This window comes from Dendropsophus ebraccatus, chromosome 4 (assembly GCF_027789765.1).
Source record: "Dendropsophus ebraccatus isolate aDenEbr1 chromosome 4, aDenEbr1.pat, whole genome shotgun sequence".
Lineage (NCBI taxonomy): Eukaryota > Metazoa > Chordata > Amphibia > Anura > Hylidae > Dendropsophus > Dendropsophus ebraccatus.
Genome location: NC_091457.1, coordinates 24,050,052 through 24,122,140, shown reverse-complemented (window position 1 = coordinate 24,122,140; position 72,089 = coordinate 24,050,052). Strand labels below are relative to the sequence as shown.

The 72,089-nt window shown below is 44.5% G+C and overlaps 2 protein-coding genes and 1 long non-coding RNA gene across 3 annotated transcripts; 2 read left to right on the top strand and 1 right to left on the bottom strand.

Annotated features, from left to right (window-relative positions):
• Positions 1-34,203: 34,203 nt before the first annotated feature.
• Positions 34,204-62,458, top strand: LOC138787947 (C-signal-like). The gene is made up of 6 exons (XM_069965272.1): positions 34,204-34,361; positions 39,330-39,381; positions 40,445-40,632; positions 56,598-56,759; positions 60,088-60,198; positions 62,097-62,458. Exons 1-6 carry the CDS (start codon positions 34,224-34,226, stop codon positions 62,208-62,210), a joined length of 765 nt encoding a protein of 254 aa, XP_069821373.1. The 5' UTR covers positions 34,204-34,223; the 3' UTR covers positions 62,211-62,458.
• LOC138787948 (uncharacterized) lies at positions 44,788-46,401 on the top strand. The gene is made up of 3 exons (XR_011362534.1): positions 44,788-44,873; positions 45,004-45,142; positions 46,264-46,401. It is a non-coding gene; the product is annotated as an uncharacterized lncRNA (long non-coding RNA).
• LOC138787946 (uncharacterized) lies at positions 54,177-56,021 on the bottom strand. Its single transcript, XM_069965271.1, has 3 exons — positions 55,737-56,021; positions 55,360-55,506; positions 54,177-55,218 (listed from the first exon to the last, which is right to left on the bottom strand). The coding sequence occupies exons 2-3, from the start codon at positions 55,467-55,469 to the stop codon at positions 54,330-54,332; spliced, it is 999 nt and encodes a 332-aa protein (XP_069821372.1). The 5' UTR covers positions 55,470-55,506; positions 55,737-56,021; the 3' UTR covers positions 54,177-54,329.
• Positions 62,459-72,089: the final 9,631 nt, after the last annotated feature.

Sequence of the window (72,089 nt, the reverse complement as noted above, 5' to 3'; positions counted from 1 at the left end):
AGGTAATTCCCCTGGTAGTTAGCACCATCCCCCTTAGAAATCCCCCTGTAGGTAATTCCCCTGGTAGTTAGTTTACTGTGTGTATAATTTTATACCACGACTCCTATCCATTTGGATTCCTTCCTTCCTTGGTTGAGCTGCTCTGAACAGGGCGTCCGAGAGCTCCACACATCGTGCCACAAATGAGCAATACCTTACCTTAAAACGTGAGCTGACAGAGTAACTGACAGAGCAGAGAGCCAATGGCTGGCTCCTGCTCTGCCAATGTTAGTGCCGCATTTAACTGTGAGCGCTCATAAGGAGGACTAACATTTTAAAGGGCCGTTTGGAGCGGGACAAATGGGGGCTGTCCCAAAATGGTGGGACATCACCCCAAAATAGTTTTTTTCTTCATGTAACCTCACACGATAGCATAGTATAGCCACACATACACAGCTCTGCTTCATGTATGTACACATACACACACACACACAACACCTACAAATAATGAACAAGCTTTTCATCCATACACACATCACAGCAACACATACACACAAAACTCTGCAACACAGACACATCACTGCGCAGTATTGGATGGCAAGTGCGATCTATTGCTCTCTTTTTTGGCTTGTGCTACATCACTGTACAGTATTTGCCCAATGCTGGCAGTTATTATGAAAGACGGACGGTATTTTTGCATGGTGTGAACAATCCTTTGGCTGTTGTAGGAAGATGGATATGGATTATACATAACACTCAGCTTCCTTTTGTGTCGGTCACTAATCTCTTGGTTGCCCAGCAGGAGATGGAGGAGGACAGTACAGCTCCAAAAGGATGTACAGTTCTATATCCTTCAGCATATCATGTGATCATTCAACCACAAGCTGGGACTAATTTTGTATCTCCAACATTTTGCAGAAAACTACCCTTGTTTCCGCAGTCAGAAATAGAAAAAAGTTTGACGTCTTTGACCGTCTGAACCAGTGATATTCTGTGATTCTATACAGAACTGGCTCTGTGTATATTTGTTTCTTATAAAATTGCGTCTATTAAAATGGATGCACAATAATTTGGATGTTTCAGGTTCCTGGCAGGAATGGTTACCTCTTTAGCACACACAATGTGACATAGCAGCAGTTGCAGTACACCAGCCTATGAGAGTTCTCAAAAAAAAAAAAAAAAAAAAGGTAACCTTCTACAACATTTTGTGATGTAGTACAATCACAATATGGATAATGTCCCCCAGTTTAGGATGACCTAATATAACATTACCCTTAGTAACTCTGCCCTCAAGGTCTCCCATTATTAACCCCTTCAAGACAGAAAGAGTCCATTGATGCACGGACATCTGGGTCAAATTAACGCAATGTTCCTTCTCACCTTCTAAGAGCCATAGCGCTTTTATTTTTCCACCTACAGGGCTGGTTAGGGTGTCATTTTTGGCGCTATGATCTCTAGTTTTTAGTATTACAGTGGTGCCTTGGATTATGAGCATAATTCGTTCCAGGTATGTGTTTGTAATCCGAATCCACTCTTAAACCAAAGCAAATTTTCCCATAAGAAATCATAGAAATGCAGACAATTGGTTCCACACTCCAAAAAATAATAATTTATTATTCTGAATAACATGTAAAAAAAAATGAAACAAACATTCAGAAACAGCAGAATATGTGATATTATAAGTTACTGTACAGTAATGGAGAGGATGGGAAACACAAGGGCTGACAGAGACTGCAGGGAGCATGAAGGAATGAGCAGGACAGATGTGGGCACATACATGCAGCGCTCTCTGTCCGGGGAGAGAGGGGTTACAGCTATGAAGAGATTACCTCCACAGTCCTGTCCCCTGATGTAAGCCCCAGCCTGAAGTGGATCTACTATGATTTGGAAGGTGAGGGAGACTTCCTGGGTCAGAGTACAGGACTGTAGACCCCGCTATGCAGACAAGGTCCCTCCTCCTCTTGCGCTCCCACCCATAACAGGGAACTCTTAAACCAAAACAATGCTCTTAAACCAAGTCAAAATTTTGAAAAACTGTGAGCTCTTAAACCAAAACGCTCTTAAACCAAGTTACTCTTAAACCAAGGTAGCACTGTATCATATTGGTGGAACAAAAAATTTTAATCGCTTTTTACAATTTTTTTTCTGATATATAATTTAATAAAATCAGCAATCCTGCTGTGTTTTTTTTTTTTTTTTTTACCGTGCAGTATTTTAATAGATTGGACAATTCTGCATGCTACGATATGTAATATGTTTATTTATTTATTTAAAAAAAATATTTTTATAATTGGCACGGGGGTATTTTAAACTTTTATTGGGAGGGGGGTTTATATCAGCAGGTGTATTCCACAATGGCAACGACCATTGTTTGGTTGGACAATAAATGACCTTAAAGATATCTGGTGAGTGCCGCTGTCTCCATATACTTTGTCTACATTGTTTAAGCTTTCGTATATAGTAGAGTAACATCTCTGGTCACCCAATACAGTCTTACTTTGGAGGATACTTCACGATATCCATTGTGGTTTGTGGTGCGGAAGGATACGCACTCACAAGGCAGTGCTGAGTTTTTCTACATTTATTTATCAATGCTGTGCTGTGGGGCCCTCCCAGGAATCCAGGGCATATGTCCCAGATTATATATTTATTAGGCCCCCTGGGTAGTTACTGGTGTTTACTTCTGGGAGAATTTTTATTATGTGTTTGTTATTTTTCTTTCGTCCTCTCTTTTTTTGCTCTTGTATATAAGCTGTAAGCCGATCATGTGATCGATTTGACGAGAGATTTCCCTTCCCATTGAGGGGCGTTCCCTATTCCTGTTGCATCACATGGGGCAACATATAAAAATCTGTCATTCATGCTTTAACTTTGCCATGATTAAGAGGTAGAACCTCGTAACGCGTAGGCGTTTTCTAGCTCACTACTCACTTTTTGTTTGTTCTTTTATGTTTTTGATGCAATAATAAAGAATTTCGTACTTTAAGAAGCTGTGGACGCTTACCTTTGCTGATTGCCTTACGGGTTGTGGCCCGCAATATGTTTTTTCCCACGTGCTTCAAGACAATACTGCCAACTGAGCTAATCACTACAGCAAGTTAGGTGAGCTGACATTTTTTTCTATTTCTTGCATGTTACATTGACCGCACAGTCTTGCTCCCTTAGCTGAGTTGTATTACTTATTTTTTTCCTCAGTACACTATTGGCAGTTTGAGTTTTTTACTTTTTTGGAAATGGCCGTACAGGCCCCTCTGGATAACGAGGAACGCCTTCTCAAAGCAGCAGGGGTCTTCTCTGGTGGAGACACGGAGCACAACACTGATGACTACAAAAAATCTATATGGCTGTTTGAAAAACAAAAAATCAAACAGATTAAACTTTGGTGGCACATCATCACCTTGAAAAAATATGCCGAAAAAAAGATGATACCAAGGGGATTGAGAGTTCGCAAACCCCCTAATGCTGCAGAAGGGGAAGCTTTTGTCTCAGAATGGAATGATGCCCTTTCAGTTTGCTCCTTCACCATCATGGACATGATTATTAAAAAGAGCGAACAAAAGTTGGCAGATCTTAATAAATCACTTGTCGACATGGACATTACCTTACAGCAATTTAATCATACCCCTGGTTTTACCACCATGCTGGATCAGACACACCAATCACTAACTGAGGTGGAGAATGAAATAATTGAAGTAAAGAAAACTAAGTTCAACAGAGATCTAAAAGATTATTCAACGGACACTGTTTATACCTGGTGGGAACAGCGACGTATCCAGCGTTCCTTCCCACCAATTCTAAAAAATCCTAATCAAGGTTCCTCCAGCAAAAAATCCGTGTCTTTTGACACTTCAGATGCGGATAGCTCGGATATTCAAACAGATTACTCTGAACAAGAGGAAGTGGCCACTTCTTCCACCAACAGGAACCGCAATCCTACTGGTGGGACTCGCCGTAAAAACAACAAGAGAAGAAATTTTTACCGTGACCCGCCAGTAACACGCTCTAGAGGCACACCTGATTTTCAACAGCCAAAAAACGCCCAACGACCCGCCGAGCCGGGCGTAAACACCGATCGTGGAGGTCACGGAGGAGCCCGCAGGAGATGGTAGCACCGGCTACTTTGGATGTCTATAATCTATCAGCGTGCACAGTCACAAATGCACAAATGAAGGTACTGTCCCTTGGTTTGACTTTTGTTCCCACCAAAAAGTTTTGTCTATATGACACCATTCAGGACGTTAACAAGTTTGTGCGTCAGATAGCAGTTAAAAAACATTTTATGCCTAATGTATCAGAGGACATTGTACCTGCTTCACTGTCAGATAACTTGCTGTCAGATAACATGCTGCAAAGTGCTACTATAGACACCGAAGGGTCGGATTTAAACCTAATAGGCAGAGGTACTATTCCCACTAACCTATTGTTTCCCGAACAGATGTGTATTCAGGGACTCTCCGATTTGCAGGCTTTGGGATTAACCGATGAACAAAACATTACTAATACCGGTGGTAGGTTGACTATCCCCAACCCAACTTTCTACCCTGTGCAATCCAGAACTTCTGGAATGGATTTATTCCAACATAGGGTAGAAGCAGCTCTAACGGACCTATACACACATCCTGGGGATAATGTACATAAGGATAATTTAACAAGGGGGGAACGTATAGCCCTGACAGAGCTCAGAAATAACCCATACCTAGTATTTAGAAAATCTGACAAAGGGGGTTCTGTGGTTATCCTAGATAAGGATCTATACACACGAGAAGTCCGCAGCATTTTGGATGACACGACAACTTATAAAAAGTTGCCAGGTGATCCAACTGAGATCATTAGAAACAAACTATTAGATCTGTTGGATACAGGGGTGGAGTGGAATGTTCTGACTGATAAACAACGTACTTATCTTTTTCCTCCTTTCCCTGTCATCCCCATTTTCCATGCGTTACCAAAAACTCATAAAAACATTTTTCCCCCTCCTTTCCGTCCTATTGTTTCTGGCATTAATTCTCTATTGGAAAGACTTTGTGTTTGGCTGGACAACCTATTACAACCATTGGCGGTTCGGACCATGGGGTATGTTCGGGATAGCAAAAGTTTACTGGCTAGTATAGAAAATCTTCCAGTGCTACGTGATGTATCCTGGCTTTCCTGTGATGTAGTTGCTCTCTACTCGAACATACCCCATGATGTCGCTATCACCGCTTTAGCTTTTCATTTGAAAAAATATAGTAACTACAGCAATGTACTGTGTGAATTTATACTAAAAGTTACTTTTTTTCTGTTGACTAATAATTTTTTTCAATTTGGTGAGGACTTCTTTTTACAGGTCCTTGGCTGCCCTATGGGCGCGTCTTTTTCCCCTTCCCTTGCAAATTTATTCATGGCACACTGGGAGGAGGTTTATCTGTGTAGTGTCCATAACCCTTTTTTAGGCCTGGTGGCCTGGTATGGACGCTACATAGATGACCTCCTCCTGGTTTGGCGGGGTTCACATGAGGAGGCTGCAGCTTTTGTGCGGTTTGTCAATGACAATCCACTCAACCTTAATTTTACTTTCCAATTTGAAGCTGAATCCATTTCCTTCTTAGATGTCACCCTGAGCTTTGCGGAAGGCAGAATACAATCTGAATTATACAGAAAACCAAGTGCAGGAAATGCAGTACTCCATGCCTCTAGCAGCCACCCCTCACACGTCACTAGAAATTTACCCATAGGTGAATTTATTCGCCTTATACGTAACTGTTCAAATAAAGATACTTACATTCGCCAGGCTGAGCTACTCACCCACCGCTTGTCACTCAGAGGGTATAAACAGCATGTTATCACTAGAGTGAGGACCATAGCAGAAAGTAGGGACCGCTCTTTTCACTTGCAAGACAGACATAAGACACCAAGACATAGTGTGAACAGTCTCCAATCTAACCAGTCTCACAATCCCATAGTTTTTTCCACCAGATATAGTCCACAGTTTCAGGACATCTGTAAAATCATAAACAGATATTTGCCCCTACTCTATCAGGATAGCAAATGCGAATTAGCCCTTAAACCTGGCATCAAGTGTGTGGCACGACGTGGTCTGACCTTGGGTAATCTACTTGCACCAAGTGATGTCTCATCTAGTGCATCGGATAGAGGGGCACATAATTGGCTCTCAGTTCAGGGATTTTTTAGATGTGCGGTACCGCGATGCGGTATTTGCCAATTCGCAGACAAAAGCAATTCCATTACCTCTAGTAGCACAGGCCGCAGTTATCCCATAAAATCTTTCATTAATTGTAACACTAACTACGTGGTATATGTTGCACGGTGTAACATCTGCAATGTCCAGTATGTAGGCTCCAGTACACGAAAACTTAAAATCCGATTGGGGGAACATATCACAGACATCAGATCACATTCCCTTGGTAGATCTGGCAGATCGCTATCTGGTTTAGCAAAACACTTTGTAGAGCGTCACCTTGGTGACATCAGCAGTCTCCGCATCAGCGCCGTAGAAAGGGTTAAACAACCCAGGAGAGGAGGCAATTGGACTTCCCTCTTACGTAAAAGAGAAGCCCTGTGGATTCTCCTATTAGACACCAGATTCCCAAGAGGTTTGAACTATAAATCAGACTTATTATATATTTATTAGGCCCCCTGGGTAGTTACTGGTGTTTACTTCTGGGAGAATTTTTATTATGTGTTTGTTATTTTTCTTTCGTCCTCTCTTTTTTTGCTCTTGTATATAAGCTGTAAGCCGATCATGTGATCGATTTGACGAGAGATTTCCCTTCCCATTGAGGGGCGTTCCCTATTCCTGTTGCATCACATGGGGCAACATATAAAAACCTGTCATTCATGCTTTAACTTTGCCATGATTAAGAGGTAGAACCTCGTAACGCGTAGGCGTTTTTTAGCTCACTACTCACTTTTTGTTTGTTCTTTTATGTTTTTGATGCAATAATAAAGAATTTCGTACTTTAAGAAGCTGTGGACGCTTACCTTTGCTCATATGTCCCAGATTCCCTGGAGACAATAACCTTCATCTGTGTGTGTGCCTCTAAGACCCACACAGAGTTAAAATAATACAAGCTGCTAGGGGAAAGAGGCACCTATATATACCATAGGAGGACCCATATGGGGGCACCCAGGGGTCTATATAGTTTATGAGGTATAGAAAAGGCCTGTACACTATATGGAGGCAGGTGGGACATATATATATATATATATATATATATATATACACACTATATGGGAGCACAAAGAATGCCTAAAACTATATGGGGGCCCATATGGGCCTAACTACTATATCAGGGAAGATGGGGGGGGCTATATATACTATATAAATGCAAATAGGATGCCATTATAATATATTGGGACCACATAGAGGCCTTATACTATATGAGGGCAGTTCACACATTGGTATTCCAGCAGTCATTCAGCTTATGGTATGCTTTTTCCTATCTTAATTTGCTTAAGTACTGACTTTTATGTTGTTAGTAGAGATTAGCGAACCTGCCGGATTTCTGGTTCGTACGAACCAGAAATCTCGGCATCTGACTCCTGCTGCCTGCCGGCTCTGTGCAGCGGGTGGATACAGCGTAAGTAACGCCTATAAAACTGGGATATCGGGGGGGGGGGGGTATATAGATCAATATAGGTTGTATACGGACTTTCTAGGACACGAGACAATTGTTTCACAGTTCAGGAATCTTGGTAATACGGTAAGCATTTGCACTTTCACTTTTATAAGACACAGCTGGTTTGCTGGCAGATAAGAGAAGATGAAAGACAATCCTTTCAGGCACAGCTTGGACAATATTAGAAATATAGAGATGATAGTTGACACTGTCTCTCTATACAGGAGATACTTGGAGTAGAAGGCACCTTGATGGAAATAACTTAGAATAACCTTCCAGTGTGTAATAGTTGTGGTTTTAGGAGTCTGCAAGCTCCAGACTGGAGGAACCTATCCAGACAATGAGGTACTCAGTTGGGGCTGTTAGAAGAGAGTCCTGTATCCATGGGAATGAACATCCACCTGAGCTATCCTGTGGGCACTGAGTGACACACAATCAGGGATTAGAGGCCCACCTAGTGGGAGAGCTATCTGTTTGAGGAACGCCTTTGCACTTAGCTTAACTACTGACTAGTATAATACCTCCAGTGAACTTGTGCAGCAATCAGAGGTAGAAGATCAGCAGCCCATCGTTGACAGGATTAGTGCTGGTTTTCACCACAATCCTTCTGGTGCTCTAGTCGGACATGACTAGGATATCAGTAATCAGGAGAAATAAACAGTAGTCCCGCAAATAGTACCTGGTCACCTGGCCAGGCCCTGGTAGAACCTTCTCAGCAGGCTCTTAACACACACTTTTGCTTATATAATCTCTGACTGGATCTTATGAACTTAAATCTGAACTGATTTTTTTTTTTAAATAGAACAATTAAGTTAACTTTTTTGCATTGTTTATCTTCAGCTGTGCAAACAGTACAGTGACATACATTGACACCTGGTTGCGGAAGCAGCATTCTTTGGGCTTCAGCCCTAGAGCCTATAATACATAGTGCCGTCCTATACATGTTGAAACAACAGCAGTGGGCACCCGCTCTGGGACAGAGTAGGGTGAGGCTCCAGTAAAAAGAAATTTGATAAGCACTGTTGTTATGTAAATCACTATTATGCACACAATGCAGACAACTGCCATAGGTTGTGGTTGTGTTCCAGCCCAAATAAAGACACGTGCAATTACCAGAATTTTCAAGTTTCATTTGAAAAAAAGTAGTGTTTACTGTCCCTCACATGGCACTTTTACCATTTCCTCTAGTGAGGTTTGCAATCCTTTTCACCCAGTTTATCCAGTTTATAAGAGGTTATCTAGGCTTAGAAAAACATGGCCACTTTCTTTCAGAAACAGCACCACTATTGTATTATTTGTTTGTGGTTTTGCAGCCAAAGCTGTAGGATGTAGTTTTCAGATTACATGGCTGCGGTTTACAGACCTAGAAGTTGTCAAACATACCTAATGAAATTTACCATGAATAAAGAAGGTCCATGAATACTGCCAGTGTATTAAATTGAATGCTTGGTTTTTGGCCTGTGAGACTGGGCTTTTGCATTTGATCTATCCAAACAATCTCTTTATCTAAACAGGAGATTTGGGGATGATAACTGCATTTTTAACAGCACTATTAGTCATGCCTTGTAAAGGCACAGCACACAGCACACAGTGCCTTATCTGACTGACCCCACTGATCAGCGCTAGTATATGCACTGGCCGGGATCTCTAGTGGCACCACAAACATCTGACATGTCAGTTTTCTGCGGACGCTATTCATTGAATAGCGGCCTCAGAAAACCCTGTCAGTGCACACTATGGAGCGAGCAGCTCCGGCCACACGCTCCATAGTGTGCAGTGGGGAGTTCTGATGCGGGCGAGCACAGTTGCTTTGTGGCGCTAAAGATTATCCGGCCAGGGAATGAGGAAAAGGAGGAGCTAACGTGTGCTCCTCCGCTTGCTAGCTGTGCTACAGAGAACGAGCACCTGGGGAGACGCCACTTAGATGCACCTGTACCGGCTTGAGTAGAGGAGGAGGTGGTGGCTGCAGTACCCGTGTGGAAAGAGGGAGCTGGGACCATCTGGGGTTCGTGAGAGGGGCAACAGGCGGGCTGCAGCAGGAGTACTCCATTGGCAGTGAGAGGGTTGGCTGGAGTGCTGGAAGGTGCAAGCTTATGTTGGGGATGAAGTGGTAAGGAGAATATGAGGAGGAGAGTCGGGCCGCCGCATGTAGGTGAAAGGAGGGAGCTGGAGTCGCCTGGAGCTTGTGAGAGGGGAAACAGGCGAGCAGCAGCCGGAGAGCTCCACCAGCAGGGCGTGTCGGCAGGTGCATTCCAAAAAAGCCAGAGGAGTTGGTCGGGTGAGCGGCCATCGGAGGCACCTCGAATTAGACGTGGTAACCGGCAGACATGGACAGGTGATAGTATTGTCATTTGACACCGTTGAATGGAGGATACTACCCCTATCATAGAGGGTTAAAGGGGAGGAATACAGGGGACACAGTGGGAGAAAATCTGCTAGTGTGTTTATTAACTCATTTGCTTCTGCTCAAGAGGATATGATATGAATTGTTTCTTACTATCTTGGTATTAGTTGCTGATATCTACGAATGACAGAGAATATTGGACTTACTGTAGGGAAAGTTGTGTGTGTGTTTTTTTTTTTATTCTTATTATTATTTATGGATTTATGGTGGATTCTCACTCTCTTTCTCCTAATGGTAGAAGATATGTCCATACTTTGAGTGAGATAAAGGAGGAGAAGTTTAGTGACGGGCGATGAGTACGAGGGTAATAATGTGGAACGTAAGGGGGATAGGGGATAAGGTTAAAAGACACATTATTTTTCAAGTAATAAAGACATTTTTTCCTGCTATAGTTTGTATTACAGAGACACATTTAACACAGAACACAATCCACTGGGTTAATCGGAGGTGGTGGTCATTTCAGTATCACTCAGTATATTTGTCCTTACCTAGAGGAGTAACAGTATTGGTGCATAAAAATATTCCACGGAAATTATTAGATAGTAAAATAGATAATGAAGGTAGATACATAATTTTTTATTGCACATTGGGTAATTTAAATTGTATATAAGTTTTTGTTTATGTCCCAACCCCGTACTCATCCTCCGTTTTAAGAATAGTGTTGGAGTATACCTGTGGTAGAGATAATTGCCCTGTTTTGGATATGGGTGATTTAAACAATGTAATGGATGAAAGTGTGGATAGAAGAAATAGAGTGGTGAAGAATCTCCCAAGAGTTACCTCTTTCTCAAGAACATGCGAGGAGATGGGGTTTATAGATGTATGGAGGAGATTAAATCCGGAGGAATCCGTCGACTCATGCGTTAATAAAACAAGTGACACTATGTCACAGATAGATCTGGCGCTTGGAAATGAACAGTTATTAAGGTATATAAAGAATGTGAAGTATATGGCTAGATCAGTTTCAGATCATGCCCCATTGTGTGTGGAATTGGTTGCAGGAAAGAAAGGGATTTGTTTGCCATAGCGTATTAACCCATATTGGTTTAAACTTATAAATATGAGGAGGATATGATACAGAAGCAGATAGAAGAGTTTTTTATAAATAAATTGGAATACTGCTCTGGAAGGGGTAATTTGGGATACACTTAAAGCTTTTCTAAGGGGGTTATTGAATAAAGAAGTCTGCCGCAAAAAAGAGAGCAAAAAAAAGGAAAGGAAGGAGATAGAAGAAAATGTGAAGAAAATGAGTAAATATTTTTCTTGGGCAAGGAAGAGTTTTTGGGGGGAGGAAAGCCAAGGAAACAGCTGATGTCATTAATTAAAAACCAGAAAGAATATAACCATATTTCGGTTCTATATAAAGAGAATGGGGAGGTGGTAAATTCTCAACAGTATATTAGAGAAGTATTTAGTGGGTTTTATAAAAAAATTATATGCTAGTGAAGTAGCATGTAGTGTTGAGGAAATAGGGGATATCTAGATGGGATACGGCTTCCGAAAGGGCATTGCAGGAGGTAAAGGGGAATACAGCACCAGGTCCAGAGGGGTTGTCAAATGAGGTGTATAGAAGGTCTAGTGAACAAATGCTCCCAACATTGTGGAAGGTAATGAAAAAAGCTATAGAGACAGGTGAGTTGCCAGAATCTATGAAGGAAGCTGAAAATGTCCTAATTAAAAAAACGAATAAGGATCCAAAAAGTTTAGAGGCATAAAGGCCCATCTCATTGTTAAATGTAGATATAAAACTGTACGCTAGAGTGCTGTCCAAAAGGTTAAACAGAGCAATATCGGATCTGATCCACCCTGATCAGTGTGGGTTTATGCCAGAGCGTACAATAAGGCAAAATATATTGCGCGTATATATTTCCTTAATATGCAGAGGGGGGCAGAGGTGGGCTCCCACTCCATTCTGTCATTAGACGCAGCTAAGGCGTTTGACAGGGTGGAGAGGGAGTTCTTGTGGGAAACCTTGAAGAGATACGGGATGGGAATGAATTGTATAAAAATGATAAAATTACTATACAGTAAACCAGCAGCCAGGGTTTTGGTGAACAGTCAGCGAACAGCTAAATTTAGGCTTGGAAGGGGCACCCGACAAGGGTGTCAGTTCTCACCTATGTTGTTTGCGCTGGTGCTGGAGCCGTTAGTAGAGATGAGCGAATACTGCTCAAATAGATATTCGATCGAATAGTGAGATATTCGAATATTCGATATTCGTATGAATATCCTGCGGATATTCGATACATATTCGATAAGCGTTCAAATCCCCCAGCTTCCGGTTTCACCCTCCAAATGGTCAAAAAGATGTTTTTCACTAATCGATTACTTGTTCCCATAGACTTTAATGGGATTGAATATTCGATCGAATATTCGAATATTCACGGGATATTCGTACAAATATTGAATATTCGAATATCTCACTATTCGCTCATCACTAGCCGTTAGCGATTCTTATAAGGGTGAACGATCAGATCCAAGGATTTGGGATGAGATGTAGGGAGGATAAATTTAATGTATAAATGTATGCGGATGACATGATAATATTTTTGGAGACTCCTGAGAGGTCTTTGAGACATGTAATGGTATAGCGCTTTGGTAATGATAGAGCGCTTTGGAGGCTTCTCAGGACTGTCCATAAATTGGCAAAAATCTATATTAAAGGGGTTATCCAGCGTGGGGGCACTTTTTTGGGGGGGACCGGGGAGGAGGGGGCTGAAATAAAAGACGTCCACTTACCTCCCTGGTTCCAGCGGCGGGTCCCGCATCACGACGCTCCGGTGCCCGGCCGCTTCCTGGTGTCTGACGACGCCCGAGACGCTACGTCTCAGGGCCGCTCAGCCACTCAGTGAAGGAGGCGGGATCAGAGCGGACTTCAAACGGACTTCACTGAGTGGCTGAGCGGCCCTGAGACGTAGTGTCTTGGGCGGCGCCAGACACCAGGATGCGGCCGGGAACCGGGCACCGGAGCGCCGCGATGAGTGACCCGCCACTAGAACCGGGGAGGTGAATGGACGTCTTTTATTTCAGCCACCTACTCCCCGATCCCCCCCAAAAAGTGCCCCCACGCTGGAGCACCCCTTTAATGCCCTTGTCTGGCCCTTTGCTTTCTTGGTTTGATCCAACAGATTTAAAAATGAAAGTTTTAAGGAAAGGTGAGAGTTTTAAGTATTTAGGTACAAATAACAAGTAATTTGCAAGACTTTCTGGAGAAAAATATAAAACCACTATTATAGAGCTTAAAACAAAAAATAGAAGTATGGATAGACTTGATAACAGTAGAGATGAGAGAGTAGTGAAATATTCGACTTTTGAGATTTCGAATCAAATAGGCACAGAGATTAGACTATTCGAACGAATATTCAATCCCATTATAGTCTAGGGGAAAAAAATTCTCGGCACTTGGAAATCGAAATTCGACCACTTGGAGGTCACCAAGTCCCCATAAAACCTCTCTAAACAATGTGAACACCTCCGGAATGACACTGGAACATTAGGGGGAGCATGCGTGGGTGTAACCAACACCTCAAAATCGCAGTATAATGCCACTCTCTGCAGTTGCAAAAGAAAAATATTTGTGAACGCTTTACAGCAATGTTCAAACATTTCATTCGTATTTCTTGTGCAACGTTACATACATGATTCCAATGTGCGTCTGTAGAGTGTCATGTTATTCGCGCATATCACGCATCATGCTGCACGAACGTTACTGGAACAGTATGCATGATGTGCCTTTTTGTGGGCTACTGGAACAATATATTACGTGCCTTTAACTGGGCAACTGGCACAATAGGTATCACGTCCCTTTTACTGGGCTACTGGCGCAATAGGTATAAGGTAATGTGCCCTTAGTGGGCTAAACCAGGTACACTATAAGTCACTTTTACACACAGGGTACTGGAATGAATACAGCTGCTGCTGCTATATCATCTATTTTTTAGCCCTGAGAAGTGCTTTGGATGCAGACTCCAGAGATGACTTTTTTTCTGGACATTAGCCCTGAAAAGGACTTTTGGGTTCAGTAGTAAGCCTGCCTAACCAAAACACTATTAAAACTCCCTCTCTCTCCCTGCTCGAAGAACTCTCCCTGGCTAGGTTGTAAGCGCATCTGCGATTGAGAGGCAGAAGTCAAGTCTTAAATATTCATGTGGGTCATGTGGTTCAGCCATCCAATTAGGGTAGACGCAGTTTTTGTGCTGCCTGTGTACTCCCAGGGTCCCTCATGGCCTCCCCGCATGGTGATTGGATTAAAAAAAGCGCCAAGTGCGATGGGAGGGCTTTCGAATGTTTGCCACGTATTCAACACTCTACTCGATTGTATTCTAATCTTTCTTAAACCGCAATATTCTATCAAATACCATCTCAATCGAATCGTATTCGCTCAACTCTAGATAAGAGCTAGAGTCGATGGGATGATGTTAGCTAAGACAGTCATGTTACCGAAAATTCTATATCACATGGAAAGAACTTAAAGACACACTTGGGATTAGAACAGCTTTAGATTTTACTCCCCTATGGCAAAATAAGAACTTTGTTGAGATTTGAGAAATTGGGCTGGTGCAAAAAAGCAGGAATAAGAAAAGTGAAAGATGTGTTCCAGATGGAACGGTTGAAATCATTCGATATGTTGAAAAGGGAGTATGGTTTGGACGATAGGGCATGGTTAGAGTATATAGGTTTGCAACATGCAGTAACGTGTAAAGGAAATAAGGAGATATATAAAGTTATTCATACCCCAGATTTTATAAAAATCATAAAGGATAATTTAGGACATAAGAAAGGTTTGTCAAGAATCTATAGAGGATTGAGAAAATGTGCATTAAAGAAGGAAGAGCTGAATAGAGGGAGAGGAAATGGGAAGTGGAAGTTGGTAATTTAGAAGAGTGTAAATGGAATAGGATTTTAGAAAATATAAAGGAAGTTTCAACAAATATAAATCATCGAATGATACAGTTTAATATAGTTAGAAGGGTGTACTATACTGCAGATTTTCTGTTTAAGATAACAGGCAGGGTGGCTATATTTGATGTGGTCATGTTCACCACTACAAGTATATTGGGATGTGTTGAAAGAAATAGAAGAGTGTACAGGGATAAAAGGTCCCTTTCCTCCATCAGTGTGTTTGCTGGGAGAGGACTCCCAATATATAGGAACTATGAAAAGGAAAATAATGGTTTGGATGTTATTCATAGCAAGTTTGGAAATTGTGAAGAAGTCGATGGCACCGCTTCCCCCAACATTCCAGGAATGGAAAAACTCAGTAAAATTGTATAAGAAATATACAAGTTAGGTGTTTTTTTTTTCTTTCTCCAAGACAGTCAATGGGGGGTGGGAATGGGAAGTATAGGAAAGGGAATAAAATAGATTAAGCAATGGCATCTGGATTAAGGCATGTGGATAAAGGGTAGATAGGTGTTGGAATATTGGGAAATTATTAAAGACGGAAATGGCAAAGTATTAAATTTTACATATATTTTAAAGGGGGTGGCTCTCCCATCTTGTGGGTGCACATAGTTATGTAGTTATTGAGAGGAAGGGGAATATTAAGGGAAGGAGAGGCTGGTGGGAAGGGATGCCCCTCTTCGGGTCGGGAGTACAGATGGAGACTATAGACAAGTACGTCTGTTTGTAGGGAAAGTTGGATATTTATAAATATAAAAAAGGGTAATAGTGGGATTGATATTGAAAGCATAAAATGGTCTCTTAAGTGAGAAGGAAAAGTAAAGATAATTGTCAAGCCTAGAATGAAGGTTGCCTGTTTGGATCGGTTCTGTCCCCTGTTAGAGGGGGTATAAGGTGGTATAAACTGCATAATAAATGTGGGACTTATTACCAGAGTGTTTGGTGGAAGAAATCAAAATTACCTCTGGGGATGATAGGACATGAGAGGGGCCTGGATTCTCTAGAGAGGTATGGGCAAAGTGTGTGTATTGAGCAAAGTGAAGTAGGCTTGTTGAGAGGTCCGGGAAAGGTGAGACTATATATGTAAAATGAAAAGATGTTGGAAATGGTTAGATCTTGGTCAGTTGTGCACTGACTCGGAGAGGGGATCTAGAACACCAGTCTTAGGATAGGAAGATTAGAAGGGAGATGGAATGAGGAATAGTGTTATACTTGAGTAGTTTGAGAAGTGCGCTTGGGGGATGGGGAGGCAACCATGCCGAATGGAAAATAGGTCTTTTAGGTCTGGTTGATAAAGATATATGTGTTGCCATTGCTGCTAGAGGGATTATTTATAAGGATTGTATAAGGGGAAAAGAACTTTAATTTTTTTTTTTTTAAATGTTTTTCTATGTCTTTAATTGAAAGTAAAATATGAAATAAATAAAAAAAATCATCCGGCCGGCACTGCAGTACCGGCCAGGCTGATCTTTTCTGAGACCGTCCGTTCCGTGACGGCCAGGTCACGGAATGGCCGGTCTCTTACAAGGTCTGAACATGGCCTTAATTTATTAATGTTAAAGGTAATAGTGATGTCATATATCTGTTTTTTCTTTGGATATATTCACATACTACAGATTCTTGTAAACATTTCTAAGACTTTACCAACAGCACATAGATTTTTGAATCTGTAAAATAAAGCAATGTGTGAGCTCATTCTTAAGTTTTACTGATATCGAAATAATATATTTTTAAAGATAAGACTGGCTATATATATAGTAGTTATACTGAAATGTGCAATAGATACAGTACATGTGGTCATGGTGTGTAAATTATGCATAAATACACTGTTGTGTATACTGTAGGAATTATGAGGGGGAAAGTGCTGGCATGTTTGTGGGTACAGGCTTCATGATAAAGTAATATCCAAGTTGTTTTTATAGGAAAAAAAAAATATTTCCCAATCATACACTGTATATATATATATATATATATATATATATATATATATTTACTTTTTTATTTTTTTATTTTTTTCCGGTGGTTGCTTTTTACACCCTGGCAACATCTCAGGATTGCACAATAATGCATTTACATAAGGAGATCACGCGGACACAGACCGGTTTATGAAACCACAATTAGGACATAATACTATATCTGTGTATGTGTTAAGGAGGTTATATGGGGTTAACATCTGACTTACAAAACCAACTTACAACACAAACTTAAACAACAAAGCCCCCTTTGTCATGGCAGGAAAAACACTCTTTTGCAAGGTATTTTACACACATTTGTCTGAACTGAAAAAAAATTGGAGACTGTGATTATGTGCTGGAGCTAAAAATATCGACACATAGCTAGTAGGTACAGGGTTAGCCAAAATTACTAGAAAATATACAGTGGTTTGCAATAAATTAGAATATCAACAAAAATCAATTTTTTTTCAGTAATTCAATTCAAAAAGTGGCCTCATATATTGTATAGAGTCATTACATACAGAGTGAACTTTTTCTAGTGTTTATTTCTGTTAAAGTTGATGATTATGGATTACAGTTAAAGGGGTTATCCAGCGCTACAAAAACATGGCCACTTTTCCCCCTACTGTTGTCTCCAGTTCAGGTGCAGATGCAATTAAGCTCCATTTACTTCAATGGAACTGAGTTTCAAAACCCCACCCAAACTGGAGACAACAGTAGGGGGAAAGTGGCCATGTTTTTGTGGCGCTGGATAGCCCCTTTAAGAAAACCCCAAAAATCTGTATTTCAGAAAATTAGAATAATTAACCCAAAACACCAGTAGTGTCTTCCTAAATGTTATAAAAGGTCCCTTAGTCATGGGGAAGACTGCTGACTTGACAGATGTCCAGAAGGCAGTAATTCACACACTCCACAAGGAAGGTAAGCCACAAAAGTTCATTGCTAAAGAAGCTGGCTGTTCTCAGAATGCTGTATCAAAGCATATTTATGGAAAGTTGAGTGGAAGGAAAAAGTGTGGTAGAAAAAGGTTCTCAAGCAACTGGGAGAACCGCAGTCTTAACAGGATTGTAACGAAAATGCCATTCAAAAATTTGGGAGGGATTAACAAAGAGTGGACACATACAGACGTCTGCAGGACATGGGCTGCAAGTGTTGCATTCCATGTGTCAAGCCACTACTGACCAAGAAACAACGCCAGGAGCGTCTTATCTGGGCCAAGTAAAAGAGGAACTGGACTGTTGATCAGTGGTCCAAGGTGCTGATTTCAGATTAAAGTAAATTTTGCATTTCATTTAGAAATCAAGGTCTCAGAATCTGGAGGAAGAGTGGAGAGGCACACAATCCAAGCTGCTTGAGGTCTAGTGTGAAGTTTTCACAATGAGTGATGGTTTGGGGATCTGCTGGTGTAGGTTCACTGTGTTTCATCAACACCAAAGTCAATGCTGCCGTCTACCAGGAAATTTTAGAGAACTTTATGCTTCTCTGTGCTGAAAAGATTTTTGGAGATGGAATTTTCATTTTCCAGCAGCATTTGGCACCTGTCCACACTGCCAAAAGTGCCAATACCTGGTTTACTAACCACATCATTACTGTGCTTCATTGGCCAGCAAACTCTCCAGACCTTAACCCCATAGACCAGTGTTTCTCAACCTGCGGTACGCGTACCACAGGGAGCACGTGCCGCAGGTTAAGGGGGTACGTGGGAGCGGGGAAAAAAAAAATTTGGATGCCGGGACACTGCTATCATTCAGCAAATTCCCCGCACCTGTCACTGCTGCAGCTCTCTCCTTCTTTCCCCCAGCAGCAGCTTAGCAGCTTTCTGTGCGGGACAGGGCTTGGAGATGCTGTGGGGGAAAGAAGGAGAGAGTCAGGGGGAGCAGAGGGGTGATGGGAGGTGATGGGGTGGATTAAGCATCGGGGACGGAGATACAATCGGGGTAGGAGAATCCTACATGAGAGCAAACCGGGCAGGCAAAGAGTTGTGGTGCGCAGGGTTACCCCGCCCCGGGCTCTTACAGGAGTGGGATGTGGACCGGAAGATGGGGCACTCTTGGAGTCCAGGGCCACCAGGTAGAAACACCAGTGGTGGCTGGTGGACGCGAGGGCTGCCCCATCTTCTGGTCCACATCCCACTCCTGTAAGAGCCCAGGGCGGGGTAACCCCACGGATCTCTGACAGCTGGCCGGACCGCTCGCATGTCGCAAAAGGATTCTCCTGCCCCGATTGTATCCCCGATGCTAAGTCCCCTCCCATCACCTCCTCTGTCCCCCCCATCACCTCCTCTGTCCCCCCCATCACCTCATCTGTCCCCCCATAACCTCCTCTGTGCCCCCTCACCTCCTCTGTCAACCTCATCACCCCCTCTGTCCCCCCCATCTCCTCCTCTGTGCCCCCTCACCTCCTTTGTCACCCCCATCACCTCCTCTGTCCCCCCATCACCTCCTCTGTCCCCCCTCACCTTCTCTGTCATCCCCATCACCTCCTCTGTCACCCCATCACCTCCTCTGTCACCCCCCATCACCTCCTCTGTCCCCCCATCACCTCCTCTGTCACCCCCTCACCTCCTCTGTCACCCCCTCACCTCCTCTGTCACCCCCCCTCACCTCCTCTGTGCCCCCATCACCTCCTCTGTCACCCCCTCACCTCCTCTGTCACCCCCCTCACCTCCTCTGTCACGCCCATCAACTCTTCTGTCACCCCCCATCACCTCCTCTGTCACCACCCTCCATCACCTCCTCTCACCCCCATCACCTCCTCTGTCACCCCATTACCTCCTCTGATACCCCATTACCTCCTCTCAGCCCCCATCACCTCCTCTGTGCCTCCACCACCTCCTCTTACCCCATCACCTCCTCTCACCCTCCATAACCCCCTCTCTCCCCCTTCACCTCCTCTTCCTACCTCTCCCCCCATCTGCTCCTCTTTCTTCCTCTCCCCCCTTCACCCCCTCTCTCTTCCTCTCTCCTCTTCACCTTCTCTCTCTTCTTCTCCCCTCTTCACCTCCTGTCTCTTCCTCTCCCCTCTTTATCTCCTCTACCCCCCTTCATCTCCTCTATCCCCCTCAGACCTTACTCTCCCCTTGATCTCCTCATGGCTCAGAGGCTGGAGAAGAGGAAGACCCGCTCCATGCCCGGATTAGGTGAGTAGGATTTTTTTGTGTGCGTGTGTGTGTTGGGGCAGGAGGGGAAGGGAGTAGAATGGTGGACATTACTATGGGGGCAGGGGGCATTATTACTATATGGGGGGTCATAGAAGGGGATATTATTATCTGGCTACATGGTAGAGGTATCTGACTACATGGGAGGTATCTGACTACATGGGGAGGAGGTATCTGGCTACATGGAGGGAGGTATCTGACTACATGGGGAGAGGTATCTGACTACATGGGGAGAGGTATCTGACTACATGGGAGAGGTATCTGACTACATGGGAGAGGTATATGACTACATGGGGAGGTATCTGACTACATGAGGAGGTATCTGACTACATGAGGAGGTATCTGACTACATGAGGAGGTATCTGGCTACATGGGAGAGGTATCTGGCTACATGGGGAGATGTATCTGACTACATGGGGGGAGGTATCTGGCTACATGGGGGAGGTATCTGACTACATGGTGGAGGTATCTGGCTGCATGCGGGGAGGTATCTGGCTACATGCGGGGAGGTATCTGGCTACATGGGGGAGGTATCTGACTACATGGTGGAGGTATCTGACTACATAGTGGAGGTATCTGACTACATGGGGAGAGGTATCTGACTACATGGGGAGAGGTATCTGACTACATGGGAGAGGTATCTGACTACATGGGAGAGGTATATGACTACATGGGGAGGTATCTGACTACATGAGGAGGTATCTGACTACATGAGGAGGTATCTGACTACATGAGGAGGTATCTGGCTACATGGGGGAGTTATCTGGCTACATGGGGAGATGTATCTGACTACATGGGGGGAGGTATCTGGCTACATGGGGGAGGTATCTGACTACATGGTGGAGGTATCTGGCTACATGCGGGGAGGTATCTGGCTACATGCGGGGAGGTATCTGGCTACATGGGGGAGGTATCTGACTACATGGTGGAGGTATCTGACTACATGGTGGAGGTATCTGACTACATGGTGGAGGTATCTGGCTACATGGCGGGAGGTATCTGGCTACATGGTATCTTGCTATATATAATGAGGTACCTTGACTACGTGGGGGGTATCTGACTACATGGGGAGCAGGTATCTGGCTACATAGAAGAATGCCTCTTGAATACATGGTGGAGGTATCTGACTACATGGGGGAGGTATCTGACTACATGGTGGAGGTATCTGGCTACATGGCGGGAGGTATCTGGCTACATGGTATCTTGCTATATATAATGAGGTACCTTGACTACGTGGGGGGTATCTGACTACATGGGGAGCAGGTATCTGGCTACATAGAAGAATGCCTCTTGAATACATGGTGGAGGTATCTGACTACATGGGGGAGGTATCTGACTACATGGTGGAGGTATCTGGCTACATGGCGGGAGGTATCTGGCTACATGGTATCTTGCTATATATAATGAGGTACCTTGACTACGTGGGGGGTATCTGACTACATGGGGAGCAGGTATCTGGCTACATAGAAGAATGCCTCTTGAATACATGGTGGAGGTATCTGACTACATGGTGGAGGTATCTGACTACATGGTGGAGGTATCTGGCTACATGGCGGGAGGTATCTGGCTACATGGTATCTTGCTATATATAATGAGGTACCTTGACTACGTGGGGGGTATCTGACTACATGGGGAGCAGGTATCTGGCTACATAGAAGAATGCCTCTTGAATACATGGTGGAGGTATATGACTACATGGGGGAGGTATCTGACTACATGGTGGGAGGTATCTGACTACATGGTAGAGGTATCTGACTACATGGGGGAGGTATCTGACTACATAGAAGGAGGCCTCTTGACTACATGGGGGAGATATCTGGCTACATAGCAGGAGGCCTCTTGACTACATGGGGGGAGGAATTTGGCTGCAGGGGGACATATCCAGCTCTGTGGGATATATCCCACCTGCTTCTCTGGTACCCGGTTTACTGACGGCCCCACCCACTGTCCCACCGTAAACACTGATTGGCTGAGCAGGCCATCAGTGAGCCAGGAGTCATAGAAACAGGTGGAAGTACAGGCAGATAGGCATGATCTGTTAAGGGCCGACAGTTAATAAGGTAAATAAGCTGCGGCTACATTCTCGCAGCAGAATGAAAATCCTCTGTGAGAATGCAGAGCCATAGGCCATAACAGTACAGACTATTGCAGTGTATTTTGCTGCGAAACTTACGGGTGAATCTACCCTGAGGCAATGTTATTAATGGATGGCACCCTTGGAGTACTTTGCTGGAGCATCTCGTCGCATGGGGGTACTTGGCTTGAAAAGGTTGAGAAACACTGCCATAGACAATTTATAGGGTATTGTCAAGAGGAAGATTAAAGACACCAGACCCAACAATACAGACAAGCTGAAGGCCGCTATCAAAGCAATCTGGGCTTCAATAACACCTCTGCAGTGCCATCAGCTGATCGCTTCCATGCCACGCCGCATTGATGCCGTCATTCATACAAAAGGTGCCCCGACCAAGTATTGAGGGCATTTACTGTACAGACTTTGGTCTACATTTTTGTGTTAAAAACATTTTTCTCCAGTTGGTTTTTATATAATATTCAAATTTTCTGAAATACTGACTTTTGGTTTTTTCTTGGCTGTAATCCATAATCATTAACTTTAACAGAAATAAACACTTGAAAAAGTTCACTCTGTATGCAATGACTCTATAGAACATATGACGTCACTTTTTAAATTAAATAAATGGAAAAAAAAATGTTGATATTCTAATTTATTGCAAACCACTGTAGTTAAAGTGATTGTACCATCAAGTACATGCCTTTAATATTTTTACATCAATAGACTGGTACCAGCACGGGGATGCCAGTGCTGCAGTCCTTTTTTTTAACCAGATCCCAGTTCCCACTCACAGTGCCTGTCTATTCCCTGTCACTGGCCCAGTTTGAAGTACAGGAGGCGGGCCCGCGCACCTCCAGTGTGACATTCTGCCCTCCCCTCTGCGACGCGGCTCCATTAAAAGCACACAAAATGGCTTTCGCTGATATGCACCTTCTTCTGTCTTCCCTCTCCTGTTGTATACATGCGGATTGATTCCATGTTCATTTAGCTACAATAAATACTGAAGAGAAGCTGGGGTGAGTGCTACAATTTCTTTACTTGTATTGGTTGAATTCAGACAGTGTTGTGTGTCATCAGGCAGGAATGACTCCGCATTGCGGAGCTAGATCTGGAGAGGGTTGTCAGACCAGCTTAAAGACTTATTAGTAGTTTATCCCACTCCTGACACTCTGGAAGAGACCATGACATTAATTATGCGGGTAGACAGACGCTTCAGGGACAGACACAGCGAGAAGGGCACTTCTGTTCTCTGTCATAAGAAGAAACTATGCAAATCGGGACCGCAGATGCCAAAACCAGACTTGCCTATGGTCTAGAGCATAACCTAGGTCTGTATTGTGGCAGGGCCGGACATAGAGTGAGAGAGTGTACCTCCAAGCCTGAACCACCACCGGAAAAATTCCAGCACCGGAATGACTGTTGAGGGGGTCATTCAGGTGCACAGGTATATCTCGAGAAAAAAAACAACTTAATGTTACTTACTTCTTTGTTTCTGGGGAACAAATGTATTTCTGGTTACCAGCATGTTGATTCCGGGGCCTCGTACAATTTTATTAATTTTGCTTTAGGTCAGGTTTGGGCCAAACCTGATTGGTCCAACAGGAAACTTATTAGGTGGGGACGTAACTTTGCTCCTTGTTGTAATGCTTTGAATGTTGCAGAATGTTCTACTAAGGAAGGAGAAATTCCAGAATTCTTGTCTGATTTTGCTGACATATTTGATGGGAAACTGGTGGATGTCCTGCCACCCCACCATCTGTATGATTGTGCTACTGATTTGATTCCTGAATCTAAGTATGCTAAGGGGAAAAAATTTAACTTGTCGAGGCCTAAGAGGGAATATATCAAAGACAGTTTACAAAAAGGTAATATCTGTCCCTCTCTTTACCCCTGAGCGCTGGGTTCTTTTTTATGGGCAAAAAAGATGGTGGTCTGCGCCCTTGAATTGATTATCGGGAATTAAATAAGATCACCATAAAAAAAATCTGCATCCTCTCTCTCTCTTGTTCCCAATTTATTTAATCAGAATGTGGGGGTAAATGGTTTTCCAAGGTCGACCTGCGTGGACCCTTTTTAATTTAATAAGAATAAGGGCCCTATTCCACTGGGCGATTATCGTTCAGATTATCGTTAAATCGTTCAAATCTAAACGATAATCGTTCGGTTGAAATGCAGTTAACGATTAACGACCGAATGAGAAATCGTTGATCGCTTTATAAGACCTGGACCTATTTTTATCGTTGCTCATTCGTAAAACGTTCGCAAATCGTTTGCATTGAATACGACATCATTCGGTCGTTTGCAATAGATACGAACGCAATAGCGAAGAAATAGCGAAGAAAAAACTATCGCAATTATGATCATAAGTAACAATTATCGTTCCATGGAAATGAGTGAACGTTTTCAGGTCTTTTGCAATAGCGGTCGTTTGAGATCGTTAATCGTTAACGATTATGCAGACGATAATCGCCCGGTGAAGTAGGGCCCTTAGAGAAGGAGATGAGTGGAAAACTGCTTTCAACACCGCAGAGGGGCACTTTGAGTACTTAGTTATGCCCTTTGGGTTAAGTAACGCACCAGCAGTTTTTCAAAACTTTGTGAATAATGTGTTTCGTGAACATCTTGGTCGTTTTCTAGTTGCATATCGAGATGATATTTTAACATTCTTTCCAGTTTGGTCATCTCACGTGTGCCATGTCTTTATGGTTATAGAGTTACTCCAACAAAATCGCCTTTAGGCTAAGTTGTCCAAATGGCAGTTCAAAAGGTGTCATTTCTTGGATACAATATTACCCCTAACTCTTTTGGTATGGAACTATTGGGAAATGGGAACATCCCACTAATCTTAAAGCACTGCAGCAATTTCTGATTTTCGCCAATTATTACAGAAAATTTATTAAGTGGTTTTCCGTGATTGTCAAGCCCTTGACTGACTTAACTAGGAAGGGGGCAGATCTAGTGAATTGGAGTTCTGAAGCTATACATGCATTTTAGCAGCTTAAGGCCATTTCACACATTGTATAACACCGTCCGTCCTGTGACCTGCAGTATCAGCAGGGTGATATTCATTTCTGATTAATTGAGATGTGCGCGCATCAGTGTGTGCTTGCATCCCAATTCACCGCTGAATGCTTCATTGTGTGAACTGACATGTTCTGTGCGGTGGCTATTGAATTAATAGCGGTCGCACAAAACTGACATGTCAGTTTTTCGTGCAGCCGATTAGAATCCTGGCCAGAACGTATAATATGTGTATACGCTCCGGTCGGGATTCCATTCATGCACATACAGCGTATATTTTGTATAATTCACGGCCATTGTTGCAAATTGCAGGTAGGGGTTGGAGCCGTCTTCTCGCAAGGTTCCAAGACACTTACCAACCTCAGACCTATTGCCTACTTCTCAAGAAAGTTCTCCAAGACTGAATGTAATTATGATATTGGTAACGAGGAATTATTGGCCGTTAAATGGGCCTTCAATGAATGGAGAGCTAAACATAAAATTAAGGTTCTAACTGATCAGAAGAATCTTATGTATCTGGATAAGGCTAAACTCCAAGCAAAGTGCACGCTGTTTTTTTACTCAAACTAACTTTGAGATTACCTTTCGGCCCGGTTCTAAAAATATCAGAGCCGATGTTTTGTCTCGCAGCTTTGATGCCAGCAGTGCCCCCAAGGAGGAACCTGAAACTATTTTGTCACAAGGAGTGGTCATTGCCACCCTTCAACCTGAGGTTGCTGCCCAAGTGGTGGACTCTTAGGGCCCTATTCCATGGAGTGATAATCGGCCGAATCGGCCCGATTCGGCCGATTATCGCTCCATGGACTAGAAACAATGATCAGCTGATGATCGTTGTCATTGGCGGATCGTTGATATAGGTCCGGACCTATATTTGTCGGGCGCCGACCGCGTACCGCTACGTGGAATAGCGGTGCGCGGCCGGCGACTGACGATATACATTACCTATTCATGGTGCAGGGCTCCTCTTCTCCTGCTTCTTTCCGGGTCCTGCGCGCTCCTCCAGCGTCAGGGCGACCTGTGTCCGCTTACAGGCCGCTCAGCCAATCACAGGCCGCAGCGGTCCCGGCCAGTGATTGGCTGAGCGGCTTGTCAGCTGACACAGGCCGCCCTGAAGCTGGAGGAGCGCGCGGGACCCGGGAGAAGCAGGAGAAGAGGAGCCCTGCACCTTGAATAGGTATGTATACTAGTTAAGCAAGAGCTGCAAGGACATCGGTAACAATGTCTTTGCAGCCCTTGTTTAACGATAATCGGGGCCGTGGAATAGGCCCAGTAAACGAGCGCCGATCTAGCAGATCGGCGCTCATTTATCCGGCCCCATCGGCCAGTGGAATACCACCCTTAGTCTCTAGCCCCCTGGAATACTCCAGAGGGGAAGCTCTTTGTTCCCCCCAATCCTCACCTCAGGATTCTTTAAGAGACCCATTGCTCAGTTTTGGCAGGTCACCCGGGCATTGCTGGCACAAAGTATCTGCTCTCCCATCATTATTGGGGGCCATCTTGGGCCAGAGATGTTAAGTTCTTTGTAGAGGTTTGTGAGATCTGTGCTAGGTCCAATGGTACCTTGTAGATTACCTAAAGGTCTTTTACATCCTCTTCCCTTGAATGCAAGACCTTGAATGCAAGACCTTGAATTTATGGATTTTATCACTGATTTACCACGTTTGAAGGAGAAAACTGTTATCTGGGGGGCTATTAACAGATTTTCAAAGATGTGCCACCTCATTCCCCTTAAAAGCTCCCCAGTGCTTGTACCTTAGCCTCTCTGTTCATTAATCATGTCTTACGTTTACATGGAGTTCCGGAGAATATAGTGTCGGATAGAGGAGTACAATTTGTGTCTAAGTTTTGGAAGGAATTTTGTGGCCGCCCGGGCATTTCGTTGTCATTTTCTTCTGCCTTTTACCCCCAGTTTAATGGACAGATGGAAACGGTCAACCAATCATTGGAACAATTCCTGAGGTGTTTTGTTGCTGGTGCTCAAGACAGGTGGAGAGAATACCTGTCTATGGAAGAATTTGCTCTCAATGATCGAGAAAGTAAAAAAAAAATTCTGTAACTATGGATTTAATCCTAGGTACTCATCTGCACAAGGTCCTGAAGCTAAGGGTTCCTTCTGGTATACTTGCACCTAAATACATTGGTCCTTATGTCATCACTGAGGTCATTAACCCTGTTTCTTTTAGGTTGCAGTTGCCTGAGGTCATGAGGATTCATAATGTCTTTCACAAAGTGTTATTAAAGAAATATGTTAATCCTGTGATGCCCTCCCTGCTCCACTGGTTATTCAGGGTGAGCTGGAATATGAGATTAAAAGAAATTTTAGTTCAAGCCGGAGCAGACTTTGGTGGTGAGCAAGAATATCCATGCTCCTCGTCTCATTTGGCAATTCCATGCTCATAATCCCTCTAAACCAGGTCCTTTGAGTGATGATCCTATGTCTCCTCAAAGGTTGGGGGGGTATACTGTCAGGAATGTGCCTTTGCGCTCCTAGGTTTGGGTTGTTTGGTGCAGAAGGCACTGAATTTGGTCTAAACAAGGTTCTGTTTCTATTTGTTCAGCCCTACACGCTTTGCCTCTCAGCCTCCTGGCAATGCAAGAGTTAAGGCCGTATTAAACATAGAAATTATCGTTCAAAGATTTGCTATAACGATTGATCCGTAGCAATAACTAGCGATTTTGTAGAGAACGATTCTGCGGTTATTACATTCAATGATTACTGTTATGAACAAATCGTTTTTATGTTGTTATATGGTCGTTAATCGTTCCTTAGGAAAACCCACACAACACGCTTTAGCGAACGATCAAGGAACTACCAACGATAATTTTTCAACATGTTTAAAAACAAAAATGAACAATTGATAATTGTTCTGTGTAATAGGGCCTTTACTTTGCTTTCTGCTAGCTTGATTCCTGCAGCTGAGCAGTGTAGTGTTTTCTTTGACTAACAGATGCCTCTGTCAGTCAGGGTCTTTGTTGATCTGAGCGCCGGTCCAATGGGGATCTGGACCAGGGTCCTGGTCCTCATAAATAGTCAGCATGGCCAGCAGCAATCGCTGGCTTTTTAGCGCAATCTAGGCTAAGCGTACTCTCTCCGGTATGTGTGTGTTTATCTTGCCTGTTCCCTCTCTATCCTGTCTGCCGCAGCCCTGACTTATTGCCCGTTCTCGTTTACCCGACTTGTCTGCCGATTTTGTATTTTTGCTGCCCGACATTCCCGACTCTTGGATTTATCGTGTTTTTTTTTGTCTGTCGCTGTTCTGTGTTTCACCCTATTGAGTATAGGGACTGTCATTGGGGTTGTCCGCAGTCATCTAGGATTGTCTTGTAGCAAGTAGGCAGGGACAGTGGGCGGGGTCAGCTTAGGGCTCACTCTCCATGTCTTGTTAGACTGCCTTTTCCCATACCCGATGCTGACAGCACTATTCCATCCACTGGAGCAGTTAGAATACAGAGCTGTAGTCAGGAGCGTAGCTAAAGGCTGATGGGCCCTGATGCAAAATTTTAGCTTGGGCCCTCCCCCCCCCCCCCCCCCCCATCTTAACCGATCAGGCACAGTCAGAGGCCAAAAACATTATATCCAATTACTCTAAGGTGACGCCCCCTTAAGTGCCAATGTGTCCTATATACTGTCACTGTGTTCCCTCGTGTACCGTGCTACTGCCTCCACCTCTTGTACTGTGCCACTGTCGGTGGTGATAGGATGGTAACCTTCATAATTTCTCCAGCTACTTCTGTGTCTCACCACACAGGATCTGTCATCTCTTCTCTCAGCACTGACAATTCTACTGGGCAGCCGGCAGCCTCATTTATAGGATGCTAAACTCTCAGACTTCAGCCACTTACTACTACTGGGGGTGACTGAGAGGGACTGGGGAAGCTGGAGGTGACTGAGTGGGAGCTGGGGGTGACTGGGGGGGAGCTGGGGGTGACTGAGGGGGAGCTGGGGGTGACTGAGAGGGACTGGGGCATCTGGGGGTGACTGAGAGGGACTGGGGAAGCTGGAGGTGACTGAGGGGGAGCTGGGGGTGACTGAGAGAGACTGAGAGGTACTGGGGCAGCTGGGGGTGACTGAGGGGGACTGGGGCAGCTGGGGGTGACTGAGAGGGACTGGGGCAGCTGGGGGTGACTGAGAGAGACTGGGGAAGCTGGGGGTGACTGAGGGGGAGCTGGGGGTGACTGAGAGACTGAGAGGTACTGCGGCAGCTGGGGGTGACTGAGGGGGACTGAGAGAGACTGAGAGGTACTGGGGCAGCTGGGGGTGACTGAGGGGGACTGAGAGGGACTGAGAGGTACTGGGGCAGCTGGAGTGACTAAGGGGGACTGAGAGGGACTGGGGCATGCTGGGAACAGTAGTTATACACATACAGGCTGGGGGTAGTAGTTATACACATACAGGTTGTAAAGGAATGCTGGGAGTAGTAATCCTACACAGGCTGCCAGGGAATGCTGGGAGTAGTAGTTCTACACAGGCTGTCAGGGCATGCTGGGACTAGTAGTTGTACACAGGCTGCCAGGGCATGTTGGGAGCAGTAGTTACACACAGGCTGTCAGGGCATGCTGGGACTAGTAGTTCTACACAGGCTGTCAGGGCATGCTGGGAGTAGTAGTTCTACACAGGTTGTCAGGGCATGCTGGGTGTAGTAGTTCTACACAGGCTACCAGGGCATGCTGGGACTAGTAGTTCTACACAGGGCATGCTGGAAGTAGTAGTTCTACACAGGCTGTCAGGGCATGCTGGGAGTAGTAGTTCTACACAGGCTTTCAGGGCATGCTTGGAGCTTTAGTTCTACACAGGCTGACATATAGACAGATATATACCCAGAAATACAGACAGACAGTACACAGAAGCACTACCATAGTCCTCCTCTCCTGCCGGGCAGTCTGTGGGCAGAGCTTCCTCCTGCAGGGGGACATGTTGTCCTCTCTCACTGATTAGCGTCCTGGGACCAGTGCAGCAGACTTCCTCGTGTAAGGGGGTCTGGCTCTCAGCAGAGGAGGAGGGGGCCTTGGGCAGGAAGTAAGGGCTGTCCCCTGCGCTGCCTGATACTTTTTTTATGCATCAGGTGGCCTCACATGAACTGACAATCTGGTAACACACTTGTCTGCTAGATTGTCAGTCCGGGCAGGCTGGCTGTAGTCCTCTTCACCTTCAGCGATAAACCGGCATTACTCCACCTGCCACAACATTTTGTATATAAGTGAGAGGGCCCTACCCCTTCGAAACATGGAAGGAGATGGAGTAAAACCAGTTCACCTTAGAGGCTTAAGGTGGACACAGCTCTGTATTCTTACTGCTCTAATGGATGAATCAAATATTGCCAAATAAACGAAGATATACCTCAGAACTGTGAGTTTCTTGGTTACTACATTTTTGCTCAAGCGTAATGAGACTAGTGGTGGCCATCCCATGTTAGATATAAACCTTGGTACCTCCTCTAGCAAATGCCTGTTCTAAGCCTAAGAAGAAATATATATCCACAGTGTCATTGTCATTATAAATCTTTAGTCTTCTGCTGGTTGAAAAAAATAATAAACAAAGTACTAAATGCAGCAAGTCCCGGCCATTACAGAGTGTCAAGGCTCAATGTGTCCATCAATCAAATAGCTGCCTTCTCTGTAAATGTGCAGGTGACCAGGAATTCCGGTGTTTAGTCTCTTTATATCAACTGGCACAAGACTAAAAAGCTTCAGGAGATTGGACCTGGGTTTCTGGTAAGTATAGCTTTGTTTTAAAGCATGGAGAGTGCATTAACTACGGCCATTGTTAACTGTGGACATATTAAATTATAAACATGCCTATTTTCTACGGCCGTTGTTTGCAAACAACGGCCATAGAAAATAGACTGTTCACACACTGTGTGGCCATTCTGCTGGCTGAGGTGTGAATGAAAGTTAATGCTTCATTGATTTTTCATTCACACCCATACAGCCAGCAGACTTGCATGGGGGGAAAATAATGTTCCTGCAAACGAAAATGACACTCAAAGCGACGGCCTTGTCAAACAACGTCCGTTATATTACAATGTGTGAACATAGCTGAAAATTGTATGAAAAACGGCCTTTGTTTGGCACTCAAAAACAACGGCCATTGTTGTGAGTGTCTAACAATGTCTGGTTTTGTACTGAAAATCGCATTGATCTCAATGCACAATGGCCAGAAATAATTGACATTTCAATTATTTCCACGGCCTTACTAAACAACAGCCGTTGTTCAATGCACTGTGTGAACAACAGCCATTGTTTGCATTGACTTAAATGCAACACACTTTTCTATGACAAGAACGGCCATTGTTTTAATTGCAAACAACAGCCGATATTGTCATAAAAAAAATAGGTTGTGCAAACATTGCCTAATAATAAATTTGTATCATGCCCAGGCTTTAATTGTCTAGGTAGGTATTTGTCGTAGATGGTTCATTTATCCCATTAGCCTTTGCACTTCAGCTGGTTTAGAACTTCAAGGTGGATTTCCTTCATCATATTGTCCCACATAAGGGATAGCTGGGTGGTGGGAATAGCCATTCAAGCCTCAATAAATCAGTTAAGAAAGTGCCCTAAGAGGTGGGTGATGCTAATAATCTCCTTGACTGGTTCACCAGTTGCCTTCATAGAAACACAGATGCAGTAGAGGGGGCTGAGTGATGTTGTATGGTCACATGCCTTTCCACTAAGCACCATGGTATGGATTGATTCACTGCATGGGCAGCATTGCATATTAAAGTGATTAAGAGGACAGAGCTTCAGAAGGCCGCCGAACAGGACAGAAGTAAAACTGTCAGAGAATAGCCAACCCCAAGCCAGTGTCAAATAGATCACTGCTTGGAGAAGCCACATTCTATTATGAAACTGTTCCACCACTTTCAATTTATATACAGTGGTCCTTTAACTCACAATGACCCCAGGATACAATATTTTCAACATACAATGACCCTTTCTGTACCATTATAACTTGAGACCAGACTCAACATACAATGCTAAAGACAGTCATAATCTCAGTGAATAGCTAGTTGACCAATTTACTAGTAGAAGCCCAGTATTACTGTAGTGCATGCACCAACTGGGTGTCTAGTAGTGCCTGTCCACAGTCCAGTGTAATACTACATGTCCTGTGGTGCTCTTAACCTGGGCCAGGATGAGTAGCGCCTTTGGGCACCAGATGAGAGCAGCTTCATTTTATTTTTCTGGTACCCTGTGTAATCCGTGCAGGATCCTGAAAATGCACCAGTATTCTACATAGAAAGTCATCTAAGTTTCCAGAAAGTTTCCAGTAGCTCTTCCTGATTGTTGTATGTAAGGACTTGCTTTATCCATGTTAGTTATTTGTTTATTTTTCTTTAAATCTTGTATTTTTCTCTAATTTTTAGATGATATTATAGGGACTTTGCTCTTAAAGGGAACCAATCAGCCCAATCAAGCTGATATGGTTTCCTGAACTGCTGTATACAGCTCCTGCAGCAGCCGCGGCACGTAGCGGCCGTGGCTGCAGCAGTAGCTGTATATCCAAAAAGGTGGACTTTAATCCCCTGTGCGCGTGACAGGCAGCGGCGGGGAAGCAGTCATTTGGGCGGCTCCCTGCCCGCATCTAGTCACCGCGCTCTGCCTGTCATCGCACTCGGAGGGATGATTGACAGGCAAAGAGGCCAGAAAATGGTCTCCCTGCCTGTCATTTATCCTCTCCGAGCGCGCTGACAGGCAGAGCGCGGTGACTAGATACGGGCGGGGAGCCGTCCAGATGACTACTTCCCCGCCGCTGCCTTTCAAGCACACAGGGGATTAAAGTCCTTTTTTTCTGGTATACAGCTACTGGTACTGGTACTGGTACGTGCCGCAGCTGCTGCAGGGGCTGTATACAGCAGTTCAGAGAACCATACCTATTGGGCTGATTGGTTCCCTTTAATCTCTTAGCGACCTATGATGTATCTGATACGTCATGGTGCCGCGGGGGGAGTTCAGAGAGGGGTCCCGCCGCGACCCCGCTCTGAATGGCCTCTATTAGCCGGCACGGCTCCTGTTGCCACGCCGGCTAATTAAGCCTCTAAATGCAGCTGTCAAACCTGACAGCTGCATTTAGCTGCTTAGCTCCGTGCATCCCTGGTGTCTAGTGGGTCGGATCTCCCCCTTGCGATGCTATCTCGGGGGGGGGGGAGATCCGTCCTTATGCCCATGCCGGGCCTCAGCGTCGCAATGATGCTGATCCTGGCTCGGCAATAGATTGCTGTGGCCTGCAGCAGGCCATAGCAATCTATCACCGATCTAATCGATCTTTGCTGTGTATATACACAGCATTGATCTCTATGAGAGATCAGTGCTGTGTATATACAAGTCCCCCAGGGGGACTTCTAGTTAAAGTAAAAAAAACAGTAAAAAAAAAAAATTATTAATAAAAAGCCCCCTCCCCTAGTAAAAGCCCAAATCCCCCCTTTTCCCATTTTATAAATAAAAAATAAACAAATAATTAAACATATTTGGTATCGCCCCGCACGTATTCGCCTGAACTATTAATTTATTTCATTCCTGATCTCGCACGATAAACGGCCTAAGCGCTAAAAAATTCCAAAGTGCAAAATTGCACATTTTTGGTGACATCAAATCCAGAAAAAGTATAATAAAAAACGATCAAAAAGTCGCATGTGCACAATCAAGCTACCGGTAGAAAGAACGCATCATGGCGCAAAAAATGACACCTGACACAGCCCCATAGACCAAAGGATAAAAGCGTTATAAGCCTGGGAATAGAGCAATTTTAAGGAACATATATTTGTTAACAATGGTTTGATTTTTTTACAGGCCATCAGATACAATAAAAGTTATACATGTTACATACAAAGGTCATTCTGGAACCAGCTTATAGCAATACCTTTTACTTTGCAGACTCTAACAGCCAAATATTATTAGGTAATTCAGTTCTAAACCATTAGTGAAAAAAAAGGGGTTAAGTGTTAATTTTTTTTAACAACCTTGGAAACATGCTTGTTAGCTGAAGGCAGATAACATCTCATGAAGAGGAGTAGATATGAAATTATGCTGACTCACCGTCACTAACTACTCCTTATAATAACCAAACCCCACCTACTAAGTCATTGAGCACTAACACAGAGGAAAAAGAAGTAACATGGCCCCCTCGAGACTTCTCATTACAGGAAGCAACCGAGGAATAGGATATGAGCTTGTCCGGCAGCTCGTGGAACAACAAAACCCACCGAAACAAATCTTTGCAACGTGTCGTGATCCCAGCTCTCCTCGGAATAAGGTAAATCTATGTACCTCAGACTTTGTATAAATCTGTACATCACACAAGCTGTTTCTGCTCCTTGGAAAAAATAAAGTGACATAGTATAGGGGCATGTCAGAATTTTTTTTTATTTTTTTAAATAATTGAAGGTGTCCTATTCAAATTAAAAGCTTTCAAGAGCAGAACCAGACTCTTTGCAGTCAATGTGCAAAATGAGCCCTTTTCAGGGAGTAGCAACTGCTACTGCTACTGGTGTACTGGTAATGAGACGATGAGATGAGACTCCTGCTACCTGCCTGCTGGTATAAAGTGGTCAGTCAGAGCGGCAGATGGGACTGCAGACTGGACAGAATCCCCTCTTTGCCTGTTCAATTCTGTCCATTGCTGTATGCTGTTAAGATGCTGAACGAGGAGATGAGACTCCTGGTGGCTGCTGGTGTAAAGTAATGAGTTGTACTTCACTTTCTGGTGCTGTACACACTGTAATTTCTAAGCAAAAAATGGCCACTGCCAAAATCTCTGACAGATCATCACCCCCTATATACCACTTGACTCGCTACAGGAGGTCCATGCCGGCACTAGATGGCCTGGTCATGTGATCTTGGTTTCCTGTGTTACAATGTAGCTGACACCACTTTGTAAACAAATGTTTCAGGTCGTTAGGTTCTCTCTCTCTCTCTCTCTCTCTATATATATATATATATATATATATATATATATACACACACACACTGGGATAGATGAGCTGATATATTAAATGAAACCGCTGTACCAGCTGCACTGCTCTGCTCTTACAGGGGTTGTCACGCAGCTTTCCTAGTCTGCACTGCTCTTACAGGGGTTGTCACGCAGCTTTCCTAGTCTGCACTGCTCCTACAGAGGTAGTCACGCAGCTTTCCTAGTCTGCACTGCTCCTACAGGGGTTGTCACTCAGCTTTCCTAGTCTGCACTGCTCTTACAGGGGTTGTCACTCAGCTTTCCTAGTCTGCACTGCTCTTACAGGGGTTGTCACTCAGCTTTCCTAGTCTGCACTGCTCCTACAGGGGTTGTCACGCAGCTTTCCTAGTCTGCACTGCTCCTACAGAGGTAGTCACTCAGCTTTCCTAGTCTGCACTGCTCCTACAGAGGTAGTCACCCAGCTTTCCTAGTCTGCACTGTTCCTACAGAGGTAGTCACCCAGCTTTCCTAGTCTGCACTGTTCCTACAGAGGTAGTCACTCAGCTTTCCTAGTCTGCACTGCTCTTACAGGGGTTGTCACTCAGCTTTCCTAGTCTGCACTGCTCCTACAGAGGTAGTCACTCAGCTTTCCTAGTCTGCACTGCTCTTACAGGGGTTGTCACTCAGCTTTCCTAGTCTGCACTGCTCCTACAGAGGTAGTCACTCAGCTTTCCTAGTCTGCACTGCTCTTACAGGGGTTGTCACTCAGCTTTCCTAGTCTGCACTGCTCTTACAGGGGATGTCACCCAGCTTTCCTAGTCTGCACTGCTCCTACAGAGGTAGTCACGCAGCTTTCCTAGTCTGCACTGCTCCTACAGAGGTAGTCACTCAGCTTTCCTAGTCTGCACTGCTCTTACAGGGGATGTCACCCAGCTTTCCTAGTCTGCACTGCTCCTACAGAGGTAGTCACGCAGCTTTCCTAGTCTGCACTGCTCCTACAGAGGTAGTCACGCAGCTTTCCTAGTCTGCACTGCTCCTACAGAGGTAGTCACTCAGCTTTCCTAGTCTGCACTGCTCTTGCAGGGGTTGTCACCCAGCTTTCCTAGTCTGCACTGCTCCTACAGAGGTAGTGACTCAGCTTTCCTAGTCTGCACTGCTCCTACAGAGGTTGTCACCCAGCTTTCCTAGTCTGTACTGCTCTTACAGAGGTAGTCACGCAGCTTTCCTAGTCTGCACTGCTCCTACAGAGGTAGTCACTCAGCTTTCCTAGTCTGCACTGCTCCTACAGAGGTAGTCACCCAGCTTTCCTAGTCTGCACTGCTCCTACAGAGGTAGTCACTCAGCTTTCCTAGTCTGCACTGCTCCTACAGAGGTAGTCACCCAGCTTTCCTAGTCTGCACTGCTCCTACAGAGGTAGTCACTCAGCTTTCCTAGTCTGCACTGCTCCTACAGAGGTAGTCACCCAGCTTTCCTAGTCTGTACTGCTCCTACAGAGGTAGTCACTCAGCTTTTCTAGTCTGCACTGCTCCTACAGGGGTTGTCACCCAGCTTTCCTAGTCTGCACTGCTCCTACAGAGGTAGTCACTCAGCTTTCCTAGTCTGCACTGCTCCTATAGGGGTAGTCACTCAGCTTTCCTAGTCTGCACTGCTCCTACAGAGGTAGTCACTCAGCTTTCCTAGTCTGCACTGCTCTTACAGGGGTTGTCACTCAGCTTTCCTAGTCTGCACTGCTCTTACAGAGGTAGTCACTCAGCTTTCCTAGTCTGCACTGCTCCGACAGGGGTTGTCACCCAGCTTTCCTAGTCTGCACTGCTCTTACAGGGGTTGTCACTCAACTTTCCTAGTCTGCACTGCTCCTACAGGGGATGTCACTCAGCTTTCCTAGTCTGCACTGCTCCTACAGAGGTAGTCACTCAGCTTTCCTAGTCTGCACTGCTCCTACAGAGGTAGTCACTCAGCTTTCCTAGTCTGCACTGCTCCTACAGAGGTAGTCACTCAGCTTTCCTAGTCTGCCCTGCTCCTACAGAGGTAGCCACGCAGCTTTCCTAGTCTGCCCTGCTCCTACAGAGGTAGTCACTCAGCTTTCCTAGTCTGCACTGCTCCTACAGAGGTAGTCACTCAGCTTTCCTAGTCTGCACTGCTCCTACAGAGGTAGTCACTCAGCTTTCCTAGTCTGCACTGCTCCTACAGAGGTAGTCACTCAGCTTTCCTAGTCTGCACTGCTCCTGCAGAGGTAGTCACTCAGCTTTCCTAGTCTGCACTGCTCCTACAGAGGTAGTCACTCAGCTTTCCTAGTCTGCACTGCTCCTACAGAGGTAGTCACTCAGCTTTCCTAGTCTGCACTGCTCCTACAGAGGTAGCCACGCAGATTTCCTAGTCTGCACTGTTCCTACAGCTGTAGTGTGTACATGGGTGTATACATGTAAATACTCGTCTTGTAGTGTGTACAATACAGGATGTGTACATATACGTATACAGCTATGTACACACTACAGGACTTGTATGTAGAGGTATACAGCTATGTACTGCATAACTGTATCACGTCCTGTAGTGGATGTATACCTGTATATACACTCCTTTAGTGTGAGCATAGCTGTATACCTGTGTATATATTCATCCAGGTTTCTGCTGAGACCCCTTAATAATAACAAATAATAATAATGACTATAGACTAAATGGCACGGCCTTGTGTTGATGCTCAGTAAGTTCCTTTTTGGCATGGCCAAGTGGATGTGGCTTGCAAAAAAGGGTGTGGCTTGTTAAAAGGGGCGTGTCATAATTATTGTTCAGTTATCGTTACTGTTATGTTAGTTGTTTGGGGGGGCTGGGGGTGGTAGATGTGTGAATGCCGGGGGGGGGGGGAAGAAGGCTGAAGGAGCTTTATGTTACATTAAGGGGGGGGGGGGCGCCGAAAAAAGGTTTCGCACAGGGCGCCATTTACCCTAAGGCCGGCCCTGTATATATATATATATATATATATATATATATAGATAAGCAACTCTTGCAGCATTCCTTAGTATAAGACATGTAGGTGCAGAGTGGTCAGCAGCACAAGTGCCAGGTATACACATAAGCAGAAAAACCGCAGCACTCACTGAGTGCTGCGGTTTTTCTATTGATAGAGGAGCCTTTTATGGTTATATATAGAACACAAAAAATCCTTAATCATTAAAATTACTTTCATTTAAAAACTTTTCACATATCAGAGAAAGAGTGCCGGCACGGATGGGGAACCTTCCACCCTCCAGCTACTGCAAAACTACAACTACAATCATGCTTGGACAGGCTACCTCACTCCTCATTATATGATCCTTTACAGATTTTCACGTTTCACACTAATGTCATATGTCACTAAACCCGAGACCTGCTGACACAAGAAGCAACAAAAAAGAAGAGATTTAGCAGGCTGTTGTGACAGCAGTGTGTAGTGTGTAGGGCCTCGAGAATCTGGAGCAAAAAAATTGATGCTATTTTTAGTGGACTGAACTGTGAAAGTTACTGTCTAAAGTTCATGAGAAGATATTAAAGGAGAATTTTTTATTAAAGTATTGTATTGCCCCCTAAAAGTTATACAAATCACCAATATACACTTATTATGGAAAATGCCTATAAAGTGTTTTTTTTTCCTGCACTTACTACTGCATCCTGGCTTCACTTCCTGGATAACATGGTGATGTCACTTCCTGGATAACATGGTGATGTCACTTCCTGGATAACATGTCGTGATGTCACGACCCGACTCCCAGAGCTGTGTGGGCTGTGGCTGCTGGAGAGGATGATGGCAGACGGACATTGAGGGACACAGGGCACTGGAGGGACACTGAGCATCCCTCTGCCATCATCCTCTCCAGCAGCCACAGCCCACACAGCTCTGGGAGTTGGGTCGCGACATCACTATTTTATCCAGAAAATGAAGCCTTGATGCAGTAGTAAGTGCAGGGAAAAAAAAAACACTTTATGTGCATTTCCTATAATAAGTGTATATTGATGATTTGTATAACTTTGGGGGGGGGGGGGCGAGTGCAATACAATACTTAAATAAAAATTTCCACTGGAGTTCTCCTTTAACAGTTTAAAACTATATGGTTGTCCTTTTATGTGGGAGTTTTAGATGAGAGGAGGATATAGTAGATGAGATGTTGTAGTTTTTCCATTCTATTTTGTTCATAAATATTTAGGTTTATAAATTTCGAATCTCACGGACAACCTCTGTAATATAATTAGCCATACAACCACTTTCACTGACTGCATGTCTCTTTCCGAAGTCTATAGCGTAAGAAAATAACAGTTTGGCACCATTCATACCTGTAAATATTTTTATTTCCACAGAAGCTGAAGGATCTTGCTGCAAAACATCCAAACATAGTTGTGATAAAGTTAGGTATGTATTCCAGAGAGGTATGCATACCCCAACCTTCTTTGCACCAGGGACCAATTTAAAGCAGAACAATTTTGCCAAGGGCTGGGGCGGGGGGGGGGGGGGGGGGGGGGGGGGGTAAAGGTTTAACCAGTATACAAGGGACAGATAATATGGACACAAATATAGACAAATGAAAGCCTATAGAAAATGATTTCCAATGACAGTCAATAACAGCTGCAGATATCAGCCAGAACCTGCCATGTGGGATGTGGGCTCACTTCCTGCTCAATGCTTTTTCACCAGACCATAGTACAGTTAATCCAGCTGTTGTTAAAAATAAACAAATACAATACTTACCTGCACGAATCCATGATGCGTAATAGTTACAATCAGGACCCTACTGATCATAATTTTATTATCTTATCTTGACATACAAGTTCGGCCGAGAGTATAAAGTATATGATGGCCTCCCTACTCTAATAAGGGTTGAGTTTCATGATTTTTCAGTGCCCAACCCTTTTGTTCTTGGAGGTATAATACAGCACCATAGCTGTCTGGCAGCGGCTTACCCCTTCCTATAGAGAACACATGAACATCTGGCCATGCGTAACCTTCACACTCATGGGGAGGAAAGGGGAGAAAACTATTAGCTAAATTATTGTTATTGAAGGCATTTATACCCCAAAATACTCTATAAATTTCTTTTAAGAACAGAGGGAAATCCATACTAATTTTTACTTGAAGAAACTTAAAGGGGTACTCCGTGCCGGGGGGTATTTTTGAGGATCGCCGGGAGAGGGTGGAAATTGAAACCGGAGGTCACTTACCTCTCCCGTTCCAGCGGCGGTGCTCGGATCGTGCCGCCCGGTACTCCCGTCCCGCGGCCTCTTCCTGGTCTGAGCTGCCGCATGAGACATGATGTCTCAAGGCAGCTCTGCCATTCAGCGGCCGTAGCGGATGTTTCAATTTCCACCCCCTCCCCAGCGATCCTTAAAAATACCTCCCGGCCTGGAGTACCCCTTTAAAATAAAAAATAGTGTAGCGAGTTTGTAATTCATGTTATCATGTTCATTTGTTTTCATAGAAACCACAGATGCCAATAGCATCAAAGAGGCAGCAAAGGAAGTGGAAAAACATCTGAATGGAGCTGGGCTTAATTTACTTATTAATAACGCTGGGATCAGGTCAGACAGCAATCTAGACTCTGCCGACTCTGATGAATTTATGAATCTTTACAGCACAAATGTGGTTGGACCATTTTTAGTGGCAAAGGTGAGAGAGAAATTACAGTGATTTCGTTAAAATTTTACTATTTTCTGTTCCCAGAAGACAAAGATACAATATATAAAAGTCCAATGGACAAATGATTTTTATCTTTAGCAAGTGTTTTGCCTGCAATAGTCTTATACTTAAAGAGAATGTACTATAAGGTACATTCAGTTTAAGTGTTGCTGTTTAAGGCCAAGTTCACATGGCATAAGAGACCGACCGCTCTGTGACCCGGCTGGGTCACGGAGCAGACGGTCTCTGCAAAGATCATACCGGCCAGTACTGCAGTATCGACCGGTATGATATTTGCAGCCGCAGGGTTCTGATGCAGTTTACAGCCGCAGGGTTCTGATGCGGGCGCATCAGCGGGTGCCCACATCAGAACTCCCCATAGCACACTATGAAGCAAGCGGCTGCAGCCGCTCGCTTTTTAGTGTGCACTGACAGGGTTTCCTACAGCCGCTATTCACTGAATAGCAGCCGTAGAAAACTGACATGTAAGTTGTTTGCGGCGCCGCTAGGAGTCCCGGCCAGAGTATATGTTCACACAACATGAGAGACCGGCCGTTCCGTGTGGCCGGTCTCTGCATGGATCATCTTGATCTTTTGGCCGCAGGGTTCTGATGCGGGCGCATCAGCGCGCGCCCCCGCATCAGAACCTCCCACAGCGCACAATGAAGCAAGCGGCCGAAGCCGCTCGCTTCATTGTGTGAGCTGACAGGGTTTCCTACGGCCGCAATTCACTGAATTGTGGCCGCAGAAAACTGACATGTCAGTTATTTGCGGCCTCGTACGGGATCCCAGCCGAGTGTATACGATGTGTATACGCTGCGGACGGGATTCTACAGAAGATAAGGCTATGTCCACACCGCACAAAGTACAGCCGTTGTTGCCGATGGCAACAACGCCCGTACTTTTACGTAGTGTGAACATAGCCTAAGGGTAGCTTCACACGTACCGCATCGCACTGGATTTTCTGCTGCGGATCCGCAGCAGATTTGACTAAATGAATGAACACAGCATCAAATCTGCAGCATCACTGTAAAACCTGCTGCGGATATGCAGCAGAATTGATGGTGCAGATTTGATGCTGTGTTCATTTATTTAGTCAAATCTGTTGCGGCAGAAAATCCACTGTGATATGGTACGTGGGAAGCTACCCTAAAACAATATATCATACATATTATTATATACAGTTACATCTCTCTGGTTGTTTCACCATCTCATACAGTAAAATTAGATGTTCTGCAACAGCTTTTAGCAGGAATTCTGTGTTAGGGGAACAGGCAGGGTGGAAGGAGAGCTGAGGGAAAGCAAAGCATTCTGGGAATTATCGTACAGAGGAATTGCTCAACCAGAAAGTACAAAACAAATAGATTTTTGGTAATCAATGCTGTATGCTTCTGCATGTTTAACTTTTTAACATAATGTCAGAATGCAACTTTTATAGTAAAAAAGGGGCCCCATGATAATCTCCAGATCTTCTTTACATCTCAGCTCTGGCAGTAGTATTTCTAGTGTTATATTGTATATGTGTATGTGTTATACATGTGTATGTTGCTTGTCTCCTTGTAAATGAAGGTGGGGGCTATGTTCACACTACGTAAGTTTCCGGACGTAGCGCGTTCCGTGAATAAACATCCGGAGATTTACGTAGTTTGCGTACAATGGAAAGTATACGATCTACGGCTGCACAGTTCACACTACGTAAGAACTTACACCAGGATCGTATGCGGCGCCGTAAAAAATGAACCAGACCATTGTTTGAGGACGAAAATGCCGTAACTTACGCCCGTAGCGTAACATGCGGTCCCGTACGTAGTGGTGATTTTTTCATTTTTGCACTTTTCTTTGCCGATCCAAAAGGTTCTGAGGGGTGTCCGGGGCTAGCCGAAGATTTCCAAGTAAAAGACCGCTGTCAGATCGCTACGTAGGGCGCTCGGGAAGCGTAAGTAGACTACGGGCGTAAGTTCGCGGACCGGACATATACGTAGTGTGAACATAGCCTATGGCTCGATTCACACGTAGTAATAGTGCGTCCGTATGTACGGATGTAATAGTGAGGCCGTATATTTGATGTTTCGTGTGTATGCTGGGAAGTATAGGATATGCGGCTGCACAGTGCACACTCCGTATGAGTTTCTGGCCTGATTGTATCCGGGTCCGTAAAAAATGAGCAAGACCATTATTTCCGGGCCGAAATGGTCCAAGTCGACCGTAGGAAGTAACATTCGGGCCTGGCGGAACCTCTGATTACTGCCGGATCAATCTGGATTCTCATTAGAATAATTCATCAATGCGTAACGCCCCTTCAGTTTAAAAGGCCCAAGTGAATGGGCTTCAATAGGTGACCATCCTTTTAGGTGTCCCGATCTGGAGCGATGGCACGGCGAGCGGAGCATGGTGGTGCTGGTCGTGGGCGACGTGGTTCCTGGCAGCGGGACATTGATGTTCCACGCCTGATCGCAGAGGTAAGTTTGATCGAAGAATTACACTCATCTTTCTAGAATGGTTTTACTTGGAAAATAGGATGTGTAGTCTCTTTCTGTGTATCTATTTATCCCTCTCTCTATCTATATATCTATGTAAATATATGTCTAATAATATGTAATGTATGCGAACCCAAATACATATCTCTGTTAATATATTTATGTGATGTGTTAAAATGTTTTACTTGGACTTAGAAATGCACATGGTCGTCTCGGCCAACCAAAACGCACCTAAGCCACATGTAACACACATATGAATGTCAACACTGTTAGTGGTCTTAAATATAATCGTTTTAGTCATGCGACACGGGCGTGGGAATGTGGCCTGCAAAAAACCACAAAGTATCGTCATGTGTTTCCTTATCTGCTATAGTATTAATTTCTAGTGCAGTTCCCATATAAAACCACTACTTACATATGTCGAATTTAGTATCCCTATTGAGTGTAGGGTTGTTTGATTTCTTACATGTATCAATTGGATTTAATAACAGTGACATGTGTACAAATGTAGACAATTTTTCTGCACAAATCAGTATAGTGCGTTTTGGATGCGTTTTTTGTGTGATATAGTGCATGTGAATCTGAGTAAGCGTGCGCACTACACCGTACACAGTATAGTCAAGTAATGTTTGTGGAATCTTTTGCAAATCGAGTCGAGCAAGGTTGCGTTTTTGATGCGTTTTTTGTGTGATATAGTGCATGTGAATCTGAGTAAGCGTGCGCACTACACCGTACACAGTATAGTCAAGTAATGTTTGTGGAATCTTTTGCAAATCGAGTCTAGCAAGGTTGCGTTTTTGATGCGTTTTTTGTGTGATATAGTGCATGTGAATCTGAGTAAGCGTGCGCACTACACCGTACACAGTATAGTCAAGTAATGTTTGTGGAATCTTTTGCAAATCGAGTCGAGCAAGGTTGCGTTTTGGATGCGTTTTTCATGTAGCTCGTTTTTGCACGTAGTTTCATGTTATTGTGTGCTCCTCCTCGAATGTTCGACCTAATGCTATACCTAACCTTACATGTATTTAATTATTAAAATATATTTGTCACTCTATATCAGCGACTGTTTAATACATAAATGTTGACCATAGTTATTACAAAATGTCGAGATCTCTAACCATAGTCGTTGTGACATGTTTTATCCACACACTAAGATAACAAAACACCACACACACACCAGAACAAACACCGCAGCAGTGAAATAGTTAGCTTCACTCGTTTGCACATGTGTTCATGTATTTTCGAAACAATGTTGATTTTCTCTTTCATCAGGTGTGAATGCAAAGCTGGCATTGATCTGGTCTTGTGGCCTACTAATTAGTGCTAGTTAAGATACAAAGCCTTTCCTAAATTCAATCATTAGACACCAATCTTGGTATGTTTTCAGAAGTGTGTTCAAAGAGTTCTGGCATTCCTTGGTTTAGTGAGTCTTGGCTCAGTGGTTATTAGGCTGTGTTCCTTAGATTACACAGGTGGTCTGTTGGAATCCCAACACCACTCTATGTAATGTCATAATGGAAAACATGTTCTTATTCTAATCGATGTAGACACACAGAGAGGTGAAGTCAGATGGAGATGTCTAGTGATTTCTGTCTTTCTATATAATTTTTCAGGTGCGGTCCCGTCCCCATTTGTGGGACTTGACTGTGCGTGGCTACCACGACCGCGTCCTGCGTCGCGAGACGTGGGAGACGATAGCGGCTGTGGTAGTCCCACAGTGGGGCGATGTGACGGACAGCGAGCAGCTGCGGATGGGTATGTCGTGTTGTCAAATAATGTATGACATAAAATTGTGAGAACAATGTCCGATATTTCTACCAAGACCTCGAAATATCTATCAATTATTAAAATCTATCTATTTCTAATAAATCTTTGCTTTTGTCAGTCCGAGCAGTGGAGACACGCTGGTCTAGTGTCAGGGACCAGTACCAACGGGCGATACGCACGGAGGAGAGGGGTGGGGAGCCGATCTCCATGCGCTATGCGCCTTTGTTGGATTTTATCCCGAGCCGCAGTCAACGGCAGTAAGTATATTTTTCTTATTCCATAATGTATATAGTATCATATAGTGTACAATATGTAATACATGAGATAAAATGTTATATGGGAGTAATGAATTTTAATTCTGCCTTTGGTTGTTCAGCAGAACCTGGTCCATACTCACTAGCAGATAATCTCATCCGATTTCACCAATCTGCCTCTTTATGTATATGTTTTATAGGAATGTGCAGACAATTATCTTTAATGTATCCCGATAATTTGACTACATACACTATTGCCATTCTTTATAAGGCCCTAGTTGTGTCATGTTTGTTAGCCTTCATGCTGGTGTATGTGACTGTCCAGAGAGGGTTAATGTATCCTGACCAATCACAATAGTCCCCTTTGCTCACACTCAAACAAATGCTTACACACCACTCTGACTCGTGCTTCAACATCCTGTCATTTCTCTAAAATATGTTACTTTCTGTCATGGCGCTAGAACAACATCTCGTGATTTTTGCAGATCACGGTCACTCCCTCAGTTGTTTAGCGTGTGCTGTAGGTGGCAGAGCCAGTAAGCATGGTGAATGAAATGGCTGTTTCTATGCAGCGGATAATGTTTTATATTTAGTGTCCTACAGTACTAAGCAGTCCGAGAGCTGTTCTCCGGCCCACACTATTCACTTCCTTTATACTCAATGCTGGGCGGCCTGCTGCTCTGTCACTGTCTCAGTGTGGCCTGCGGGGATCTATGACAGGTACACAGGCCTCTTACTGGCCGCTTGTGTATCTGGTCACATGACTAACTCAGGCTCCTCTCCCTGCTGGGCCACATTAAAAAACACTTGTTGTTGTGTTGTCACCAGAATGGTTCCATGCCCACAACATGCCCTGAAGATGAGAGCATTGTTTCCACACTCAGAACGGGGAACATTTTTGGCTAATGTTTTTTTTTTTAAGTTTATTAGAAAACACTAATGTGAATGAGTTAATATAAATAGTTGTATGTCCTAACATAGGATGCGCATAGTACTACATAATGTCTTCGTGTTACCAAAACACACATTTCGACATACTGTATGTTATCAAAACTTAAACATTCGATATATGAAGTACCTTTATGAATGTGTCCATATTAGCTAACCTTTCTGTCTCTCCACAGAACCAGTGGCAATTTCGCAGACCCACCGGGAGGACAGGATGCTGCTGGTTCTGATGTTGCAGCATCACAGCAGGAGGGGGATAGTGCCACGCCACCGCCATCACAGGAGCCTGGCAGTCCTACTCTTTCTGAGGGCACGGAGCCGATGCCAGGACCTTCTGGCTCGACTTCCATGCACGAAGAGGAGGAGGCTGCAGCACCATCAACATCTGGTGCAGGTCCTAGTGGTGTGCCCCTGGCAGCTCGGCCACGTCAGCCACTCACGAGGCCCACTACTACCACCACCAGGAGGCGTCGGGAGCAAGAAGAAGCTCATTCAGCACTGAGTGAGTTGGATCAATCTGTCGTCAACTTTGTCAGGCGGTTTGATGGAGGAGATGATCAGAATGATTTCTTCTGCTACTATCTGGGAGTCCGTTTACGGAATCTCCCTACTAATCTGGCACGTAGTGCGCGGATGGTTACAGAAGTGCTGCTGTCGTGTCACGAGCAGATTGACCCCGATACTTTCCCCGACCCTTGCTATGTGGGCGTCCTCCTACAATCTGTGTATGGGTTACACTCACGGAGGCCACATATCCCGCCGGAGGGCTTTCTTTTCCCCGAGACCACTGCGCCCCCACCTGTGCCCCCACCTCTCTCCCCCCTTGTCCCCCCAGCATTGTCCCGAGAGCCACCTGGTGCCATGCCCCCTCCATCTGAGGGTACTAGGGCCGTTCCTAGGCGCCAGCCACGGCGTGGACGGCGCTCTCGGACATCTCGTTACCCACGACGTTTATGATTTCTACTATGTGATGTATGAGGCAATACATCATAATATTATTATATTTTTTTGGTTTAATTTTTCTATTTTTTTTTTTTTTTTTTTTTTTTTTTTTTTTTTTTTTTGGTTTATGGCAAGTGGTCTCCTTTTTCAGGCCCAGAGAGGTCATTTTGTGTTAGGGTAGAGTAGGGTCCATGTCCCTGAGGACACCTTACCGGGGGTGACATGGTACACTCTGTTTGAAAAAACAGTTTGCTAAGATCCTCATTTAAAAGAATCTATAGAAAAAAGTAAAATCATAATGTCTTTCCTTTAGCTATCTCCAGGGCGAATGGTTCTTGTGTGTAGGGGCCCTTGTTAGCAGAACCAATATGTCACTACATTTAAACGTCAATAAGGAAAAAAAGGACTGTCATACAAATAGATGAGTTCCTAAATGCAAGTGTCTGATGTGTCCGGTTTTTACATCCATTACTGACTTTTGTTGCCTATGTTTGACTCAGCATCTTGCACAGAAGGTTGATTTGTGAAATGTATCCTTTTTGTTAACCTTTATACACAATAATGGGTTTAATGTGATATTTCATACAGAACATGCAGAGTTTGGTGTAAAATTATTTTAGATATAATATTTAATTCAACATTATAAGTATTTTAATGATCAACAATAAAATCCAAACTACATTTGGCCTGGAGAAAACAATGCTACATTGTGTGTGTGTGTAAGTCGAATAGTTGACATTCTTCCACACACATCTGCGTTGTTCTCTCTCGATTGGGAGGTGTAATGTAGTGATTTGGCTCAAGGTTACTAAAGTACCGCGCGCTTACACAATGTACTGTATCCTAGAATAAAATCCACATTTTCACACATGGAGAGGCCTAAAGCCTTGCCAAGGATACATCAAGGATCTATTCACATGTTTTCAGTTTAAAAAGCTAAAAATTAACCATTATTATGTTTGTATTGGTTTGGCCTTTGCACATAGTGCAGTTAATGGATGTGTTGACGATATATATGTAACATTTCCCACAAGTCTCAGGCTTTTATTAACATGTTGTGTCACTACGCTAATCATTGACTCAGTGTGTGCTGGATGAATATCTGATAGTCTGCTCCTAGACTGGCCCACGAGATCGGCCTTTGGGAGCCTGCAGCAGAATGCAATGATCTGTCTGCAGTAAGCTGCAGCTTCATGCGCCCTTCCCCCTCTGTCCTAATCTAACTTTGACTTTACTATTGTGACATCATATTGCTTGGCAAGTCTGAGAATGTTTTTGAATAAAATTCCTTGTGTATTTATATAATCTCTCATTTTTTCACCTCTCCCAGAAAAAGCTTAGCTGGTTGTGCACTTTGTTTCGCGTAATGATTTGCATTAATGCGACATGCCTATTTTAGCCATGTATACAGATGGCAACACTTTATCAGTCTGAATACAAAGCCTCTATTTCATATGGTAATTCAAAATTTCGTAACCCTGTCAGTAACCAAAGTGAAAACTAACGTTGATTTCTAGTCAACAGTGGCCTTTGCCGCCAAGGGCTGGTTATTTGCATATGTAAATGAGTGTGTTCGCTCACATATGGAGATAGTGGCTGGGCTGATCCACCGGTTCGGTAGCTCCAATATAGAATGGATCACAGAAATCGTGGGGCCCAAGCGGCAAGCAGGTACGACATGGTGCAAACAAAGGGGTGTAAGGAATGAATCTAGGAATAACAAACGTGTTGTTCTGTGGTCATTTCATGGCTGAGCACCAGTTTTCTCCTTCTGGAGATTACACCTTAGTTTGCAGTTAACTGACGACCAGTGAGTGCCTGGCCTGAGGGCTGGGTATGAGGTATCGTTGGTACAGGTGTGCTCTCGGCCTTGTCAGAGAGTGGACATGTGTCCTGGACCTTTGCAGGTGCCTTTTGGGCCGGAAGGGAAAGGAATGTTGTGTTTGTGGTCCATTTCTTGGAGAAGTGGCCAAATGTTATATAGCATTGTTAGTGCATGTATCTGAGTGCCACCCTGCACTGTGGCTAGTTGCACCTGTGTGATGAGAGCAGGATTGCCATTTGGCCTTGACATAGGATGATAGAAGAAAGGAATTATTTATTTGAAGCTTAGCCATGAGAGAAATATTGTTTGCCACACATTTCTCACGGTCTTATTTTGTAATTGTCCTTGTATATTTTTAAATATAACTCAAAATACAGGGATGAATGTAACAACTGTTTGTGTCCAGGCTTCACCTAGGCCGTGTCCGTGACTGGATGGAGATAACAAATGTATCATTTTGAGTTCCTATGGGTAGAAGCCAAGGTTATTTAGGATGTGTCTGCATTGTAAGAATCTGCACTTTGAAAACCGTCGCTGGAAGAAGAAGTGATTTGGACAACAAAGCCGGAGTGATTCATGGAGCCCGAGATGTATCCTGATCGGTCTGTTATAGCCGTCGGCCAGCTGATCAGTGAAGTAAGTATTTTCTGGAGCTGTTGGGAGTGCTTTATACATAGATAAGATCATCGATAGAAAGATTTCGATCGTCCTTTGGACTCGGAGAAGATAGTTGTGTGGCCGTGACTTAATGTATGACTGTCATTTGTTGTGTGAGTCACATTTACATACATGTAATTTACAAGTCTTGTCTTTTATATCGCTTTTTGTGATGTCCAAAAGTCACATCTGTAATTGCATCCTGTTTAAGTGGTAAATAATTTAGTGAAAACAAATCGATTATGTAATGATCAATAGATGCTAGATAATATTTATTTTATGTGTACGATTGTCTATAGTCATTTAGTGGCACGATACATCGCTCCGAGTAGTTTATGTAAGTACGATTGTGTGTAATTCCTATGTGTTTGCCATCAGGGGGCGCTTGAAATCCAGCAATGACTGCATGAGTCTTTTCAGATGTGTGTGTCTCCTCCAAATCTGTGAATGTGTTAGCTCTTTCGGACCATGTAACGCACATCGTATTTTAGGCGAGATTTGTAAGTAATGGCTGGTCGAGGAATTGTCCTTGTAATAGCACATGTTGTTGGGCAAACAGGGCGTGACTTAGGATTGCTCTTAGCGAGATGGCCGTGCAGCGAACTCTCTCCCTTCTCCCTCCTCCCTCCTCCCTCCTCCCTCCTCCCTCCTCCCTCCTCCCTCCATGATGGTTGTTGGCGGCACATACATAGTAGAAATCCTACCATATAATGTGCTGATAGTGTCATCATAAGGAGGTCGCTTAAATAGTACGCAAATCACGCACAAGATCCGGCGCAGGCTGATGATGCTATAGGCTAGCGACACAGCGTGGACACGCCCCCTCTCTGTAGTACATGCACGTCATCAGTGTGCGTAGCGGGGTTGTTGTTTAGCCGGAGTGTTTGGTGTGCTGTGCTAATTCTGTTCACTGCTCGGCTAATGAGTATTTTGGCTTTTAGCGCTGCTCTGCTTTGTACTTTGTCAGGCGTTGTAACGTCGGAAGCACACACAATCCGCAGCAGCCACGTTCAAAGAGGCGTGGCCGACCATTATGGCACTTGTAGTGCAGCGGCTTACGACGTGACAATGCCGGACAGAAATGGGTAAGCTGAGCATCGTTACATGGTGTCACATAGCAATTCGCCGAGCACACGACACGCAATAGTTAACCCCCCCCCACCCCCGCTACGCCCAGTGCTGAGGTGGCGAGACTACAGAGAGGAGGCGTGTCCCCCCGTGTCGCTATCCGATCCCAGACCCCCGCGCCGGATTGTGGCCTTCCATTCCCTAGTAGTAAGCACATATATTTAGGGCAAATACTATGAGGACATGATGTGAGTAGTAGTGTACTGTGTATATGATATGTGGCGCCAGCAAACATCATGGAGGGAGGGAGTTGGCTGCAGGTGAAGCTGGAGACCCCACCCACATAAGTGACGTACTATTTACAATCAAACATGGCGTGTAGCATGTGACATGGGTGTAGTAGCTATGACCTTATTGACTAATAATTTCTAAGACGTTACTGTAATTATTTTGGATTTTCAGGTCCATGCTCGGCCAGTGCTATGGGACGGCCCTGCGCCTGGGTACAGAAGCCGGCTAACACGGAGTGCCGCATGGAGGGAGGTTGCCCGGATTGTATACCCAGATTGGGACCAGCATACTAGATTACAGCAATGGATAATTGGTAAGTTGTTTAGCCACTGTGGCAAACCATTAACTCGAGTGTTATGGTCACCTGACGCTGATATATTCCTAATGTGTGGATGCTTTTGCTTGAAGCTAACTATGTGGAGACCAGGTGGTCCAGTGTGAGGGACCGATTCATCAGGCAGCGACGGCAGCTGATCAGGCGTGGGGCCGCCCAAGAAGAACTGGCCGCTTTGCGTTTTGCCCCAATGCTGCGTTTCATTTTGAATTCCCCCAGACGCCGCAGGTAAGTGTGTGTGTTAATTGCATGTGTCCATGGTAGTAGCAGATGATGATGGAAGTAGCTCAGTGTCTTATGTGTGCAGACATAGACATGTGTTAGATTTATATAGATTGTATACATCGAGGCTCCAGCAGGGGGAGCAGTATATTTAGTGAACACTTTAGAGTAATCTCGATTTCGGGAAGATGAGGCGCCCCCTGCTGGACACCAGATAACTAACAAATGCAGCCTGGCCTAACCGCTTTGGGAACAGCTTTTGATCCCTCCAGGATCTAATCCAGAACATGAAATGGCAGTTATGCCAATAGCGTGGACTGTCTTCATAATGTTTAAACAATGTACGCAATGTGTCCATAGAGTAAACTAATGTTCCACTCGGGTGGCCTTGTGAAGACCCACATTTTGGGTCAACAGTGTGTGAATATATTGTAAAAAGTTCTAGTGTGGCACCTCGTACATAGAAAATAGTGTGAAAGCAGGCAGAGTGTAATCCTGCATTGGATGCCTCCATTTTAGTTATCTGGCTAAATATGTCCTTAAACAAAAGTGCCATCTTAGATAGTGACCAGTGTTGTTTTTCTCCTCAGACCACAAGTAGTTCAGCAACCAGCAGAGGCCTCATCGGATGAAGAGAATGAAGAACCTAATCTGGCAGAGGGGTTGGCCAGGACTCCACCACCAAGATGTCAAGAGGGTCCTGTGGAGCCTGGCGAGAGAGAGTGACATGTGCCTTGACCGTCCAACAACATTTGTGTTTGTTCCGCACTCCCTCTCCTCAGCTACACCAACACCACCCCTTGTCTGCTACACTGTAGGGCCTTAGTGCCAACCGCGCCTTACTAGCATTAATAATTTCCTAACATTTGTGTGCACCAGGACCACATCAATAACACACTGTTTAGAAGGTCTGGCATCACATTAGCTAGGGATGACAATAACAGCTTGGGGGGATTGGGATGTCCCTTTTATTTTTGTGGTGCCAGAATACAGTCAGGCTGGCTGTGTCCTTCACATATTGCCCACACTATTGCCTCTGCACACTATTCTAACTTCTGTCAACATGGTCCAAAGTAGTCTCCACACACCCTCGCCCACATCCACCCACACACACTATCATGTGAATGTTTTATTTTTTGACATGTAATAAATCCATTGCGACATATCTTGTTGTTTCCCGAAATCTTATTTTTTACTTGTTTATGTTTTAGTGTTTAAGGGTTAAAAAAACAAATGATTATTGACTGCCACTAAGGAACTACGAAATACGCTTCAAAATACTTAGTGGACTTTGTTTGCATAGAAAGCTGTATTGAATGTTGCTATTGTGTCTTATAAAATTTTGTTGTATGCTTTACGTTAGTAGAAAATGAACACATGCTGGATGTCCTTCAGGAGAATATTTCTAATCATATGTGAGACATTGCTGTATGTGTTAAAATGAATGTGTCATGATAGGAAATATTATAATGTAGTTAAGTATTTCATTTATCAGGCCAACACTCTCCTGCTGTGGCCACTTCCTGCCTTGGCCACAGATGGCAGCAGAGAGCACTGTCATACATGACAAACAAGGAATCGCAACATTCACTACATGTTCGTAGTAGGTTCACAATACGTGTATTTGAGTCAGTATATTTTGGTCAGTATTGTTAACAAAACCAGTAGTGGCTTAAAAACACAAAGGCTGTGTTCACACAATGTAGAAATAGAGTGGCTGTGCGCCATTTAAAGTGAAATATTGCTAAGTTTTTTTCTAAGAATGGATGTTATTTGGAAATGTCCTTATTTAGTGTTTTAATGGCGCACATCCACAACATTACAACATTGTGTCGAGATCCTTTGGGTGTTTAGAATCCACTGCTGTTTTTGTTAGCTATACTGAGTGAAATACACGTATTGTGAAGCCACTAGCGAAGATGTAGTGAATGCTGCGATTCCTTCTTTTTGAGGTCTGAGCCTGCTCTATGCTGACATCTGTAGCCAAGGCAGGAAGTGGGCAGAGCAGGAGAGGCTTGTGATGAGCACTAACATATTTTGGGACATTAATGTTATTATCATGACACTATCATTTCCACATAGAGCTCTATGTCCGATGGTAGTAGAAATCTCCTCCTGCAGGACATCCAGCATGTGGTCATTATGTACAAAGTGGAGGATATATAAACGTACACACAATAAACTACATAATGTAGCGTTTACACTGGCAGATTGATGTGATGGATTTTGGATAAGAAATCCAGGAGATGACTGTAGACAAGGAACAGGTGATCAAGTAAAGAGCGAGATTTCTAATCTTTGAATACACTCTTCTGTGTTTTACAGAAAAAAAATGGATGATAAAATAATATTTTTGAACCGCAACCTAAGTAGACCACATCCAGCTGGCGCACCTGGGTGATGTGTGGAGGGATATATGTGGTGTGTTAATAGTGATTGTTAAGAAGTGAGATGGACTGTGGCACTAGAAGATATCAGATCCTGTTACATATCCCACACTAGAAAGTTAGACATATAGTGCGCACCCTGCTGGTCACTCCATAGGAAATGCACATGTTTTGATCACATCAATCTTTCAGCACACTAGGTTCAAAGGACTATACAATTAACATTAGCATGATGTGACCATGCTCGATAATTACTGGCCAGTAGTATATCGAGTGAGGTAATGTGTATTTTCGAACACTACTATGTGGGAACACACAACATGTTTTACATACATTGAAAAGGCAGACACATTGTTTAGTCGAATAAGAAAATATATTTTTTGTTTTAGTAAAAAGAGAATGAAAATTAAATATCAACCAATACATCGGGTTCAAACAACAAAAGAAAATAAAAAAACACACATCCCAGAGACAGGTGACATACATGCGGGAAAACATCAGTCCTGTTGCCGTGGCTCATAAGGGAGGCTGTGAAAGGGGCACGGGCACGGCGCCTTCAGGAGTCATGAAGTAGTCAGCAAAGAGGTTCCTGACCACTATCCCGCGGTTGAGTTGTCTCCCTTGGCCATAGTTGATAGGGGCACTAAAAGCTGGCAGTGTCTCCACGTTCACCTCCGGGGTGGGAGCATAGTCCCGAAGGTAGTTGTGGAGAACACAGGCAGCTTTAATGACCATGTCAACTGTGGCCAATTTCAACTGCAGGGCAGTGGTAAACACTCTCCACTGACTAGTCATGATCCCGAAGGCGCACTCCACGAAGTTACGTGCCCGGCTCAGCCTCCGGTTAAATAGTCTCCCCCGTTCATCCAGCCCTCTCCGTGGGTAAGGGCGCAGCAGGTTGTTGAGTAAAGGGAAGGCTTGATCCCCTACCATGACGAATGGAGCGGGATGCGTGGTACCCGGAAGAGGAGTGGGAGGAGGTAGAGTCACGCGATCTAACAGTATTCGCCTCCCAAACTCTGATCTCAGTAGCGCCCGGGAGTCCCCAGTACTGCCATAGGAGCCGACGTCGATGGCAAGGAAACGATACGTGGAATCAACAACCGCGATCAGGACCACAGAAAAAAATTTCTTATAATTGAAATACTGTGATCCTGATCGCGGTGGTTGCTTCACACGTATGTGCTTACCATCAACCGCCCCTATACAGTTGGGGAAATTGGCCACAGACTGAAAGCCTGCTGCTGACTGCAACCAAATCTCCCGGGTCGGACTGGGCATCACGATGGGCTGCAAATGCTCCCAGATCACGGCGCACGTGCACCTCACAATTCCAGAGATGGTGGACGTACCAACCCTGAATTGGAGGTGCAACGATACATAACTCTCCCCTGTCGCCAAGAATCTGTGAAAAAATGAAAAATAGTATTTTATGATTCTATTTCACATTCAGCTACATATTAAATTATTACATATTTTAACACTATATTAGATTTCACTACAATTACATGAACAAATAGTTCGCATTAAAATAAAGCATCTTCACCTTAACGTTATGAGCAGACGTCCCACAGGAGGGATGGATTTCCGCATGTAGGTGTCCTGTCTCTGGAGATGTGGGGTCAAAATGGAAAGTAAATTATCAAAGGCCTCCATAGGCAGGCGCACGAAGTCCTGGAACTTGTCAGGATGTCTGCAACAAATTAAGAAAAATATTGATCACTAATATTACACACAAACACACATCATAGGAAGATGTCATACGGTTTACAAATGTTGAAATTAACATCAAACGTTGTAAGGATAAACAAAAAACATAATAAAATTATGGACTTTGGGGTAAACATTTGTGGACAGTAACCTTTACATTTGCAATATTACATTCAAAGATTTGACGACTTTGATGTATTCAAATCGACATACCGTCGCAAATCATCATACAGGCAACCAATGTGGCCCCGGGTCTCCCTCCGAACATTGATGGGGTGGACCCAATATCGCCGTCCCACCTCCTGCAGACGGCGCTGCTCTGCGTCTTTTTGCCTCTGAGAAGAATTTTTAAAAAATTAAATTTATTATTTTTAAGACATCTCAATTAGTCACAAAATTATTACACAGTTGCATTTAAGGACCTTTGGTCAACAGTACTTAAGGGAGCTTGCATAAACAATACATTTAAATCAATGTTTTACGGATTATAAGCCTAAACAGTTTGTAAGGCTAGTTTGAAATAAGTTACATAAAGCTTTAAAAAAAAAAAAAAAAAAAAAAAAAAAAAAAAAAAAATATATAGAGACTTACACACAAACGCTGGTAATAATTACGCATCTTCCACAGGATCGAAAGCACCACGAGCTGGTGCTTGCGGCGCAGCCTCATACGCCGGGCTGGCCCATAGGGCGCATTATTAGCGCCATCAGACATCTTTTTTTTTATTTTTTTGGCATTCAAAACACTACAAGCATATGGGCGTACTTCGCGAGTGGGCGGAGATTTTATAGGGATGTGGGTGTGCTTATTTGGCCCGGGGGCAGATTCATGAATCAAATACATGCTTTTGAGCGGGGCCAAACAAGCCAAGACACATCATGACACTACGGCCGGACTCTTACGATAAGACCGTAAGTGGTTTTCAAATACAGCCGCCAGACCACCCGGAGATGTACGGGACAGAAATTTTAACGCCCGCACTGTTACTACGTGTGAAACCGGCCTAAACCTGTAATTGACTAGAATTATACAATATATTTCTTAACCTACAAAAATTGCAAATATTTTTTTCAGGAATTGCTGCCATTTTTAAAAAAAGCTGCAGAAGAAAATCAGGAGAAACCTTTAAGTTGGAGCAGGTCTGCTATAATAAACGTTTCCTCTGTGTTAGGATCCATACAGATTGCGTCAGAAACCGTCAACCTTTACCAAATGCTTCCCTATCGATGCAGCAAGGTATGCAGTAAAATATAAGAACATCTGTCATTGTATGTTTTGCTACAGATAAATGTGTGCTGTCAAAATGTCATAGAGACAGATGAAAAGTTTTAATTGGTCAAAAATAAAGTCGAGTGAGCACAGAATATTAAAAGCGTGTTGAAAGCGTGTCGGAGGTGTCCGGCCTCCGTACTACCAGTGATCTCCATATCAGCCCGCAGCTCCTTTGTTTTGAATAGAGCGGCGGGAAAAAGTGATGTGAAAGACTGATGTGCTCGGCTCTCTCCAGTGGCTCCCCAAAAAAATGAATGGAGCTGCTGTTCAAAACGGAGGAGCAACGGACCAATATGGAGATTGGTGGGGGGTATGGAGGTCAGACCCCTTAGCGATCTCTTACTTGTTCCCAATACTGGCAATTTAGTTTTATCTTGAAATACCCCTTTCAGGCTATGTTCACACTACGTGAACACCTGGCCGTTCCGTGACCCCGGCTGGGTAATCTTTCCGGCCGCAGAGCTCTGATGCGGGCGCATCAGCGTGCACCCGCATCAAAGCTTCCCATAGCCCACAGTGAAGCAAGCGGCCCAGTGTGAACTGACAGGTCTTTCTGCGGCCGGAATTCACTGAATTCCGGCCGCAGAAAACTGACATGTCAGTTTTTTCCGGCGCCGTAGTCAGTTTTTTCCGATGTGTGTACGCTCCGGCCGGGATCCCATTGAAAATAAGGCTATGTTCCACCCCTCAAAACTACGGACGTAGTTCTGTGGCGAGAACTACGGCCGTAGTTTTACGTAGTGTGAACATATCCTAAGGATGTAAAAATGCATAATGCATTTCCACAACCTTAAATCCATGGGTTGAAACTATACTTAAAGAGGTACTCCAGGTGGGGGGCCTTTTTTTCAGTATTGACGGGGAATGAGCAGATGAAGACAATGACATCCACTTACTCCCTGGCTCCAATGCTAGGTCCCTCATCAAACTGGTCTCTAGCTGATCATGTGTCAGACAGGACATGAGGCAGGGTCCCACCTCTGCTACTGAATGGTTGAGAGGGCCAGCCAATGTTACGTCTCAAGAGCCGCCTGACGTGAGGGGCCGGATGTGGGCCCAGTACTGCAGATGGGAAGGTAAGTGGATGACATTGTTTTCATCCACCCCCACCCGGCGATACTGAAAACAAGCCTCCTGCCTGGAGTACCCCTTTACCTTAACCCCCTGATGCACATGGTTAAAAAATGCCCAACTCTAGTAAGTAGCACTTGAGTATTTTAGTAATTGATCAACACTAGAGATGAGGAAAGTGGGCTTTGTTTAGCTTTGTATGAAGCAAACCGATCGGCTTTTGATTACTGCTGTCTGCCCGCTCTATGGAGAAAGTCGAGGGCAACTCAAGGACTACCCGGAAAATATGGATACAGCCACAGCTGTATCTAAGTTTTTATGTGTTCCTCCGACTGGTGGAAAAAGTTGGAGGACCACATTGAGGGATTTTAAAGCCAATCAGTTTGCTTCATACATAAACAAAGCCCATTTCACTCATCCCTCATCAACACTAGTCGAGGCCAATTACGATAAAGACCCAGGAGAAGTCAATGCATTCTCTCTCAACTGTGTTTCCCATGACACATATGGACTTACTGTATAATGTAAATCTATTGGGCCATCTCGCTCACATAGATACAGAGTGGCTAGAGAGATGCAAAGCAACGCTGCTCTTTCTACTGATCAGTCGAGATCTAGACTTAGCTCTTGTCAGATAAAAAAGAAAAATCTATGTGACAGCTACACTTTACAACCATATTTCTGTATGTTATCAAGCGTATACAAAAGCTCCACTGGACAATATCAATGTCAATCAGTGTAATGAGTATGTACTCTACAACCAATGTCCAAAATATTTATAATGTCCAATGCCAATCTAAAAAATTTGTCCCACAATTCTATATATGTAGGATGCTAGCAAACCATTTGTGTGCTTGCGGTTGCATGGCGAAGGGCACCACTTCTGATTCTGCCTCTGGTGGTGACATGCAAGTTCAGCGCATGTAATGCACCAGAGCATGCATACACCAAGAAATGGAGCCGGATCAGAATAGCACCTGAAAATTTTGCATATTTTCCTTTAATTTGGACCCACTCCTGGTTTTGGTTACTGACCAAATAGTGATTAAAATAATACAAATAAAACAGTGAAAGACTCATTCTATGTTGGAATAAACAGTTGCTGTTTGATGGCCAGTGAGTTCTTTGCATGAGCCTACAATTGCAATTAACAGGACTTGTTCATGGAACTTCCTGAATGCTATAGATTTGAGTTACCCAACAGCCCAGAGTGGACTGGTTTGGGAACGGGAACTAAACTTTACTGGTACCATTTGATACATTTGAGCATCTTTGGCTTTCCAAGGAATACAAAATTTGATAAATTCACTGCAAAGTGACTACGATGATAAGCCACACCTCATAAATCCCCTGCTTTTAACAATGTTATGAAAAGTAAATTTCTCGTAAAGTTTTCCTAGATGGTGATTGTACATTTAATGTGTCACTGTAGTTTGGAAAAACTTTTAACATGTCATAAAGACATGTCAAAGGTTTTGATTAGTCTGAGTCTGACCTGTAAAGATCGGGAGAACGAGCGGGTAGAGGACCGTGCTGCAGCGCGTCCTTTCCCCACTCTGTGTAAGAAAAAAAAAGGTTGTGGTTCATAGACTAAAGCCCCTATTGCACTGATTATTTATTTAATTATATAGGTAGTATTAAGCCCCTTATTACAAAGGGCGATGCAGAGGAGCAAACGAGTACCGACCTGTCAGGTCAGCGATTGCTTACTCCGCATTCCCTGGTCGCTGCTGCTGCTATTACATGTGTTGATAGCGAGCGGGTAAGAGCCAGGGGTCAATGAGAGCTGTGGTGGGCTGCCCGGATGATCGCTGGATCGTCTGGGCAGCCCATAGAAGATAGCAGCGGTCTGCTGCTGCCGCTTCTATTCCACGGAGCGACGGCAACATATTGAAAGCAGTGCCGGTAGCTATTCGTCTCCCAAGTGTTGCAACATATTGAAAGACAATGATAGTCAACAAGCAGCCGACATGGTTCATGTCGGCTGATCGCTGACTTCTATTACACAAGACAATTATTGACCGTAACGGCTGATATTGGCCAATAATAGTTTTGTGTAATAGGGCCTTTACGTTATGAGCTCTACTCTTTTTTCCAACACAGAACAGGGCTCACTCTCCTGATCATTACAGGTCTGAATACTTGGACCAGGACCCGTTCTCTGACATGTCAAAAGTTTCTCAAATGACAGTGACACTTTAAATTGTTATTTTGGTTTCAGGCCGCTCTTAATATGCTGACACAGTGCCAGTCCCAGGGTTACAAGAATGATGGTATTTTATGCACTGCTCTCCATCCAGGATGGGTTAAAACAGACCTTGGAGGTGTTCAGGTGAGTAGATTTATATATATATATATATAATATATATTTATCATTATGTTAAAGGGACATTTTCATCTCACCTAACATAGTTATATGCTTTCTTTTCCATTGTTGACAGCTCGTTGTCTAGGTTATAAACCACCACATTCTCTAGAAGAAGTGGTCTGGCTGGTGTGTACAGTGTTGGACTGGGGTACCTGGAGCCCACCAGAGAAATGACCCTGGGGGCCCACCAATAAAGAAACAGTGAGAAACAATCTGTCAGTCAGTGTTACGTAGCTGGGGGCCCACCGGAGGATTCTCCAGTCCTCCGCTGGGCCAGTCCGATACTGGGTGTGTATATAGTTATATACATGTATATATCTCAAAGACAGTGAGCAGTCAACAATACAAGGGAAAGAGCAGCTTATGAGGAGAAGTTTGCTAAATTAATTTATTAGCAAAAATTTAACTGTACGAGCTCTACAAGATAGACTATGTCACTTGAGATGAGTATACTGTACCTATGAACAGAACAAAGTAAATAAAATGCTACCATATTGACCCCCCCCCCCCCCCCCAAAAAAAAAAAAATAGCTTTATTGTAAACTGGCTAAAATAAAAAAAAAACATTTAAAATTACATAAATACAGAATTGAATGCCCCTCTGCAAAGCTTAATTGCATATTGTACTATAATGATTGTGTAATAAGAATTCTATTATAATTGAAAACATCTAGGAGTATTTGAGCATAAAGCAATATGCCTGTCAATAGAAAACATAAAATGATCGGCAATATACAATGAAAAAACATTAAATGGCCTGTATTTGAAGTATATGCAACCCTAGGCACTTTAAAGGAAAATTATCAGCAGGTTGTCCCTGTAGCCACCCAGCTCCTCGCTGTGTAGTTTTTATTCTTTTAGGTGGCGCTGTTTTGGAGTAATTTTTTCCTAAATAAATGTGCAAATTAGAACCTCTGGTGCACTGGAGGTGTTCCTTGGCCCCTCAGTGTACTGTTACGCTTACCTGGCTTCTGTCTCCGATGTGAACGCCTACTTATGCATATCCAGCTATGCATAAGCACTTTATGAAAAAAATAAAAAAAATAAACGTAGTCCACCAAATCTGACCTAGTTCTCAGGATCCGGTATGTGAGAAACAAAAAACAGAGAGAAAATTGAAAAAAAAAATCAGTGTTTCTATGTTTTTAATATAAACACAATGTGGGAACACAGGCTAACACTTACCTTCCCTTCCCTGTTTGTATTTTCACTTCCTCTGCACTGCAGCCTCTAGTGAACATGTGACCTTCACTAGAGCATGCAATACAAAGGAAGACACAGCTAAAAGCAGGAAAAGATAGGTGCTCTGTGCCCTCCATTTTGACAGGTTTCTGCTCCTCAACAGTATGTATAGATTGCTACTGTCCCCCCACTGGCTGTGCTGAGCCCACTGAGCCCAGCCTGGCAAGGAAGAGGGTACGTGACTTAACCTTGTCTTTATTGGGCTTGGTGTAGTGCACTCAGCTCAGTTGGTGGAAGGCACTGCACCTGGCCCAGCTAGGAAGGGGTCAAGTGACTTATGTGTGAAATAAGGTGTCATATGTAATAAAAATGCTAAAAAAAAAAAAGTCAAACCATGTATACTGCTGTAAAACATGACTAACTTTGAAAAAAAAAGATGACGTATCAGTTTTACCATATCAAAAACTAGAGAACTGCTGGTTCTTCTTTCAGTTAAAGGTGTCTATAACAAGTAATACTGGCCCGCAAAAAAAAAAAAAAAAAATGAGTCTTAGATGGTGAGTTACAAACTTACCAAAAATATGATGGGATAAGCGGTCAACAGGATGTGATGTGCATAGATCTTAAAAAAGGTATCAACATGTAACCTCATCATAACTTTTCCATCTGATTTTTTTTAGGCCCCTCTAACAGTGGAGCAGAGTGTCCAAGGAATTCTCAAGGTCCTGCACAGCCTCTCTGAGAAGCATTCTGGAATTTTCATTAGCTGGGAGGGGAAAGTGATCCCCTGGTGAAATATCTGTATTCTGTAAACATATTTGTTATTACATTTGTTGCATCTCTTGCATTTTATATCAATTGCTGCGTTGTTAATGTGATACCTAATAAAATCAGGGGGGGGGGATTATAGCTCTAAGTCAATTAACCCCTTTTAACTGGACAGCACAGGACTTAGGGCGGATGGGGAGGTTGGGTGTGCAGCGATCTATTCAAGTTCCCGCTGTGAACTGAGCCTAAATAAAGTTTCCAGTTTTACCAGTGAGTGCCCGTATCTTTTTCTACGTTCTTCTATGTATTAGTATTTACTGTATATTGGAGCACCCTGTTTTGGAACCATTTATATGTTGCAGAGTTACCTACTGATTACGCGCCTGTGGTGCCGACCACACTCTACCTTGCCTATCGATCTATTCAAATTGCTGCATGCTGTATAGGGACACAGCACTTGCCTCTTCCTGCTCCTGACTGTTTCCTCAGCTGCACTTCAGCCTTTAGTGACCATAACATAATCACTAGAAGCTCCAGTACAGAGGAAGAGGCCATACAGACAGGACAAGGGAGGGGTAAGTGTTAGGCTGTGTCCAAACATAGCATTTATTTTAATACAATGTGGGAACACAGCCTTCTGCTTATCCCCATATTATAAACCAGGTGCCAGTAGTCCCAGAGCGTCAAAAAATGGTGTGGGTCTAGGGTGGTAATAGTCTGGTATTATTAGACTGGAAAGAGCAAAAATAAATAGTCCTTCCCAGCATGATGTTACTAGGTTGCTATTGATTGCACCCTACAAACTTAAAAAAAAAAAAAAATGTGCTTCTACTACACCCCTTATCTATATCTGAACTACTACTACACCCCTCATCTATACCTGTGCTACTACTACACACCCCTCATCTATACCTGTACTACTACTACTACACCCCTTCACTATACCTCTACTATACCTCCACTACTACACCCTACCTAGATAAAGGCACAAAGAAGATCTCCTATACTATATGAGTGCACCGAGTGGCACATATGTGGGAAAACTACTTATATGGAGCACAGAGGAGGCTTGTCTACTACATGGGGCCACAAATGGGCTTGTCTACTGCATGGGGGCATAGGGGGAGCACTGTTACACAGGAAAGCAATACAGTTGTCTGAAACATCATTAAAATAGTATCTGACACTGCAAGGAGAAAAATGTTTTGTTTATTTAGCAAAAAATAAAAAAATGAGATTTAAATCGAATTGTCTAAAAATTTTTAAAAATTGAGATTTTATTTTTGGCCATATTGCCCAGCCCTAGGTTAATTATGTTCTTGCGTTGCTTTATGTTGTCCAGTCAGTGACTTGGATGCCTCAAACTTCTTTCTAGCATTTTCCTCACCATTAGGAAGTTAGTCCGGGTCACCCCTTTATAGGATAGCTAGTTCCTGGTGGGAGGCTCTTTCCTAGTCATTTAGTTAGAGTTGGAGAGACAAGATAGTTTTGTTGGAGAGTCTTTCTAGTAACAAGTATGCAGTGGTAAACGCACAGGTGAGGTAAGTGTCACTTGGGAAAACCTTGACTACGCCAGGACTAACCATCAGATACCTAGACAGGCAAAAGTGGCGGAATTCCACGGCACAGAATGGCGTCAGCCTCCCTGTCTATGGGAGGCTCACGCGCCACGTCTCTCCTCCCTGAAGAATGAACATGTTCCGTCACTTTGCTTCGTGTGCACGGAGCCCAAGGGTTTTTCCTTCCTCCAGGTCAACACAGCAGGGTTTCTGTAGATTGAACTTGATGGACTCTTGTATTTTCAACCTTAATAACCCCTTCACTCCACAATACGTATGTATACATTCCTATTGCACATGCCCCGTGCAGTAGGAACTTATATATATGTTCCTGTAGTGAAGGGGCTTGTAATGTGTACGGGGCAACGGGGCATGGCTGCAGTGGTCCCGATCACTTACACTGACAGGTGGGGGTACAGATTGCAAATAGTACTGATCTATGCTATGCTATGGCACAGCATTCAAGGGACTTATAACTGCAACATAAAATGTGTAAAAAATAAATAAATAAATAAATAAAATAAAATCCTTATAAAATAAAGCCCCAATAAATGTTATATTACCTTCTTTCCCATATTAAAAAAATATAAAAAATAAGCATATTATATATGATAGCGTGCAGAATTGTCTGATATAATAAAATATAACAATATTGTTCCAGCATGGTGAACAGCATAAACGAAAAAAAGAAAAAAAAAACATCATGACATATACATATATACCCAGATACATTCCTACAAAAACACACACACACACATACACCAATGTTACCGATACATACATACACTGACATATACATATTTACCCACAGATACATAAATTCACTGACATTTACATATATACTAGGGCTGGGCGATTAATCAAATTAATTTGATTAATTCACACAGAATTTCAGAATCATTGCGGGCGGTGAGGTGTGCGGCAGCGGCCGGTCCGAGGCGGTGAGGTGTGCGGCAGAGAAAGAGCTGCACAAGGCAGAACATGGGGCCGCACAACGTGGCTCTTGTAGCTGCCATTCTCTACCGCCAAGCACCAGGAGCGAGACGCCCATCACAGTCACTCTGCCACCACAGACGAGTGACCATCTGAACCTGAGCAGCGCAGTCTCTAGCGCGCTCACCATGCACTACAGTTAGCAGGCTGAAGAATACAGTGACAGGTCCAACTCTCTCTCCGGGCCCCTGGGGGAGGGGTGTGTGTGCGGTGGTAGGCTGTCAGTGGCACATCATGGAGGCAGAGCAGGCTTGTGATGTGTTTCTTTCTATCGGTACCTTGATTTCGCATATGTGACTTTTTGCTGCAGCCGGAAGCAACCGAGTGCCGATCCGGCGCGATTAGGCGCAGACCCCGGCCCGAGGAGCGATCCACCTCACTAGACACCAGGGAACGGTTGCATCAGGTAATCGGATGCAGCTGTCATCTTTGACAGCTGCATCCGATTACCTTATTAGCGGACACGGCGATCGGACCGTGCCCATTAGCAGCCCCGCTCTAAAACACCCATAGGTGGCCCTGGACGTACAGGTACACCCATGGTTGCCTAGGGGTTAAAATGTATACCCTGGATTAATAAAAAGCAATCATAATTTTCTTTTACACCACTATGATATCAATAAAAAATAGAGATCACGGTGCAAAAAATTACACCTCAACCAGCCCTGTAGGTATAAAAAAAAGAAGCGTTATGGCTCTTAGAAGGCGAGGAGGAACATTGCTTCAATTTGACCTGGACATCCGTGTATCAATGTCCTTTGGCATAAAGGGGTTAACTATGTTACTATGTACACTAATGAGGCACCAGCAGGGGCGTAGCTAGGATTCATGGGGCCCAATAGCAAAATACTGTACGGGGCCTATGGATCCTATGGATGACGCACATATATACACACACAGAGGCACCATTACTATATATACAGATACACCACTGACATACACACATTTACACGTAGAATGGGATTACACAAGCGCCGATGTATAGGACCATGAATAGACTGTACACAGGAAAATCATATCTGTGTAATAAGTGTAATAGGAACTAATGACCCAGTTATAATATCTGCTGCAGAACATCTCTATATAAACCGATCTGTCAGTCACCAGTTTATTGGAATGAGAGACAGTATAAGCTGGGAAGTATTTTCTTTTAGTGGTGCGTTCTCTTAAAAGACCTCGCATTATAGAAGCTGCTGCAGAACATCTTTGGGAGCAAACCTGTCAATCACTTGAGGCATTGCTGGCGTACACATACCAGACACTGACATATTCATATATAGCCTCAGGTCCATATACTGACATATACATATATACCAGATACATACACACACTGACTATACATATACAGTGTTGCATTGGATTACGAGCATAATTTGTTCTGTACAGTAGATAGAAGATGGAACTGCAGATCCCCATAATGCAGTAGTGTAGTGCAACAGGCTATAATAGAGAAGCAGGGCTTGCTGTCAGAGGTCCTGTGTGGTCACATGACAGCAATGGGGATGGGGTGTGTATTCAGCCTGGACCAATCAGACTGACAGAGACTGCGGGGAGCATGAAGGACCGAGCAGGACATATGTGGGCACAATATAGCAGCACTCTCTGTCTGGGGAGAGAGGGGTTACTGCTATGGAGAGATTACCTCCACATTCCTGTACCCTAATGCAAGCCCCAGCCTGAAGTAGATCTAACATGATTTGGAAGGTGAGGGAGACTCTCTGGGTCAGAGAACAGGGCTGTAGACCACCCTGTGCAGACCGTGTCCCTCCCCCACTCGCCCTTAAACCAAAACAATGCTCTTAAACCAAGTCACAATTTTGAAAAACTGTGAGCTCTTAAACCAAAACGCTCTTAAACCAAGGTACCACTGTATACTCAGATACATACACACACTGACATATACATATACCCAAACAAAAGGCAAGAGGCGGCACTCCAAGTCTTAAAGTGAAAAAAGTGGTGTTTAATAAACACCACTTTTTTCACTTTAAGACTTGGAGTGCCGCCTCTTGCCTCTTGTTTGTGGATTACCTTCGGAACCTGGGTCTGAAACCGTGGGGCAGAGCACCCAACCGGAGCCTTGAGCCACACAGTGCCGTTTAGCAACTATATACATTTCTACATATATACCCAGATACATTCCTACAAAAACACACACACATACACCAATGTTACCGATACATACATACACTGACATATACATATTTACCCACAGATACATAAATTCACTGACATTTACATATATACTAGGGCTGGGCGATTAATCAAATTAATTTGATTAATTCGCACAGAATTTCAGAATCGATTAGATTTTTTGAGAAAATCGTAAATTCGATTTTCACAAAAAATCATTGCGGGCGGTGAGGTGTGCGGCGGCGGCCGGTCCGAGGCGGTGAGGTGTGCGGCAGAGAAAGAGCTGCACAAGGCAGAACATGGGGCCGCACAACGTGTTTCTTGTAGCTGCCATTCTCTACCGGCCAAGCACCAGGAGCGAGACGCCCATCACAGTCACTCTGCCACCACAGACAAGTGACCATCTGAACCTGAGCAGCGCAGTCTCTAGCGCTGCCCCCCATGCAGAGACCTAACAGCTTTGCAGGCATAGCAGCGGGACCCGAGGTGAGCGGTGCCTGGGAGTGGAGGGTGCACTCCGTACTGCCAGGGAAAGGACATGTCCCAGAGAGCGTCTGGCACATAGGGACTGCCGCCTCACTGCACATCACTTGTACAGCCGGCATCCGGAGGAAGAGCTGCTGCAACCGGAATGGGTAAATACGGCCCTGCCCTTGTATAGTTTTTCCTACAGCATAAACATGGAGCTCCCCGCTCTCTGCAGGAGGCCGCAGGGACTGGAGGGTAAGGTGATTGCATCGCTGCGAGTCCTGGAGCTGTTCAGCAGGATCAGGGGGGTGTAGTGAAGACCCCCGATCCTGCTGTACAGCCCCAGGACCTGCAGCGATGCGATCACCTTACCCTGCAGTCCCAGCAGCCTTCTCCAGAGACCGGTGAGCTCTATGTGCAGCCGGTAGGAGAGCGCACTCACCATGCACTACAGTTAGCAGGCTGAAGAATACAGTGACAGGTCCAACTCTCTCTCCGGGCCCCTGGGGGAGGGGGGTGTGTGCGGTGGTAGGCTGTCAGTGGCACATCATGGAGGCAGGGCAGGCTTTCCCGGGCCCCTTTACTCTAAGGGCCCCTTTACTGCAAGGGCCCCATAGCAGTCGCCTCCCCTGCCTTCATGGTAGCTACGTCATAGGGCACTATACTCTGCAGAGTCGCAGTTAAGAGAGGTCAATATATTATATATATATATATATAATATATATATATTATATATATATATATATATATATATATATAAATATATAGAGCAGCCCCATAGCAGTCGCCACCCCTGCCTTCATGGTAGCTACGCATATATATATATATATATATATATATATATATATATATATATATATACACACATCTCCTAGCAATACTTTTGAATTGCACAATAATGCATTGACCAAAGAAAATCCTGCGGCCACAGCAAATAGTAAAACCACCATTAGGGCACAATAGTATATCAGTGTGTGTAAAAGAGGTTATAGGGGGTTAACATCTGACTTGTCTTATAAAACCAACTTACAACACAAGGTCAGAAGACACAGCCCTTTTATTTTGGAAGGCAAAACAGTATGAGGAGTCTGAGGTCACATTTGAGTATGCAAAGGTCACCAAAACATTTGCAGACAGAAGTAACTTTGGTTGAAAGTTAAAGCTTTATAAGACAGACAAGAGTGCATTTAAATTGTAACCAAAAATACATGACAAGGGAAAGCTGATCCCTCTGTAACCTCCAAACCACCACCCCCACATATGCCCCAGTAAATAAAGACACCGACCCTGGTTTTTTAAAAAAAAAATAGGCCACAGCAGCCAATTTTATTGACAAACAAATAATTAACATAAACCAACATCAAGAAAATAAATAGCAATAACTGTGCTATCCCTATCCACTTGAACTAGAACGGGAAGGAGGTCCTTGAGGCTAAAACATAACCGGCCACTAATCGGTTATACCAACAGTCTATATTACTGTTACCACCTTACCACTGACCCCCAGCCGGTTCCCACAGGCTCAGGAGCCCTACCCCAGTTCAAAACACACTGCCCGATTATCCATACCCCAGATTACTCCCCGGGACACCACCCAGTCAGGAGTCCACAATCCTCATGTCCCCAGATGATCCATAATACAAGCAAGGGGAAATAGGGGTGCACCTCCCCACGTGTCCCCCTTACTTTTGCATTTTTGCCAACCCCAAGGACCCCCTAACCCACGAACCGCTGCTATGACAAAAAGAACAACCCTCACCGCGCCACCCCAGCTGACCCCGCAGGAAAACCTCCCTTTAGCAACAAAAAACAAAATAAAGGGAGGGCGGGCGGGACTCCTCGCTGCTGCTCCTCATGAGGTGATTGACCCCAACCCGGAAGAGCCTTTTATATGTCCCCTCCCCACCCTGGACCTCCCCCTAGCAACTCCCGCTCAAAAAGGAGCTCCACTGTTAACCCCCTCCGTGCCATTTCCCCTGTCATGCAGGCCTCCCTTAAACTTTGTTTCGTCCGGCCTTCTCTTGACCCGGAAAGCTGATCCCTCTGTAACCTCCAAACCACCACTCCCACATATGCCCCAGTAAATAAAGACACCAACCCTGGTTTTTAAAAAAAAAAATTGGCCACAGCAGCCAATTTTATTGACAAAAAATAATTAACATAAACCACCATCAAGAAAATAAATAGCAATAACTGTGCTATCCCTATCCACTTGAACTAGAACGGGAAGGAGGTCCTTGAGGCTAAAACATAACCGGCCACCCATTGGTTATACCAACAGTCTATATTACTGTTACCACCTTACCACTGACCCCAGCCGGTTCCCACAGGCTCAAGAGCCCTGCCCCAGTTCAAAACACACTGGCCGATTATCCATACCCCAGATTACTCCCCGGGACACCACCCAGTCAGGAGCCCACAATCCTCATGTCCCCAGATGATCCATAAAACAAACAAGGGGAAATAGGGGTGCACCTCCCCACGTGTCCCCCTTACTTTTCCATTTTTGCTAACCCCAATGACCCCTTAACCCGCCACTGCGAGCACTTTGATCACCTCAAACGTGAGAGCTCCTCCACCGATACAGGGCCCTTTCTACCCCCTCTTGCAAAGCCAACGCCTACAAGTCAGTCCCCACAGCGTTCAAATGAACCCCATCACCCAACCAAAAATTTTCAGAACACTCCTCCAGATCCCGTTGTCGCACAGCCACTCCCCACAGCCACGCGAAACGGTGAAACTCAGGCAAAACGCGATTCCACACCATGCCCCCCATGCCGAGCCATCGCACCGCCGCCACATCCCTAGGAAAGCCGAGTTGACGTCCCTCCGGGCGAACATCAGCTCGCTGCGCACCTTGCGTCACATACGAATGACGACTACGAATAATCCAAACTTAGACCGGGCCAGCATCTGTGAAAACACACACACCAGAAACAAAGAAAAGGGGGGGGGGGACATGAAACCATTTGTTACTTCACAAAAAATACCTGTCCTCCCCCACCTCCCTCACCACGAGGCATTGCAAACTCGACACCAACTCTCCCACCTGTAACGCACCAAAAAACGCCCATGAGAAGGCCAAACGAAACAGAACAACCTCCAGCTCGGACCGACACACAGAATCCAGGCACGCCCCGATCCGTTCCAGTAAAGCGAAGGAAACCGGCTTGTCGGGCTGCGATTCTCCTTTACGAAAACCCTTCAGGGCCTGGCTCACCAGAAAATTCTTTGTGACATCCTTGAGCCCACGCAGTTTAAAACCAAAAGCCAGGGTGGCCACAAAGCGATTGACTCTGGCGACCGACCAGCCCGCCACCGTACCCAGCCACCCCAACACTGCCAAACCCGATCATCCTCAGACCGCACCACACCCCAACCCCTCTCCCATGCCAACCACTCCTCCCAGGCCGCAGAATATGCGCTCCAAGTACCGCCTACCAGCGAAATCCGTATAAGCTCCCCCGCCGTCAGCAGACTAGACTCCACAGATGTAGAGGGCATGCGATCCCTTCTTCTGCCGCCTCTGGGACCAACAACCGGAACCGCTCCCACTGCTGACGAGACAAAGAGTCGGCCACTGAGTTTTTGGACGCCAGGCACGTGGACCGCCACTACCTAAGAGTTAAGGGACATACAGCACAGGACTAAGTGTCTTAGCAAGCGCACAACTGGGGGAGAGGAAGCCGACCCGTTGTTGATCGCCATGACCACCGCCATGTTGTCACAATGGAAGTGAACCTTCCTGTTCCAAAACCTCTCCCCCCAAATTTCCACCGCCAAAACTATAGGAAAAAGTTTCAGGAGAGCAAGGTTCACCACCACCCCCTCTCGCACCAAGCAGTCGGCTATTTCTCGCACACCATTAGTCCTTACAGTAAGCCCAAAACCCCACTCCTCCCGCTGCGTCAGTAAAGAGCTCCCAGTCAAAGCTGTCCACAACCGGCGCCAGGACCTATGATCTCCCGTTGTTGGTCGCCAGGAATGCCGCCCATACCGCCAAGTCTTCCCGCAAGTCCTTACTCACTCTGACAAAGTGATGCGGAGCCCTCACACCCGCTGTCGCCCCCGCCAACCACCTACAGAACACCCTCCCCATTGGCATGATCCTGCAGGCAAATTCAACTTGCCCAGCAGCGACTGAAGTTCCCGCTTTACCTTCCGCCAAGCTCGAGCCCGCCCTACCTCCCCCTTCAGAGCCTCGAGCTTATCAGCAGGCAATCTGCACTCCATCCGAACGGAATCAATCATGATACCCAGGAGTTTGAGCGCAGTCGCCGGACCTTCCGTCTTATCCCGTGCCAGGGGAACCCCGAAACGACCACATACCCACTCCATGGTCCCAAGCAGGACTGAGGAACAGAAAGTCATCCAAATAATGAATGACCGTCCGCACCCTCGCCAAGTCCCAAACCACCCATTCAAGGAAAGTGCTAAAGGCCTCAAAGTAAGCGCACGAAAGAGAGCAACCCATGGGAAGACACCTATCAACAAAGAAGGCGCCCTCCCAGAAGCAGCCTAGCAAACGCATGCTCACTGGATGTACTGGAAGGAGACGTAAAGCGGACTCGATGTCCGTTTTCGCCATCAAGGCCCCTGGACCATACTCTCTCACCCACCCGACAGCCTCGTCAAACGAGGTGTACACCACCGAACAAAGCTCCGGGTCGATGCCATTGTTTACAGACTGCCCATGCTGGTGAGAAAGATGCTGGATGAGCCTAAACTTGTTCGGCTCCTTCTTGGGGACCA

Bases quoted from the DNA above. Each gene is read 5' to 3' on its own strand.
- LOC138787947 (XM_069965272.1), top strand. From the start codon at position 34,224: ATGGCCCCCTCGAGACTTCTCATTACAGGAAGCAACCGAGGAATAGGA. The intron at 34,362-39,329 runs GTAAATCTATGT...TTATTTCCACAG, and splicing joins CCAGCTCTCCTCGGAATAAG to AAGCTGAAGGATCTTGCTGC. The intron at 60,199-62,096 runs GTGAGTAGATTT...GATTTTTTTTAG, and splicing joins CAGACCTTGGAGGTGTTCAG to GCCCCTCTAACAGTGGAGCA.
- LOC138787946 (XM_069965271.1), bottom strand. From the start codon at position 55,469: ATGGAGGCCTTTGATAATTTACTTTCCATTTTGACCCCACATCTCCAG. The intron at 55,219-55,359 runs GTGAAGATGCTT...ATTTTTTCACAG, and splicing joins CGTCTGCTCATAACGTTAAG to ATTCTTGGCGACAGGGGAGA.